Here is a 72089-nt window from a genome sequence, read left to right as displayed (position 1 = left end):
TATTGCAGTGGAGTTGTCATTAGTTACATCAACAAGCATTTGCAATGCAATAGGTCTCACATTTGCTTGACTTAGAGCTATTGGCATTGTAAATGTATAACTGGGCTTTTCTTGCCACATAAATTGGTCAACACGGCCTCATAATTTTGTCTTTTCCTGCCATATGATTTCAGTGCCCCTGCATTTCCATTTACCTTCCTCCTCCATCTGCAGAAAAAAATGAAAAAGTTTCTATTTAGCATCCTAATTTAAATCTGCCATGCTAGTTCCAATAGAAAACCACTTTCACCATCCCACCATCAGAGTTGCTGGCTGGCTAATACAATTCCCCAAAAAAGACACAACAGCCACAGACGAGAAATAAACTAGAAGGGTCACCCAAACATATCAAGAGTGCTCAAACAGTCATAGTGTAATAAGGACGTTAAGTTGCCTGAATCCTGGTTATAATTATAATAAGTAGAGATTATTAAAACTTATACAATTATCATATAAACCTGGCATCAGACTGTAATGCTCGAAACACCATAACAAAAATATCATTTGTAAGAAACATGGTCATGAGACCATATTGTTAGCCTCTAAAAACACATTACCTTATGAAAAAAACAGGTGAAAGTAAGGCAGTATAACCATATATTCAGCCCCGAGAGGGCGTAGTGCATTAGGCATTTTCTGGAGCATCAAGCTTATGGCAATGATATTACAAACAAGGCTTAAAACACAAAGGGCCTGATTACAACTTTGGAGGAGGTGTTAATTCATCCCAAATGTGACGGATATACCACCAGCCGTATTACGAGTTCCATAGGATATAATGGACTCGTAATACGGCTGGTGGTATATACGTCACTTTACCGTCACTTTTGGGACGGATTAACACCTCCTCCAAAGTTGTAATCAGGCCCAAACTACTCTCAGCTTTAATACAAAAGTTCCAGCCACGAGAGCTTAAAAAGACACTGAATGGTGGGAGGGGTTATTATTTTGGGATCCCCAACAACGTAGTGCGGGGACCCAGAAAGACCACATCGTGCTGAACGCTGGTGGTTGCCCCATTGTCCTAAAACCACCACAGGCTGAGTTATGGGCAAAAATGTTTTGTAAAAGTAATGCATCTCTGCATAGGACTTACATTGGTCCAATAAATGGTTTAAAGATAATTAATTTTGTTTTATAGCGCATTGTCATTCATAAGCTCTGACAAGCTTTACTTCCCTGAGCAACACAGAACAGTTTAGAAAATAAAGAGCATTGTGCCAAATCCAAACAAAAGTTAGAGAGAGATTTACAACCTTTGTCAACTTAGAGAATGAAGTGGCTAATTTTGGAACTTAAGAACCAGGTTTTATTACAGACATTAGGGCAACATCCTGTAATTTTTGGCAAATCACTTACTCTTGTAAAAAAAAAAAAGTTAACTTGTGCAATGTAACTGGTGCTCCTATAAAGCATTCCAAAGCCCACAAACCAAATTCACGGGATATAAACGTGCAAAAAAAACACTAACGTAAAACCTCATAGCAATGTGAAACACAGTGATCGAATGGAATCACAGAGCTCGAGAAGTGACAGATTTGACATATTATAAAGTCACAGCTTTCGACAACCAAGGAATGAAAGGGCACTGTTACCCAGGGGATTGGAGCTTTCAGTGAGCATTGCACGTGAACTAAAAGACTCAACATACCTGGCTGCTCCCAGTTAATGTCCATTGACCATCCATGCATTCAGTTCCATAAAATGTATCTTATGTTGTAATGGTTCTAAGGAGTTCCTCCTTCTAAGGAGTTCTTCCCTGAGCGCTATGTTTTTAATATCAACATCGGGCATTGTTGCATTTACCCTCATGCCTTGGTCACTGAACTAGTCACTAAGGACATCTAAAGCTAGTAATGATCTGTGTGCTTCCCCCGAACAGCATTAGCAGTAAGTAGCGTTTTATCCATGGCGCAAACATGCATGTCCTGTGCACCCTGAGAAGGGACCAACGCAAATATGTGAAAATCATATTGGAAAGAGTTTTCAACACTCTATTTATTTATAAATACAGGATACCATCCAGGGCCAATCTTGTCTCTTTATTACCACTGTTAGGGCTACATCTCAGCCTGAAGAGCCTTCCATCAGAAAATAGGTAAAACTAATGTTAGTTTGTAAGCGCTGCACTTTTAAATCAAGTCACTCATATTTGCATATTTTTACTGCTAGCGGTGAGATGAATATGTGCTCACTTGCTAAAAGAGCTTAACTCGCAGAAACAGCCTATAAAATGAGACATTACATAAATCACAAGCTGTCAATCAGAGCATGAGGTGGAATCAAAACTACACAGCCTTGGTATTCAACATTTCGACATTCAATAGCACCAGCTTCTGAGCAAGCGGTTATGCCACGCCACCTATTCTTTTACAAATTAAGCATTGGTTTCAAGGATTCCTAAAGGTCGAGAGAGGCACAGGAAAGCATCATAGTACGCTAGGAAAGACAGAGCCAGGGCCGAACTGTGACCAAAAATAGAGCTGGTCACCAATATATAAATGGTCCCAACTATTGTACTAGCTAAATGAATGGCCTTGTTTGCAAATTGGATCCGTTTTGAGCTTGTAAAAATATGCTGAATAAGCGTGTAGCTGCAGACACTGCACAAATTTGAGCTTGCTGCTGCAGGCAATATTTGTTTTAAGATCAGGGAAATTAAAAACTGTACCAGAATGCCATAAACAGGCCAACAACAGCTAACAAAACAGCCCAAACGCTGACCTGTTACACCAGCCCATCTGGCACTGTCTGGTTGCCAACTACGCCAGTCAACCCTGAACAGGACTGTGGATCAGCAGAGAGACCAGGCTAAGAAACGGCAGAATGGACTGTCGACGCCTAAAATATCACGACGATTAAGTTTCCAGACGTCTTCACTAGAGGGCAGCACGCGATTGCGTGGTCTTCTAGTTTTGGTACTGGATACTCTATTTGTCTATGTAAGACCATACCTGTTACTTTGTATATGTGTGTATTGTTGAATCGATATGTTTTCAGTCTCATGGTCTTCAAGACATCACTGTTTCAAAGTCCACACTTCCTAGTAAGCTGACAGATGCATCACTTCTGTGTAGTGAAAGACCGTTTACATCATAGGTCTTTACTGATGCAGATTCGGGCCTGGGGCACTCTTATCTTGGCATAAAGTGTTCTGAAAAAGAAACACAGTCTTTTTTGTGTTCTGGTTCCAAATCTGTTCAATGTCTATGTGAATGTTAAGAACTGGGTGTAGAAAGGGACTGCTGGCAATATCTTTGCTTCTGTTGGCAGTGGCTTTGAGGACAGCAGCAGGAACAGAAAAAAAAAACAAGAACTAGCAAAGTCAGGGAGAAACATAACAGGGAGCTATGTTCAGATTCCTAATGCCTTAAGAATGTTATGTTCAGTGTATGGTTATCACACACTCATTTCTGCAAGGCATGTTGCATCTTGTACATGTCAGTCAAGCCGACAAGAGCTCCCTTCAAAGACAGATGATGCGCTCGCCGCGCTGGCACCCGGATGCCCGAGACATGAATTTCAGCGCTAACAGGCATGGCGGTGGCGGCTGATGCCTCTGCAGCATTCCCTCATGGGCGCGCATGGAGATTGTGCAGTACACAGAGCCAGAGAGTTGCGACCGATGCCCTAGATGGCTCATCTCCACACTGCTGTTTCCGGGTCTTTGGCATGAGCCTGGCGTCAAGGAAAGACTTGGAAAAATGCAAAGTGCTCTCACCTGACTAATGCAAATCGACAGTGCGGTCCCCGGAGTCCTAAAATAGTCTTGTCTCAAGAAACGTGGCGATGATTCGAGTGCTTGCGAAAAGAATGTAAGGCTATTAATTCACTTTGGCTTCAGCATGTTCTTCTTATAGTTGTTGTTTGCTAGGAATATCCCTTCCACCTCTTAAGTGAGTGAAATGCTAACAAAGTGTTTTGTGGTATTAAAAGCAGCAAGTGTAATTTAAGTGAGGTGCAGAAGAGACAGGATATGAATTACAATTCGGACTGGCAGAGGCGGTGTAAGGGGGCCATGGGCAGCAGCATGTTTACAGAGGGAGCTGGTGGGAAGGAGGGGCTGATTATACACCCACAGTGTAAGACAAACTGAAAGAAAAAGTCCCCTTCAGAAGAGATAAACAGGACATAGCATAATTATACAGTAGTTTGGGCTGCTCCCAAAGAGAAAAAGGCAGGACAAAGAGGCAGAACTGACTACTAGCAAGCAAGGATTTTTGAATGACAGTGGAACCAACAAATGAAATCGCTGGAACCACAGTATAAGTATACTTAAAAAGTTTACAACATGTCGAAAGCTACACTCAACCTAAAAATGGTTGCGCGTGATGTCAGCACGTCTTTGCCTGCCCTCTGCTGCACTGCTCCTCTCTGCTGGTTGAAGGGTTGGTAAGGGATCATCATCCTCATCTGAGTCCAGCTACGTGAGTTCCACTGGAATGCCCCGGGTGGTTGCTATGTTGTGCAAGATAGCACATGTGGCCACAATTTAGCATGTCGTCTCTGGGCTGTACTGTAGTGCACCTCCACTCTTATAGATGCACCTGAAGCGGCTCTTCAGCAGCCCAAAAGTGCGCTCCACCTCACTGTGTGTTGCCCTGTGTGCAGCATTGTACCTCCTCTCTGCTGGAGTTGCAGGGCTCAGGTAGGGCGTCAGCATGTAGGTGCGCACAGCGTAGGCACTGTTTCTTGAATGCACAGAGCGTAAAATGAGTACTTGTGATATCTGACGTCACACTTACATCAATGCAACATTGTAAACTATCAAATTACCTAGTGGATATCCTTCACCAAACTCCCCAGCTAGCAGTCTTGTGTAAATCCCACTGTGGCGAAACATGTATGAGTCATCTGCGCTCCCTGGGTATCTGGCCACGAGATCGGTAATCACCTGTATGTTCATAGAATGTTTTTACGGTTGCGATACACAGACTCGCTGGCCGACGGTGGACAGATTGCTACATGTGTCCCATCGATGGCACCTAGGACATGTGGGAACTGTGCTAATTGGTAGAAATTAATTTTAGTTTGTTGTAATGCCTCTGGGGTGTTGGGGAATCTTATGTACAGTTGTATTCTGCTCAGCTTAGCATTGAGAAATGCGTTGAAAAATCTAGAGAGGGCACTCTGTGATACCCCTCCAGCTGCTGCTATGACCCCTTGATAGCTCCTTGAGGCTAGTAGGTGCAGGGAGGATGATACCTGCTCATGGGTGGGTATGCTATTGGTCCTGGGTGTTATGCACTGCAGCATGGGCTGTAGCTTAACTTTCAGGTCAAGTATCATGGCTGAGCTTAACCTGTAAATTTCCTCCTCAGTCTGGTCAAAAAGAGTTATGCGCACTCTGAAAATACGCTCCTGTCTCCTCCTCCCTCTCCTCAAACCTGCCAAGATCCTCATTCTCCTTGCCATGACGTAGAGTGCAGCCATTGTGGAAGAGCGGCTGAGGCATTCTGGGTCTCTTTATTTAGGTTGCACCTGGTTACCACCTGATTTCAATTTGTGGTAAATTGCATTGCAAAAGGCCATTCTGCAAATATTCGCAAATTTCGACTTTTTTATGCATCGCACTGCGAAATGGTTTTTGCGTGTCACAATCAGCGTATCGCAAATATTGTCCCGATATTGCAGATCGCTATCTGCGAATCGCTAATCGATGTTGCGATTTGCATTTCACAATTAGCAATTTGGTAATTCATGTCGCTATTTGTGATATGCTGTTTGCGACACACAAATTCATGTCTCATTCGCAAAAAACGCTATTTTTGCAATTCCTTATTTTCGCACTGCGAATGCCTTTCATACATCCCGAAAGGTATTTTTGCATTCGCAAATGGCCGATTTTTGCGATTTGCACCGTTTGCGAATGCAAAATTGCTTGATACATCTGGCACTTGGTTCCTTCACAGTTTATAATCTAACACATTCCTATAGTCACACCTTTCCTAAAACTACGCACAGTATTTTACTCTTGAAATGGTGAATTCTCCATTCTGACATCTCTTTGAGGTAAAATATGTGCACAGCAAGGTTCATAAAAATGATAGGCCTTGTATTAACAGATGCTTTGTATTATATTTTCTGAAAAACTGCCTCTATTACTTACAACCGCATACAGATTGGACATTTCATTTTTTATTTCAAGATCCAATAGTTAGTGATATTTTGCCACATTGTAGAGTCTACCTCTGAAAACCTATATTAATAAACATGCACCTCTTCAAACAGCTTTTGATTCACTAAACTTTGTATAGAATCAGTTTACCACCAGTAGTGCACTTACTGACACTACTCAACAAAGGCATGTGCTGTTACTCAATCAAGCTGTAGTAAATTTCATAGTAACGATTCCTCTTTCCTGTATGAAGAATACTTCACTATTTTAAAATTACTGAACAATGGTTCTGAGTCTGGGTTAGCAGACAGTCTACGTACCTTCTTTAAGACTTTTTTGTGGTTTATTTAATAGGCGCCTTCTGTTTCCAAAAACTGCAGAACAACTGAAAGCTTTACTGTATTTATCTTATCCCCCTTTCCTGACAGTGGCTTTTGTTTATAATGGTTTTGCAGAAGGTAACATAACAGTCTGACCATCATACATTAGGTGTTTCACTGCGTCCTAGCAGCAGGGTAATAATCTGATTCGGGCCCTCTATTGTTAGGTTAAAAATGCACATTTATTTTTACGGAAATACTTACTACTGCATTTCAGGAACATTCAGCACAGTAGGCAGAGACCATGGGGATGCCCATGGAAACAATTGCATTACTTCTACACTGAACAATTGCTTTAGCAGAAGATAAAAAAGATTAAACCGCCCTGTTATTAACAAATAATTGCGGAGAGGTAAACTTAGCCAACAGACTGATGTGATTTGGGAAAGAATATAATGCTACAGCAGCAGCAGAGACAGCTGAAGGCCTTTTTTGATTGAATGTAAACAATCAGGAGTGAGGCCTGCTTAGCACAATCTTCGTACATGCCTGTGTGGACTACCTGGAACCATATTCTGGTAAATAATTCTTATTTTGAGAATACAATGGGTTTTAAGTTCTTTGAGCCTATTATATTTCAGAAAAGGTGATCATTTTAGGAAACAGTCTATATGACAAAACTGCTTTGTTCCACTCATGGTAAAGTGTCACAGAATTGAAATCACAAATACATGTCACACATTAGAAAACCAAAGGAATAGCCGCTATGAGAACACTGTTAAATATCATATATAAATGCTATTTTGTAATGTGAGAAATAAAACTTCAAATGGAAAACCCAAAGCAGTTTGAAATTAAAATATTACTTTTAAAAGCATAACCGTATAGTGCTGAAAAGATAACATGAGGAAAAGGTCCAAAGGCTTTACCTCAGGGAACTAACAGCAAGCGCTTCAGAGCTTCAGAAAGAGCGGATTCTCCCGGGACTCGAGCAAACTGAGCCTCCAGTTCCCAGAGACCTTCTGATCCCTGTCATTGTCTCTGTCTCCTCAAATCTTCTGCATCAAACCATAGTAGAATGCAAGCAAACTAACATATGCGCACAGACATCAATGTAAACCTGTTTAAACCATGGTGTTTGCTTTTTGTTAATCAGTGTGGCTAGCAACTAAAAACAAATAGCATGCAGCAGGCATACCAAAATATGTTTATTTATATTGTGCACACCAATCATTATGTAATGTTTAGAAAATAGTATGGGGTTTATTCAAACACGTATACTGTGCTTACAAACCAGGGTGTTATTTGTGTGAACCATACAGTGATGCTTGCCAACGAGTATTTTACACACTCAAGCCTATAAGGTAAAAATGCAAACCATTAGTACATAATGCACCCAAATCAGCATGTGCCATTTTAAAGCTAATGGTTGAACATTTTAACCAATTTTATACAACAAAAAACAGAAGAATGCAACAAGTAACTGAAATGTAATGTATTTGAGCCACAGAAATATCTGAGTCAACCAGTAAAATACAAGAGCAAATCAGTATGATATTTGTGCAAACAATCCATTTATTCACGGAAACAAGTATTGCATACATGCAAACCTGCATGTAAGGCTTCCAAACCAATGTACTGTCCACTACAATCAACATACAACTCATACAAACCAGTATTTTAGCAAAGTGAACCAATGTACTATGTATGTAGACGATGCAGTTATGCAAGTGTATTAGTACATTATGAATACAAACTACTATAGTTAGAATTACAAAAGGTTCCATCCAAGAAGCTTACAGGATAATCTCTCATTTGGACAGGTTCTGAGAATTTTTTGGAATTGTTCATGCTTATTTCCACTATATTGACTTTTTATTTAAATAAACATCAGGAAACATGATTACCCAAAGAACTTTTATGGAATTCACTCAAAAGAACGCAGTTCCAACCATGAGAATTTCTTCTTCAGAAACAACTGAAAAAGGAGTGTGAAATAAACTGATTTGTTTCCCTGCATTCTGCCCATATACTAACCGGATTGAAGCAATCATCAACCAGAACCAGCACATTTTGTCTAACATTAAATGCCACCTTAAGCAACCATTGTTTGCCCTCAAAAAGAATAGAAGTATTGACAATTATCTTTTGTAATGCTATCTGTATTCAACCACTCGCTCTATCTTGATCACTGATTCCATTTTATGCTTAACTTAGCTTCAAACACCGTCACATTGGCGACATAGGTATTTTCCATGCACAGCTTGTTAACCTGTTTTTGTGCATATCATCAGGGAAAGGAAAAAGAAAACATGAGGGAGCAATGAAGATAAGCAGGTACCAGGCTGAGAATCTTTGTGATAGAGCAGGGTACAGCTCGGTCTTGGAAAAACACTGTGAGATTTGGCTAGTCTAATGCATCTTTTCTCAACACTGACCTGACATAGCCAACGCGTGAATTTCACAGCATACTCAAAGGCAGGGGGGTTTCTAGAACTTTCCCTTTAAGTTTGTTTAAAGTATATAAGGTGGGGAAGCTTGATAACTGGAAGAAGAAGGAACTCCTCTGGTAAGGGATGCCTTGTCCAAAAAATAAAATCCCTTTGCAGATAGTCTCCCTCCTGTTTCGGTTGTCCAGGGTTCCATGATCTGAAGTTGGCAGACAAAGGGATAAAATCTGTGTCAAGCCCCATGGTGATGCATTTTTAATTCTTATTTTTAGCTTTGTGGTGTGCATGCATGAATACGTCGTCACTATTTATATGTATATTGCATCCAAACAGAATTCAGTTCACTACACAAAGTCTAAAGCAAAATGTCTTTATTGCAATATCGACAGCCACCAGCATGTTTCAACTCGTATAGAGTCTTGTTCATGGTTAGTAAGTCCCTTTTGCATTTCTCTTCATATACACACTATCCACCTTGCCAACCTTGAGGCATTCTGGATAATGTAGTTAGAACATGATTACATATAAAATTAAAACAAAGTTCTTACTAAAAACATACATCTAGTGGCTCATAACTCACTGGTGGTTAGTAAAAATAATTTCATGTTGTAAATGTATTAATTTTGGCATGATAGTAATCTATATGTGGAGAACTAAAACAACAACACAAATATATGTTTCAATTATGGTTTTTGGTGATACGCTAAATCGAATGGCATTGCAAATGCATCTACTAACTTGTGTGTCAATCACATATACAGTACAAGATCAAATTCACAAATTAATTATAGCTTCGTGGTAATACGTATGTGACTAGATGTCATTCTCAATGGACACTCCACAACCTACGATTGTTTATAAGTCTCAAATCTAAGCTCAGTGCTCAATTATTCATAATCTACATTTTGAGTCATGAACGACTGCCTGTTTGCATCATATAATTAGAAATAAATAAGAAATCATCACAAATACCTATACCCAAATGGTACTCATCAGCTATAAATAATAGACATTTCTCCTAAATACCCGCAAATTCTGGAATCATGATTCCCTATTGAATACACTGCTCATTGCTGTTGGACTAATATCAAATGTGCTTATTAACCAAAATTCATGTATATTGTCTTTAAATCAACCTTTGACATGTGTTACTTAATGTTCCTCCCACTCAAACTGTCAACCTGTTCCTAAAATTATGCAGTTTACAAATGGACAAATAATTATTCATCCATAGTCCATCCACAAGGTGTCTTTGGACACAATTGGATGATATACTTGCTTTCAAGTTGCCGTAGTTTAAGTGTCCTGTCACCGCTGCGTTCATCCTTCTTTATTTGTGCCAAGCCAAAAAAATCTAATACTTCTCCAATGGGACAATATCCACGCACAAGGGACGATATCTCAAAGAGGAGGAATGGCCTACGGGGGAAGGTACATTCCATTGTATCAAGGCACCTGGTAGTTTGGTATGTAATCTTTTCCTAATTCTATATGCTTATAATTTACAGGTCTCTCAATATTGGTTGTTCACTCAAATATGAAATAGAGATATCTCTGGACATGTTGCTTCACATACTTGTGGATTTTCAAAATATTGCACTGATGCTATTTCATATTAATGTATTATTTCACATTATATTCATCACTGTTTTTTCATTATTTCGGACTGAACACGAGGATAAGTTATTCCTTGATGTGATGCCTCACACATCTGTGTAATCTCATAGATAGCTAGCTAGAGTGATTTTACACCGACATGTTGTGTCACATTAACATTTATTATTGATTCCTGTCTGTGTCTGGTCACTGATGTCAAACTTGTGTGATGGTAGTCCTATATGTTTTATTTGGTTTTATTCAAAAGAATATTGCATACATATGGAGGTTTCCCGGTTATTATCATGCACACGGTTGCATTTTTCTAAAATATTACAGTTTTTGTTTTGGATACAACAACTATTAGTGATCACGAGCATGGCACAGTAATTAACCACTATTTGACATTACCAATATGGCGCTCCGACTCAGGAACCGCAACCGCTAGTCCTCTTTTTATTTCCGACCGCCAATACTTAACTCAGGATTTCACATCGGCTCGGGTTATTCAGGTTCTGCATACACGCTGGTCGGGAGTGAAAGGAAAACTCCTGTCTTCCGTTTCTATTCAGTTTTCACTTTATGGTAGGTCATTTGGGAGTATTGGGTAATCTTAGACACATGCCATGCTTGCTTAAGCAGTTTAGTTGATGATTTACATTAGGGGGGTCATTTTGACCTTGGCGGTCTTTTCCCAAGACCGCCGAGGGACAGCCGTGCGGAAGACCGCCAGTGGTGGCGGTTAGCCGCTCGGCCTATTATGACCGTTGGCAGCTCTCCTTCCTTTTACGGACAGAGAGCCGCCAACAGCCATACTGGCGGGAGACGGGGAAGTGGAGGTTGCTCCACCTCCACCGCCACCCCAACAGAACACCGCCCAGCGAATCACGTCCTGTAATTCGCCGTGGCGGTGTTCTGTTGACGGTGTTGTGTCGGCGGAGCTGCCCCCATGGCTCCCGTCCCCTCCCGGAGGATCGAAGGAACAGGTAAGTCGATCGTCCGTTAGGGGAGGGGGGTGGAGGGGTGTTGTGTGTTGTGTGGGTGCAAGGGGGTGTGAGTCTGTGTATGTAGAGGGGGTGTGTGAGTGCGTGTATGCTTGCGGGGGTGTTGCGTGTTTTGGGAATGAGTGCGTGTATGTCTGTGGGTATGTCTGTATGGATGTGTGCGTGTATGTTTGTATGTGTGTGTGCGTGTCTGACTGTGTGTGTGGATGTAGGCATGTATGTCGGTGTGTGTGTGTGTGTTGGTGGTGCCTGCGTGCGTGTTGTGTGTGTGTGAGTTTCTGTGATGTTGGGGGTCGGGGTGGGGAGGGGGCCCTGCCACCTTTGGGGGGTGGCAGGGGTGGTGGGGGGTGTAGGGGAGGGAGTCGGGGTGGGGTAGGGTGGCGAAGACCCCTATCAGTGCCAGGGAAGGAATTCCCTGGCACTGATAGTGCTTACCGTCATGGATTTCATGGCGGTTCCAACCGCAGGAAATCCACGGCGGTAAGCTGGGTCAAAATACTGCCGGGCGGTATAGTGACGGCCGCCGGGCTGAAAACCCAGGTCTCCAGCCCGGCGGTCGTCTCCGCCCTGGCGGGCGGAACGGAGAAGCGGCGGATGACCATGGCGGTAACCGCCATGGTCATAATACGAAAAAAAAGACCACCAGCCTGTTGGCGTTCTTACCGCCGCTTCTCCGCCTTCCGCCAGGGTCATAATGACCCCCCATGTCTTTGATTCCTGCAGACGATTATATCGGAATTTTGTGCCTAGTTTGGATCTCTAATCACGCGATACACTTTGGCTTTATGTTATTATGGAAATAATTGAAGAGATATGCGTTTTGGTGTTTTTGGGCTCTAATCCAAGGGTGACACTCTTTTGAGATAACTTGGGGATACTTTAGGTTAATGATATCTGTCTTGATCCAGTGTTTTTAAAGAACTGGTGGATTTATTTTGCGAATGGGAGAGGCAGCATGTCACTTAGGGGGTGTCTTTCTTCACTATTCAGCACTGTTGGTACTATGTCACATTAGTTTGCTACAACTTTTATTGCAATGCCTAATTGGGCTACTCTTAAGCCATGTGGGTACACCTTTTTGAATTATTATTGCTTAATTAACACAAGTTCAATTTTCATGATGGTGAAGGATTAAATTGTAATAAGCCTGCCGAATTGTTAGAATTAATTTGTGTAAATATGATTAATTGTAATATTTACAGCCCTGAGGAAGTCATTGCGTGCAATCTTTGCACATCGAAACACGTGTTGGCTGTTTGTCTTTTGGAACAATCTTGAATTAAAAAGAAAACTGGATATACTACAAGACATGGACACTAATTCGTTACCTAAACGTGTGCCTTGGATTTTCTGATTGTTGCCTTTGCAGCTCTTCCTATGGCCCCATGGACACTGGGACTGTGCTACAAACCAACTGGGCCACTACACTGATGTTTTCCTCAACCATCACCCCACTCTATTTCATTATTCCTTCATAATTGTCACTTCAATAAACACCCTTGAACACAACTGGAGTAATAGTGCTTTTTCAGACAGAAATGTGCAATGTATTGGACTGTATTATCCTGTGCAAGTGTCCTGTAATGTGTGAATCCATCAAACAAATATGTTTAAGCAGTCTGTAGTCATCACATTAGTACACAGTTGTGACCACACCAACATCCGCAAAAAGAGAAGGTATAAGTGACACTCAATTGAAATGTAAAGGCAGTGATTGCACAACACATCTGGCACACAGCACTTAATTTAAATGGAGATATGATCTACAGTCGTTCCTGAGTGTCATTGGAAGTACTACTGTATGATATGTGTCATGTTGTCCACATCCTCTCTTCCTCGTCCTCCTCCTCATCCTCCCCCTCACTGTTTTCAGTGTTCACTGCTGCCACAGGTGCATTGTCTCCCCCCTTCTCCTGCAGGTAGGGCACATGGCGTCTGAGGGCCAACTTGTGCAGCATGCAGCAGACCACCACCATCTGGCAGACCTTCTTAGGGGTGTAGCATAGGGACCCACCTGATAAATGGAGGCACCTGAACCTGGCTTTCAGTAGGCCAAATGTGCATTCTACAACTCTCCTGGTACGGCCGTGTCCCTCACTGTACTGATTTTCACCCCCTGATCTCGAATTCCTAACAGGGGTCAACAGCCAGGACAGGTTTGGGTAGCCGGAGTCACCTGGAAGTAGTGAGAGACACACATTAATCATGTACAATGGCATAGAGTACAACTCAAGTTGGCATACACTGACATACATTGTGTGAAGATTCAAGCTAGCCTATGAGCCACACTCTGTAGTGCCTCTGTGGTCGTGCCATCACCTATGGGATGCTGCTATTTCTCAATACATAGGTATCATGCACAGATCCAGGAAACTTGGTAGCGACATGGGAGATGTATTGATCAGCAAGGCACACCATCTGGATATTTATTGAGTGGAAACGCTTCCTGTTCCTGTAGACCTGCACATTTGTCCTGGGAGGGACCAAGGCAATTTGGGTCCTGCCAATGGCCCCAATCACATGTGATATGTGTCTCATGGCATAGAATCTGGCCTTCACAGTGGGCAAATCTTCACTCTGGGGGAATGAGATGTAGCTGCTCATGTGTTTGAGCAAGGCAGCCAAAACCCTTCCAAGCACTATTGAAAACATTGGCTGTGACATTCCTGCAGCCAAGCCCATTATGACCTGAATTGAACCACTTGCCAGAAAGTGGAGCACCAGGAGTACCTGTACCACTGGGGGAATTGCTGCAGTGCTATGGATAGCAGGAATTAGATCTGGCTCCAATTGTTGACACAGCTCAGTAATTGTTGCTCTGTCCAGACAATAGGTCAGTATGATGTGCCAGTCCTCCAGTGTAGGCAAGTCTACTCTGGGTCAGTACACGGGTGCTTGCCCCTTCCCCCCCATCCTCCACAGTGGTTGAAATCTAAGTGAGCCAAAATTATAATGTGTGTGACTAAAGGAAGTATGGACACACAATATCACAGTACACAGAGCAACTATGTATGTAGAAGATTGGAATTGTCTAAGTATGTACAGTCGATACCAATGACACACATAAATTTGTCCAACATGAGTACTAGCAGTAGGAAATGGCAACCGCCTGTCCTGTATGCAGGGACAGGTGGAAGTGACCTCACTCCACTGGCGTTTTGGCATCATGGCAGAAGGCAGTCTGCACTCCTCAATGGCTAACATGGAGCTCTATGGAGTACAGGAACCAATGATGACCAACGCCAGTGGTGAAGGTGTTCACCAACGCGGACCTGACCAACATTTTCTCTATACCACTTCACTTGATTCCTGACTCTGTACGGTTCAATATGTCCACTATGTGTGCTGCTGTGACCTGTGTCTGTAACCTGCGATAACCATTGCTACAGGGGAAGGGGCCCCAGCCTTCACATCCGAGGAGTTGGAGAAGCTTGTGAATGGGGTCCTATCCCTGTATGGGCAGTTCTATGGGCGTCCAGGCCAACAGGTGAGTAGATCATTGGTACGTTGGATGTGACATGGCTGCATGAAGATGTATCTGTGTGCTGGTAGTGTGTCTTTTGGGGGGGTTGGCTGCATGCAATGTGTATGCAGGGGTATGGGTCATGGGAGTGCTTAGTGTGGGCCATATGCAGTATGTAAGCCATTTGTGAGACAGAATGGATTGTTGAATTCATGGTCTCCTTCTGTCTGTGTCTCCTCTGCAGGTTAGGTCCCATCAAAGGAAAGGGTTGTAGCATTCCATTGCCAAGGACGTGCGGACCCTGGGGTTCCATAGCCGGTGGAGTGCCCACTGCAAGAAATGGTGGGAGGACTTGAGATGCTGGGCCCCAGAAACCCCAGAGGCCCAGCTGGGGATGACCTACCAACGAGGGAGGGGTGCCCGTCGGAGCCTGACCCCTCCTAATGGCCCACATTCTGCCGGTGGCCAATCCTGAGTTGGGTGGGTGCTTGAGGACAGCACAGCAGCCACAAGGGGGTGAGTACAGATTGTTTGGTATTTTTTTGTTGTTGCCTGGCATAGGGTTTGGGTGCAAGGTTCTAGTCATTGGATGCCCCAATATGCTGGCTTTTCCTGTGAGGTCCTGCTTTGCTATGTAGGGTGGTATGTATATTTAGTAATGGTAAGTAGCTAGCATACCATGGCAGACAGGGTTTAGTGAGTCCCAGTAGGTGTGCAGATGGTAGTGTTTGGGTTCTTTCCTGTGTTTTACCCAGGTAATGGTTTGTCATTGTGGTCCATACTGCACAGTGTTAGTCCCAGTGAGTGATTGTGATGTGTATGCCATATGTGCTGTTGGTGCTCTGACTGACCCTGTGCTTCCTTCCTTTTTCCCCACCCTCTCTCCTTTTGTCATCCTGCCCTTGTGTGCATTAGCATCATATGGCAAAGGAACAGAGGCATCAGCAAGAGTGGGACCTTCAGCCCACGGGACCCAGGAGGCAGAGAGCACAGACACCAAGGGGACCAGTGGGTTGGAGGGCGAAGAGAGCACCATGGGGGAGACAGGAGCGACAATTACAGACTCTGATTCCTCCTCTGATGGAAGCTCCCTGGTGGTGGCGGACCCCTCTGGGACCACCCCAGCTACAAGATCTTTCGCCAAGCCCGTACCAGTACCACCCTAACAGGAGCTCCCCACCCAGTTGACCGTGTCCTCTCACCCAGGAGGGTGGGCGTCTCCTTCGCCCCAGGCACCTCAGGCCCTTCCCCAGTCAGCCCTGCTGCCCTCACTGAGGAGGCTATTGACCTCCTGAGATCCATCTCTGTAAGGCAGTCAACCATAGTGAATGCCATCCAGGATCTGGCATCCCAGATGCAGCAATGCAGTGCCTACCCAAAGGGCACTCACAGTGGCTTGTCTGCCCTACAAAGATTGTTTCAGGCTCTAGCCTCCTTTCTGATGGAAGCCAGTGTACCTGGTTCTTCCACCCCCCCAACTACCTGTTCCCAGTCCCAAAGCACTCTTCCCCAACCCATCCCATGCACAAAATCTGATAAGCATGCACCCAAAACAACAGACAGGAGTCGCAAAGACAAACACAGGCACTGCCTCCACTGTCTCCCCCTTCTCCTCTTCCCTCACAGTCACATCTGTATGCACAGCATCATCCATCCCAGATCCTGCCACCTGTACAGCCTTGCCCACAGTCACCACAACAGCAGACATGCAGACATGCACCCCACACACCACATACGCAATCACCACCATCACAACCTCATGCAACGCACCCACCTCAATTACAGACACCACAACAACATACATACACATGTCCTGTTTGTCCTCTCCCACCCTGTCTGCCCCCTACAATAACACATAAATGCTCCCACTCAGACACTTAATAGCCATCCACCTCACACACTGTCCATGCACCTGTACCCAAGTCCAGCATACCTACTCCTCCTACCTCCACTCCCAATCCTCCTCTGACAACCCCCCATTGGTCCTAAGGAGCTTGTCCATTCCGGCCTTGACATCTTCCCTCCCCCGTCATGCCCATAAGAGAAAGATCCCTCTGCCCCTGCCCAGTACCTCCAGCTCCCAGTCGACTCCTGTTCCTCCCCCTAAAACTACACCTGCCACTAAGGGCACAAGAGTGGCACTCTGGCCCCCTGCCCAAGCCCACTCCTCTGCCCCTAAACAGAGGGGTAAAGGCCGCCTGCTCCCAAACCCAAGCCCAAGGACCCCCCTCCCAAGAAGAAACATCCCCCACCCGCCCCCTGAGGTGCCTACCTACCATCATCATGATGCCCCTTCCCAGTGGGTTGACTGGGCTGTCAGGAGTCAAGTTGGAGTTTGGACGTTGCCCTGTGGCCATTTGTTGATTATGGACTGGCCCATGGCCCTTGCTGTATGGATATATATATATATATATATATATAAATAATTCAATTTAAGTCACTGTTCCCACATGATTACAGTGGTTGGACCAGAGATATGTGTCCTAGCTTTCTTTGCTCCTGGGATACGTTGCTGTTGATTTACTCTGCAGATTGTTCTCGGTGTGTGGTATGTGTGTTTGCTGTGTGTTGTGCGTGTGTCACCCTCTACTCCCTCCCTTGTGTGCTAGGCGGCTGTACTCACCGTTGTCGTCTTCATTTGCATTGGTGCTTCTGGACTGCCATTGCGTGGTACAGCATCGGCAATACTTCTCCTCTGTGTCCCTGGAGGTCAGTGTCTCCTTTTATATGATGTGTTTCTGCTATGCTTTTGGTGGCGGTGGTCCCGCCCCAGAAATCCTGGCAGTGTGCCATGTCATAATATGGTGGGCTGGTCGTTGTCTTCAGCGTGCCTGAAGATGGCTATCGTCGTGGTCAGTAGACGGACCGCACTGCGGATTCAGGTTGTACTTTGGCTGTTTATAGGAAGGATCACTGTCATGGTCATATTTTGACAGTCTTAACCGCCAGCCTGGTGAACAGTCTTAACCGCCAGCCTGGTGACAGTACTACCACCATCAATGGCGTGGTGGTCAGCTGACTGCCAATGTCATAATGAGGGCTAATGTGATTTTTTTTGTGTACAGGTGATTTAGACATATTTGCAAAATACTCTTGTACAGTCACCCTCTTTGAGAAAGTGTTTTTGAACTTGAATTCTTCTATCTTTCAAAGACCATGGCCTGCCCATCCTCCTGAAACATATTGTTCATTTTATACTTGGTTACTTGATATTTGAATGCAATATGTAAAACATTGAATGGTAGGAGGGTTTTTCATGTCACACATTCCACTTATGTTATAGTTGGATTTACATTTGGATTACCATATATTTTGTTTGCATATCTGTGTTCTGTTTATGGATCTGGATTTTGTTTGTTTTAATACAAAAAATATGCGCAATGTGAAATAATGGTTATAAATATTGATCAAAATATCCTGTATGGCCCAATCAACTAATATTCTTTATTCACTTATGTTAAATCTAATTGAATAATTACACACTCAAGGTTTGTTGATTTGGTTTTGTTTTGTTTAGTCAAAATAGCCATAGGAAGACATATTACTGGCAGACAGATGATGTTGTTTATTGTCAGATTGCTTCCTGCTATAAAGTCTGTACCCACAAGGTTTAATACTGCCTGGATAGTTTCTATGGCTTTCCCACAAGAGTGACTACAAGCTGTGCAAATTGAGATGCTCTCCTGACACAAACTGGTGATATAGACACAACTTGCGGCAACACTACTGGTCCATAATGCTACCAAGTGATGATCGGCTAGCTCACATATTGGCTGGCCGGTCCTTAAATTCATATTGAACCAGACAAGGACCCTCACTAAATCAGGAGTGGGATCCTGCGCGAAACTGTTACTGCTGCTGCTGCTGTATCACCGGTCACTGAGCTGCTGATTAACACCATCAGAGAGAGCTAGCTCTGCAAGCAGCCATCTCTGCTTCCTTCTATGGTACAAGTAGATTCATCTAGAAGGCAAGCTTTGTCTCTAAGCAGCAAGTAAGCCTTCCATGCTAAGACAGAAGAGGGAGAGGAGCAGCTTGACGAAATAGTAATAAACTATTTTAGACCTAGCATCCTTGGCGTGATTGCTGGAGCAGGGACTTGGAATAAATAATTATTAATCCTTCTCATTAAATCTCTGCTTATTACTGGACCCAAGGGAATGAATCTTTGCCAACAAGCCGGCGGTAAAAAAAATAGAATTATGACCATGGCGGAAACAGCCAACACAGACAGCCCCTTTAACACACCGACTGCCACGGCAGTAGCAACAAGCACCGCGGTGGTAACCATCAACAGCCAGGCGGAAGACAAGGTTCCGCCCAATGTATTACAAGAAACCAATCCGCCACCTTCTCCGGGGCGGTACCAACGCCATCAAAAGCAAAGCGGAAACAGTACACAGAAGGGAAACGACTCACCTCTGGACACTCAAGGAAGAACCACAATGTCATGGAGCCTGAACTACAGGTGTTACCCATGCTGGTTTATCTCCTCCTACTCCAGGAATACAAACGGCGGCAAAGACGACAATGTGAGTACCACCCCTAGCCCACAAGGGAGGTAGGAGGAGAAAGAGAGTGACACACACACACAACACTTAACACCCCCACCCCCAACAACATACAAACAAACAGATGCAACAACATTACATATCCACCCTGTGCCCCTCAGGGATAATGCAAGGACAAAAGGAAGTGATTAAAGTGAGTATAATGATATAAAGTTCTAGAAATACGTCCTCAAATCAGTATTTACATATGTATACAAATGGAGGGACACTGCCCAGTCCATAATGTCCATGGGCTGCAGGGCCATATCACATAGGCCAAGGCCCCACTTGACTCCTGCCTCAATACGGGGAGAACACTGCTGGGGCATCAGGTCGAAAATACACAGGCACCTCAGGGGGAAGGGGGACGGGGGCACCTCAGCCGGAAGATGGTACAACACCATGGCTCCTGGAAGGGGCCACATGCCCATCACTCTGTCTTGGGGAGTGCAAAGCCACAGTCTCTCTAGTGGGTGGTTTGCCCACTGTTTGGTCCTGGGGAGTGCAAAGCCACAGTCTCTCTAGTGGGTGGCTTGCCCACTGCTTGGTCCTGGGGCGTGCAAAGCCACAGGGGGTCATTCTGACCCTGGCGGTCAGTGTTAAAGCAGCGGCCAACCCGCCAACAGGCAGGCGGTAAAAAAAATTGAATTCTGACCCTGGCGGGAACCGCCAACACAGCCCGCCACTTTAACACTCCAACCGCCACGGCGGGACAAACAAACAGCGCGGCGGTCACCGCCAACAGACAGGCGCCAGACAATGTACCGCCCACCGTATCACAACTCACCAATCCGCCACCTTTTCCGGGGCGGGAGCCCCGCCGATAAAAACACGGCGGAAACAGACTACGAACGGGAAAACGCTCACCTCTATACACTCCACGAGGAATCTGGACAGCATGGAACCCGAATTAAACATCCTACCAGCTATTGTCTACCTACTCCTCTACCAGGAGCACGAACGCCGGCGCAGATGACAACGGTGAGTACAGCACCTACGACACAGGGGAGGGGGGAGGATAAAAGGTTACGGGCACACACATACGCGACACACAACCCCCCAAATCCCTACATACCAATGCAGAGCAACAAGTCAGAGTGACACCCCCCAAATCCCCCGGAATAATGCAAAGACAAAATAAATTGATCATTAAAATTGAAGTATATTATACCATATTTGAAGTTAAGTGAAAAATGAAATATCTAAATAAAATATATCACAACATGAACAATATATACATAGGCCAAAAGTCCAGCACATATTGGCTACCTTCCATTGTTCGTGGGCCAATGTGCATAAACACATGGGCAAAGCCCACACACAAGACCCGATTCCATTGGAGAGAACACTGCTGGGGCATCAGATAATAAAACTACAGGCACCTCAGGGGGAAGGGAAGGGGGGGCACCTCAGCCACATGAGTCCACGACGCCAGATCCACGAGGGGCCGACATGCCCACTGTACCATCCTGGGGAGTGCAAAGCCACAGTCTCTCAAGTCTCTACAGTGGGTGGGTTGACCACTGTCACATCCTGGGAAGTGCAAAGCCACAGTCCATCAGGTGGATTACAGACTCCACTGGTTATGGAGGAGGCATGTTGGCCAGAGTGCTTCATGAAGCCCTGCCCGACAAAGATCCGGCCCTGCCAATGGGCCAGCGGTGCTTGAGATGAAGGGCCCAGCGGAGCGGTGCTTGACAGGAAGGGCCCAGCGGAGCGGTGCTTGAGATGAAGGGCCCAGTTGAGCGGTGCTTGACAGGAAGGGCCCAGCAGAGCGGTGCTTGAGATGAAGGGCCCAGCGGAGCGGTGCTTGAGATGAAGGGCCCAGCGGAGCGGTGCTTGACAGGAAGGGCCCAGCGGAGAGGTGCTTGAGATGAAGGGCCCAGCGGAGCAGTTCAGAGACGGCAGGGCCCAGCGGAGCGGTGCTTGACAGGAAGGGCCCAGCGGAGTGGTGCTTGTCACGGCGGGGCCCTGTTCAGCGGTGCTTGTCACGGCGGGGCCCTGTTCAGCGGTGCTTGTCTTGGCGGGGCCCTGTTCAGCAGTGCTTGTCTTGGCGGGGCCCTGTTCAGTGGTGAATGTCTTGGCGGGGCCCTGTTCAGCGGTGCTTGTCACGGCGGGGCCCTGTTCAGCGGTGCTTGTCTTGGCGGGGCCCTGTTCAGCGGTGCATGTCTTGGTGGGGCCCTGTTCAGCGGTGCTTGTCACGGCGGGGCCCTGTTCAGCGGTGCTTGTCTTGGCGGGGCCCTGTTCAGCGGTGCATGCCTTGGCGGGGCCCTGTTCAGCGGTGCTTGTCTTGGCGGGGCCCTGTTCAGCGGTGCATGTCTTGGCGGGGCCCTGTTCAGCGGTGCTTGTCACGGTGGGGCCCTGTTCAGTGGTGCTTGTCACGGCGGGGCCCTGTTCAGCGGTGCTTGTCACGGTGGGGCCCTGTTCAGCGGTGCTTGTCACGGCGGGGCCCTGTTCAGTGGTGCTTGTCTTGGCGGGGCCCTGTTCAGCGGTGCATGTCTTGGCGGGGCCCTGTTCAGCGGTGCTTGTCTTGGCGGGCCCTGTTCAGCGGTGCATGTCTTGGCGGGCCCTCTTCAGCGGTGCTTGTCACGGCGGGGCCCTGTTCAGCGGTGCTTGTCTTGGCGGGGCCCTGTTCAGCGGTGCTTGTCACGGAGGGCCCTGTTCAGCGGTGCTTGTCACGGCGGGGCCCTGTTCAGCAGTGCTTGTCTTGTGTTCCCAGGGAACCAGATCTGGCCAATAATTACCGCTCAGTCGCCATCCGACCTTTCGCTAGCGGGGCCCTCCTGTGCTGGAGTCCTGGGCCCCTGGGTGTCCTCCGTCACACCCAAAATGGGGCTGGTTGGGCCCTCCTGGGCAGCTCGCCTGCTGCCGGACTTGTCCGCCCTGCTGCCCTTGCCCTCCTTCGCCGAATCTCTGGGGCCCTTGCCTCCCTTTGTGGATGTGCCAGGTGACGGTGCAAGGGTAGTGTCCTTTGGGGCAGCCGTCTCAGGCCTGTTGCGCCGGCCCTTCCCTTTTTTGGTTCTTTTCCCAGGGGGTGGGCTGGCTGTCCCCTTGCTGCTGGCCGATGTTCCGGCCCTAGGAGCTGGTGGACTCCAATAGCCCTGAACTATGGTCCTAGTAGGTGCAGGGCTTGTGGTGGCTGAGGTGCTGTTTGGACTCTTTTACGAGATGGAGGGGGTGGGTCAGGTGATGCAAAGAGGTTCAGTTTGGAGAGGAAAAACTTTTTAGGAGCAATGGGAAGGGTAGGTGCAGTGGGTATGGGAGTGGAGGAAGAGGATGTGGTTGTAGGAGAGTCAAGTGTGCTGTCTTTGGGTGCAGGTGCTTGTGACGGAAGCTGTCGTGAGGTGGATGGCTGTTGGGTGGGTAGCTGCCGGCATTTGTGTGGTTTGGAAGAGGGGGTGACAGACACACTGGGAGAGGACACAGGGGACGTGTAAATGGCAGTGGGGGTGGTGACTTCACGTGTGCAGAGTGTTCTGGTGGGTGTGCTGGTGATGGACGTACTGGCTGATGGTGGTGTGCATGCAGGTGTGAGTGGAGACGTCACAGGGAGGGAGGAGGGAGACGTGGAGGAGGGGGACACAGAGGAGGCAGTGGCTGTTGGCATGTCTGCATGTGGATGTTGCTTGTGTGATCTGTGGTGCTTATGTCTGGATGAGCTGCCCTTGGGTGTTGATGTGTGTGCAGGCTGGTCTGTAGGTGTGTCTGGGGTAGGCAGAGGAACAGGGGAGTGAGACTGGGTGGAGGGAGTTGGAGGAGGGAGGCTGGAGACAGGGACAATGGCTGCCGTCAGTGCTGAGGCCAGAGCGTTGAACGATCGCTGATGGGCAGCCTGTCCCGAATGAATGCCCTTCAGGTATGCATTGCTCCGATGCACCTCCCTTTCAACCCCCTGGATGGCATTCAAAGGGGTAGACTGCCCAACAATGAGCGTCTGGAGGAGGTCAATGATCTCCGCACTGAGGGCAGCAGGGGTAACTGGGGCAGGGCCTGAGGTGCCTGGGGCGAAGGAGATGCCCGGCTTCCTGGCCGAGCGGGCACAGGGCGAACGCTGAGGGGCTGCTGGGAGGGCGGAGCTGGTGCGCTGGGTGGCGGCTGTACCTGTTGTTGCGGTGGGCACGGATGTTGCCGCCACCATAAGGGAGCTCCCTTCCGAGGACATGTCGGTGTCGCTGACGTCTCCACGGGTCCCCGTTGTGGAGCTCCCCTCGCCCTCCGTCTCACTGGTGAACTCGGAGTCGGTTGGAGGGCCCTCTGGGGCCATGTGAGATGCAGCTCCCTCGTGCGCCGATGCCACTTCTCCTCCGCCTGATGATGCTAATGCACACATGAACAGGAAAACCAGAAAAAAGGGGGGGGAGCAGAAAGAAAGACATGTTGAGTGCATGCATTGGCGGCACCGTTGGCGGAGAGGACAGACACAGAAGCCCCCTGCACTACGCCGTGCACTCGGGGTACACTACTCAATTTTTGTGACTTGGCCTACAAGTCTATGTACGACAACTGCACACATAGGTGTGCACGGGCCTTGAAAAGCTGTACTTAGCACCCTACAGAGGTGGGGGCGGGGGCACAGGGCCATGCCTAACGGAGGGGCCTAACCTACAGAAACCGCCCTGGCCTAGAGATAGCCACAGACCTCCTCCCCCACCCAGACACCTCCACTGTGCGCTAATATAGCAGAATGTGCTGAGACTCAACCCCTTGTGTCTGCTGTGATGTCCTCACGCGCCCATCCAAATCGGGGTAGGCCACTGCCAGGATCCGGGACATCAGGGGGGTCAATTGCCGTGTGGCACCCCTCCTAGGTTGGGAGGCCATCCCCAGCAGAGCCTCGGCGGTCTTTCTGCTCCCGCAGCGGATGTCCTCCCACCTCTTGCGGCAGTTGGTGCCCCGTCTGTTGTGGACCCCCAGGGCCCGGACGTCCTTGGCGATGGCACACCAAATGTCGATCTTCTGATGGGCGCTGACCTATGTGACATGTACAGGGTGGGAAAAGAAATATCATCACTTTTCTGCATGGTCGATGTGAGTGGCCCCCCCTCCCCAACCTTGCCATGTGGCACATGCTCTCATCTGTCGTGCGTTGCATTCCTCATTCGCTCCCCTCCCCACCATCTTACATCCACCCCACTCAACACAGGCATAGCCCACACAACGTGCTCCCTGTGTACTTACCTGTTGGTCTGGAGGACCGTAGAGTAGTGCATACTGGGGGAGGACCCCATCAACAAGTTTCTCCAATTCCTCAGATGTGAAGGCAGGGGCCCTTTCCCCAGTCGCAGCAGCCATTGTCTCTTCCAGACCGAGGTCACAGCAGCACTTGCAGTATAGGTCCTCTCCTGTGGATGATCAGGTCTCGAGTGATTAAGCAGATAGAAAATGGCGGTCACGCCCGCGACGGTGCGTACCGCGACCGCCGTCGCACATCGTCATTGGCTCATGAGACCCATAGGGTTCAATGTTAACCAATGCTGCTTTGCGCCGCGGTCTTCGACCGCCTACCGCCACGGTGTGCCACGCCAGCGCCTTGACCTCACATCCCATTGTCACACTTCACAGGTCAGGCAGCTGCCATTTCAAGGGCCCACATGGCTTAATTTCTACAGCGTCACACAGGCCTAGGCCTTGCATTGCCACTCATACAAGCCATTCAATGCATAGCGAATCGTGTACTGTGCAAGCTGTGGTTACGTACCTGTGGGTTGCTTGACTCTGTGCTCCATGTTGTCCTTCCTAGGCACCGTCCGCTGGGACTTGCGAGGAGATGGAGGAATCCTCCCGTGTACAGACCGCTGGTGGACCTGTCTACAATGGAAGATAGACATGTCATACTGACATACAGACTTGACCGAGCCACTATACAGGAACTGTGTGCCCAGCTTGAGCCAGACCTGATGTCCCCCATTCGCCAACCCACAGGGATTCCCCCTCTGGTGCAGGTTCTGTCAGTACTCCATTTTTTGGCAAGTGGATCATTCCAAACAACAGTGGCCATATCATCTGGGATGTCTCAGCCTATGTTTTCTAAGGTTTTGTCCAGAGTGTTGTCTGCCCTGATGAAATACATGCGGAGCTACATTGTTTTCCCTGAGGTGGGCGATTTGGCTACAGTGAAGGGTGATTTCTATGCCCTTGGACACATCCCCAACATCATTGGTGCCATTGATGGGACCCATGTGGTTCTGGTTCCCCACAGTGGAAGTGAGCAGGTGTACAGGAACAGAAAAAGTTATCATTCTATGAATGCCCAGGTGGTCTGTTTGGCTGACCAGTACATCTCCCATGTAAATGCCAAGTTCCCTGGGTCAGTGCATGACGCGTACGTCATGCGAAATAGCAGCATGCCTTATGTGATGGAACAGCTACAGAGACACCGTGTGTGGCTATTAGGTGACTCTGGTTACCCCAACCTGTCGTGGCTACTTACCCCAGTGAGGAATCCCAGGACAAGGGCAGAGGAACGCTACAATGAGGCCCAGGGGCGAACTAGGAGGATTATAGAAAGAACCTTCGGCCCCCTGAAGGCCAGGTTTAGGTGCCTGCATATGACAGGTGGATCCCTAATGTAATCTCCAAAGAAGGTGTGCCATATCATCGTGGCCTGCTGTATGCTTCACAACCTGGCTTTGCGACGCCAGGTGCCTTTCCTGCAGGAGGATGGTCCAGATGGTGGTGTTGTAGCAGCTGTGGAGCCTGTGGAGAGTGAAGAGGAGGAAGACGACGGGGACGACACAGACAACAGGGACACAGTGATACAACAGTACTTTCAGTAGCACACAGGTACGAATCAACCACGCCATTTTACATTTACTTAAAGTCTCCTGCCTCTCTACTGTCTGAGTTCCCCCCCAGTTCCTGTTAACTGAGTTGTGACTTTCCCTTCCGTTTTCAGAGCTGTGGGCCCCACTGCGTGACCTCTGCTTTGTTTGCCCATGGACTACAGCTGTGTGACAGTGGTATGCTGTCATCACAATGTAACTGAACATTTTTGCACCGTTATGTCTAATACATTTGTTCAAAATACAAGCAGACTCCAGATTTTTTAAGAGCAATAAGTGATTTAATTAAAGTGCTACATTTGGGAACATGATTGTAAAACGGTGATGGGTGATGGTGGAGTAATGTCCATGGCAGAGTCCAGTTCTCAGTCTCACAGGTGCATTGTCCATATGCCTGTGGAAGGATGGAGCAGGGGCAGTTCAAGGTTGGAGATGGTGACAATGTGGGACAGTGGGATGACATCAGGGGGTATCGTTTGCTGGCGGGGGTCTTGGCATCCTACTCTGTCTTCTTGTGAGATCTCAGGTTCCGCTTGCGGGGTGGTTCTTCTTCTGCAGGAGGTGGGGTTCTGGTGGCCTGTCATTGTGTGGGGGCCTCCTGTCCACTAGTGCCGGCGGAGGTGGTAGGCTGTTCCTGGTCCAGGCTAGTGACAGGGGCCCTTTGTGGTGCCACATGGTCCCGCAATGTGGTGACTATCTGGTTAAGGGCCGAGACGATGGTCCCCATTGCGGAACTAATGTTCCTCAGTTCCTCTCTGAACCCCATGAACTGTTCCTCCTGCAGTACCTGGATCTCCTGGAACCTGGCCAGTACCGTAGCCATCGTCTCCTGGGAGTGGTGGTATGCTCCCATGATGGAGGAGAGGGCCTCTTGGAGAGTCGGTTCCCTGGGCCTGTCCCCCCCTGTCGCACAGCAGCCCTCCCAGTTCCCCTGTTTCCCTGGGCCTCTGTCCTCTGGACGGTGTGCCCACTACCACTGCCCCCAGGTCCCTGTTGTTGTTGGGGTGGTGGGTCAACCTGGGTGCCCTGTAGTGGTGGACACACCGCTGATTGACGTGTCCTGGAGACAGAGGCATGGGCCCGCTGGGTGGGAGCTGTGCTGGTGTTCCCAGAGGGGGTTAGGTCAGGTGTAGCCTGTGGCTGTCTGTGGGGAACCGACTGGGAGACAGAGCTGCTGTCGTCACTGGGGGCCTCTTCTGGGGTGGGATGGACATCTCTGGACCCTCTGTGGAGGTGTGGTGGCGTTCGGGTCCTGCAGGGGTATAAGAGTATGGTTATAGCTTCTGTGTGTGGCATTTCATGTAATGGGTGGGTGGCCGTGTACCCCAGTGCTGGCATTCCCTTGTGGGGGCTTTTGTGACGGTGGCTTGTGGGGGTGATGCGTGTGTGCAGTGGGCATGCTTTGGTGATGGGTGTCCATGCTTTGGGGACGCATGCAGGGCTAGGTATTGGGATGGGTGGGATGTGATGGTGAGGCATTTGCAAGGAGTTGGTGTGATGGGGGTGGGGGTGAGGGTGGGGGTATGATTTGGCATGCAGGTGGGGTGGGGGGAATGAAGTAGTGAAGATTTACCTTACCAGAGTCCATTCCTCCGCCTACTCCTGCGAGGCCCTCAGGATGCAGGATGTGCAAGACTTCCTCCTCCCATGCTGTGAATTCTGGGGGAGTAGGTGGGGGTCCGCCGCCAGTCCGCTGTACCGCGATGTTGTGCCTTGATACCATGGAACGCAGCTTCCCCCGTAGGTCGTTCCACCTCTTCCTGATGTCGTCCCGATTGCGTGGATGCTGTCCCACAGCGTTGACCCTGTCCACTATTCTGCTCCATAGCTCCATCTTCCTGGCAATGGTGGTGTGCTGCACCTGTGCCCCGAAGAGCTGGGGCTCTACACAAACTATTTCCTCCACCATGACCCTGAGTTCGGCGTCAGAGAACCTGGGGTGTCTTTGGGGTGCCATGGGGTGGTGTGGATGAGGTGAGGGGTGGTGTATGTGTTGTAGAGTGTGGTGAGTGTGGTGGTGTATGGTGTTTTGTGCGTGGAAATTGTGTGGGTGATGTTGTGATTTGCCTCTGTGTGATGGTCTACTCTATGCTGTGCTGTCTCTCTCTGTCCTTCAGTCGCAATTGTGGTCGTAAGGGTTTGTTGGTGATGTGGGTGTGTGTTTTATATTTAATTGGGTGTGTGGGAGTGGTGTGTGTATGTGTCTCAGGTGTGTGTATTTTGATTTGTCCAATGTGGTAGTGTTTTGTAAAGGTGTGTGTATTTTGACCGCAGCGGTGTGTACCGCCAATGGAATAACGCGGTTGAAAGACCGCTGCGGGGATTTGTGGGTCGGAATGGCATGGGCGTATTTCTGTTGGCGTGACGGTGGAGGTTTGGTCATCGCCAGTTTTGCGCTGGCCGTTGGTGTGGCGGACTTTTGTTGATGTCGGGTTTTTGGCGGTTTGCCAGTTGCGGGTCAGAATGACCGTGGCGGTTTACCGCGTCCGCGGCGGTGTTATGGCGGTCTTCTGACCGGCGGTAAGCGCCTTTTACCGCCAAGGTCAGAATGACCCCCACGGTCTCTCAAGTGTATGGCTTCTCCACTGGTTCTGGAGGGGGCCTTGTGCCCAGTGTGCTTCATCCTGGCAAGGATGGGGTGAGTAGATGGCTTCTTTTTCTGGCGGGGGCCTTGTGCCCAGTGATGCAGATCTTGGGGATTGCAAGGCCACAGTCTCTCACCTGGGTGTCACGCCTACAGGATTTGCAGGGGCCAGGACGCAATACAGCCAATGGAGGCACAACTACTCACTGCCCGCCGGCAGTGACGGCTGTTCGGTAGTGGCAGTGCTGGTGGAGGGGCTGCCAGTGGTGGGGGAAGGCTCCAGCCCTTCCCCTGCAGCCTCGGACGGCTGCCCACTGGGGCTGCTGCTGCTGGCAGTTGTGCTGGTGGCGATGCAGGTGGCAGTGCTGGTGGCGGTGCGGGTGGCGGTGCTGGCGGTGGTGCTGCCAGTGGTGGGGGGAGGCTCCAGCCCTTCCCCTGCAGCCTCGGATGGCTGAAGTGCCATGGCTGATGTTGTATGCTCAGATTCTGCTCCAGCACCAGGCCCCATATCCATCCTGCCTGCGGCGTCGGTGCCTTTGTCATTGCCTGTGGCAGCTGGTGGTCCCTTTTTGCCCTTGGCAGCTGGTGGCCCCTTCTTACCTTTGCCAGCTGGTGGTGCCTCCTTGCCTTTGCCAGCTGGTGGTGCCTCCTTGTCTTTGCCAGCTGCAGGTGCCCCCTTGCCTTTGCCATCTGGTGGTGCCTTCTTGCCTTTGCCAGCTGGTGCTCCCTTTTTGGCTTTGCCAGCTGGTGGTCCCTTTTTGCCCTTGGAAGCTGGTGCAGGCTGTGCTGACAGGTGTCTCCTTGGAGCCTCTCACAACTGCAATAGCTGCAGAAACTAGAGTGGACTTGGATTGGGTGGCTGAGGTGCTAGCCTGGGTCCTGACCACCCGGGCCCGAAGTGAAGGACGGGAGGGAGGGGGCAGGGAACAGGTCAAGGGTGGAGAGGAAAAGCTATTTAGGAACACTGGGGTGGGAAGAGGGTGAAGGTTTGGGAGTGGAGGAAGAGTGAGAGGTGGTAAGAGGTGTCTGCTGTGTTTGGGTGCAGGTGCATGGGCTGGATGCTGTTGTGAGGTGGATGCCTGTTGGGTGTCTGAGTGCTTGCATTTGTGTACTTTGGGAGGTGGGGGCACAGACACAGTGGGAGAGGACACTGGGGACTTGTACATGGATGTGGGGGTGGTGAGTGCCACTGAGGGGCGTGTACTGATAGGTGTGATGGTGATGGGGTTAGTGGATGTGGATGTAGTGCATGCAGGTGTGTGTGAAGATGCTACTGGGAGGGAGGTGGACGAGGAGGAGGAGGGGGACACAGTGGAGGCAGTGGATGTTGGTATGTCTGCATCTGGATGGTGCTTGTGTGAGTGCCTGTAGGATAAAGTGTGGTGCTTGTGTTTGCCTGAGCCACTCATGTGTGTTGTTTTGGGTGCATGCTGGTCTGATGGTGTGCTTGGGATGGGCTGGGTTGAAGGGGAATGGGACTGGGTAGAGGAAATTGGAGGGGGAGGCTAGAGACAGGAACAATGGCTGCCATTAGGGAGGAGGCCAGAGCCTGGAATGATCTCTATTGGGCCACTATGCCAGAGTGAATGCCCTCCAGGAATCCTGGGTCTGTGAGTGATGCCTATATCCTGAGGTATAGCAGCATCCCATATGTAATAGCTCAACTCCAGAGGCACCGGGTGTGGCTAATAGGTGAGCCCATGGTCCCCACCCATTGTATGTTGGTATATGGGTGTGGGGTTTGGCCCTAAGGGTGAGTGTCTGGCTAAGAGGTATCCCTCGATATTTGCAGGTGACTCTGGTTACCACAACCTCTCATGGCTACTGACCCCAGTGAGGAATGCCAGGACAAGGGCAGAGGAACATTACAATGAGGCACATGGGCAAACAAGGAGGATTATTGAGCGCACCTTTGGCCTCCTGAAGGCCAAGTTCAGGTGCCTCCATCTGACAGGTGGATCCCTGTGCTACTCACCCAATAAGGTCTGCCAGATCATCGTTGTATGTTGTGTGTTGTACAACCTAGCCTTGAGATGCCAGGTGCCTTTTCTGCAGGAGGATAAGGCTGGAGATGGTCGTGTGGACAGTGACAAAGAGGAGGCATAAAAAGAGGTTATGGACAACAGAACAACTATCATACAACAGTACTTCCAGTGACACACAGGTTAGACACTGTAACTTCACCTTCCATTGCTGTTTTGTGTAGTGAATGTTCTCTGGCTGTCTGCTGTTTCCACTACTATGGCCACTTATTGTACCCTTTAAGATGTCTATTTGCAGATATTTGTGCCCCACTGTGGCTCCTGGTGTATTGACTGCGGCACATTACAGGTCATACCTATATATACATAACTGTACAGTCTATTTGCAATGTCTACAGATTGTTAAACGACTACATCCTTAAATCATTTGACATACTCCATTCTTGTATTTTTCCAAGGGTGTTTATTTCAGTGCTGAGAAGTAAATGGGGAAGTGCAATGTGCTTGGGTGACGGTGGAGGAAAGTCCAGGATAGAAACCAGTCTATTGGTATCACAGGTGCATTGTTCAATGGGGCATGGGAAGTGGAGCAATAGCAGTTCAAGGTGGACAGGTTGACAGAGTGGGTCACAATGGTGACAATCAGGAGACTCCTATTTCCTGGCAGGGGTCTTGGCAATGTTCTCTGGCTTGTGCCTGGTTTGCAGGGACCGTTTGCGGGGTGGTTCTCCTTCTGCAGGGGTGGGGTGCTGGTAGCCTGTTGTTCCTGTGGTGGGGCCACCTGTCCACTAGCGTCAGCAGAGGTGGAGGACTGTTCATCAGTGTAGCTAGTGTCAGGGTCCTGTTGGTGTGCCACTGCCTCCCTCATGGTGTTGGCCATGTCTGTCAGCACCCCTGCCATGGTGATCAGGGTGGTGTTGATGTCCCACAGGTCCTCCCTGATCCCCAGGTACTGAGCCTCCTGCAGCCTCTCGGTCTCCTGCAACTTGGCCAGTATCTGGCCCATGGTCTCCTGGGAATGGTGGTATGCTCCGAGGATGTTGGTGAGTGCCTCGTGGAGAGTCGGTTCCCTGGGCCTGTCCTTCCCCTGTTGCACAGCAGTCCTCCCAGCTTTCCTGTTGTCCTGTGCCTCTGTCACCTGAACCGCATGCCCACTGCCACTGACCCCAGGTCCCTGATCGTTCTGTGTTTGTGGGGTTGCCTGGGGTCCCTGTAGTGGTAGACACACTGCTGATTGACGTGTCCTGGGGACAGTGGTATGGGCCCGCTGGGTGGGTGCTGTGCTGGTGTTTCCTGAGGGGGGAGGCTCTATGGTGGTATGGGACTGTGCCTGGGTAACCGACTGGCCCAGGTTGGTCATCCAGGCATGCAGAGCTGCTGTCATCACTGTGGCCCTCTTCTTTTGGGGGACTGGATGTTGCTGGCACCTCCTCTCCAGTAACATTGTGTGGGGGTCCTGTGCGGATGTAAATGCAGTGTTATTGTTTCTGCGTGTGACATCTTGTGCATGGGTATGTTGCCCTCTATGGTTGTAATTGCCATGGCAGATTGGCCTTAGTCTTAGTTGTTATTTGGTTGGCTAAGTGATTGTCTCTAGTGTGCATGCAGTGGTGGTGGTTGTCCATGCAGGTCTGTGATGGGTGTCCATGCATCGGTGTTGCATGCAGGGCTTGGTTGAGGGAGGGGTGTGTTGTGATGGTGGGGTGTGTTGGAGGTGGTGGAGTGTTGGTGGTGAGGGCAGGGGTGGGAGTTTGTGATGGCATGCAGGTAGCGGGGTAAAAGTAGTAAAGAGTTGACTTACCAGAGTTCAGTCCTCCTGCTACTCCTGCCAGGCCCTCAGGATGCATAATTGCCAAGTCTTGCTCCTCCTGTGTTGTTGGTTGTGGGGGAGGAGGTGGGGGTCCATCACCAGTCCTCTGTACAGCTATCTGGTGTCTTGCAACCATGGAACGCACCTTCTCCCGTAGGTTGTTCCACCTCTTCCTGATGTCTTCCCTTCTTCTTGGGTGCTGTCCCAGGGCATTGATCCTGTCCACGATTCTCCACCATAGCTCCATCTTCCTTGCAATGGATGTCTGCTGCACCTGTGATCCAAATAGCTGTGGTTCTACCCGGATGATTTCCTCCACCATGACCCTTATATCCTCCTCTGAGAATCTGGGGTGTCTTTGTGGTGCCATGGGTGTATTGTGTGTAGTGTGTGTAAGGGTGTGTGGGGTGATGTGTTGGGTTATGTGCTTTGAGGTGCGTGGATGGTGTATGGGTGATGGTGTTCTGTGGCTCTGGTTCTGTGGGTGCTCTTGGTGTGGCTTTCTCTCTGTTGTAAATGTTTTGGAATCGTAAAGGGTTGTGGGTAATGTGTGTGTGTGTTTTATAGTGGTGTGGGTGTGTGGGTGTGGTATGTGTATGTGTGTCAGGTGTGTGTAGTTTGAATTGTCCAATGTGGTGTTGTTTTGTTTGAGTGTGTGTATTTTGAGTGTGGCAGTATGTACCGCCAATGATTTACCACAGTTGAGTGTCTGCCGCAGTGTTTCGTTGGTCATAATGCTGTGGCCGTTGTTCTGTTGGCATAATGGTGTGGGTTTTGGTACTGCCAGATTATCACTGACCTTTTGGCTGGCGGACTTGTGTGCGTGTCTGTATAGTGGTGGATTTCTATGTGTGGCTCATAATACGGGTTGCGGTATACAGTTGCGGTATGTTGGTGGCAGTTACTGCCAATGTCATAATGAGGGTCATAGTTTTTGAAGGGTTTTAGCAGAATCTCTCTCTAGCAGTGAGCGTAGGCAAAATATATCAGTCTCAGAATTAATCCAAGACTTCAGCAAATCAATGGGAGGAAAAGTGTCAGCATTAGGGAGTTCTCAGAGAATCTCTGAAAGAGCCTGGCAGGAAGGTGAAAGCCTGTGGCTCTCTGAATGAGGACTCAGAATGGGTCTCTTGCTCTGGATCCCTATTTTAGTCTAGGAACACTGATTGGATAACATTTTACACAGTTACAATTTGAAAAACTTTGTGCAGATAACCTTCAGTCTCAACCAATAGGAGTTAGAGGTCTTTATGTGAACTGGACAGCTTCTGTCGAGATGGGCAGTTTTAACAGAGGACATTCCAAATTCATGATACATTTAACTACTTTTTAATCATCAATGTAACATTAAAGCTTTCTCCCCTGGGTTAACGCCTGTGGAATAAAGAAGAGTTAGATGAGTTTTACGTGTATTAATAATAACTTCAATTTCATTCCTGCATCTCTTCCATACAAAGCCTATTCATAACAGTTTTAAGATTAACATTCCAGCAATTATTTTCATGAAACAATGTGCTAATACTTTTCTCTATCCATTTAATTCTTACTATAGAATATTTGCATCATGAAATGTTATACATGTGGACATAACACTAGTCAAAACTAGCAAAGGAGGAAAGATCAAGTAAAAGGAAAAAAAGCATAGGAATTTGTTTATTTGCTTCAGTCAAGTTCATGTAATTGTGCAGGCTTTAAATTTAAAAAAACATGTTTAAATGCAGCATTTGGTGAGGCCTACAAATCATTCCATACATGTTAATATATATATTGATGTTATTTTGTATTACAAACTCCCCCTCAGTGCCTCCATCTGATGGTTTGGAGCTGTTAGACCTGGCATCCTTGGCGTAGTCTCCCCTATCTTTTTGCCTCTGCTTCCTATGTTTCACTGTGTGCTGGACTTTGTGTGTGCTGGTTTGTGGTACTTTGGGCACTTTACCACTGCCGACCAGTGCTAAAGTGCAAGTACTCTGTGTGGAAACTGTACGAGTAATTGTTTTTTCCATGTTCGCCATATTTGACTGTTTGCTAGTAAGTCCCTAGTAAAGTGTACTAGAGGTACCCAGGGCCTGTACATCGAATGCTACTAGTGGGCCTGCAGCACTGATTGTGCCACCCACAAGATTAGCCTAGTAAATATGGCTTAGACCTGCCACTGCAGTGTCTTTGTGTGCAGATATTAACTGCCATTTCAACTTAGCAAGTGTACCCACTTGCCAGGCCCAAACTTTCCCTTTTAATACATATAAGGCACCCCTAGGTTAGGTCCTAGGTATCCCCATGGGCAGGGTGCAGTGTATTTTAAAGGTAGGACATATACTGATGTGTTTTATATGTCCTGATAGCAAAATACTGCCAAATTCATTTTTCACTGTTGCAAGGCCAATTTCTCTCATAGGTTAACATGGGGACTGCCTTTTAATGTCTTTTAAGTGCAGTTTCCCATAGGGAGCAGATAGGTTTCTGTAGTTTGGGGTCTCTGAACTCACAATTTAAAAATACATCTTTTGGTAAAGTTGTTTTTTAGATTGTCAGTTTGAAAATGCCGTGATTAGACAGTGGCATTTTCTTGCTTAACCACTACGTGGTCCTGTCTGCCTGTGTATTCCACATCTAGACCAGACTGACAGTTGGGCTGTTGCAAATTCCCTCTAGACAGTGACACAAAGGGAGCTGGGTATAGCCAGCATATCCTCATGAGTCTCCTGGGCAAAAGTGGGGAGGGAGGAGCTGATACTTACACCTGAAAGGGCTGTGCCTGTCCTCACACAATGTATCTGGGGCCAGGCAGGATCTTGTCAACAACAGAGTCTTACTTTTTAAGTTTGCCTACTTCAAAAACAGAAAGAGGTCTGCGTATTGGACCCAAAACCTCCACCTTAAGAATACTTCTGGATTAAGAGGAACCTCTGCCAATGAGAAGAGCTGAAGAGCTGGAGGGGGAGCATTGCCCCTTTGCTGTGTTCTTTGCTGGGTTGGCCTGCAGTTGCTGCTTCTGCCTTAGAGAGGGCAAAGACTGGACTTTGTTGTGTATTCTGCTTGTGAAGTTTCTCCAAGAGCTTGGACTGTTAAGAAGTCTCAGGGACAGCAAAGACTTCACCTACCAGGCTCTGGGTTCACTTGTTGTGAACTCTAACTCACCAGGTCATGCCTATTCCAGTTTCTAGGCCTTGGGAGTGAAGGCTGGTGAAAAACCAAGAAAAAACAATTGCACCAATTTCAGACTACACTTGGACTGATCCCACAGCTGAATTCTGCGCCACCGCATGCAACTGAAGCCGTGGTTCCAGCTGGAGTGTGATGACCCTGACTAAGCTGCAGCCTCACTGAAGTCCATGGCTCGTGATTCCTGAAGTGCTGTATCACTGACGTCCTTGACACCTGACTCCACCAGAAGTATAAGGAACCAATGCTTCACACCAATGCCACCTCATCTCCACAGCAAGGTCTTGATGCCTAGCACCAGTGCCCCCACTCCTCTGCTCCGCAGCCCTGAAACCAACACCACACCAGATCTAATGACGCATTGGTCTCCAACAAATTGCATTGGTTTGTTTCCTCATTTTCACAAGGTACTGTACCTGGGGGTCTGGAAGATTCTGTGACTGGAGTCATTGGTGTCAGATTGCCGGGAACAACTCTGTCACGACGCCGTAGTTTCACCGAATTGAAGCATTTGTGTTTCTAAGCGCTATATTGAAGTTTAATCTTTGAACATTCAGAACTTTGCTTGTGTATGTGGATTTTCATTGTTTTGATCTTGGTTTACTCAGATAAATATTGGCTATGTTTCTAAACTGGTTTTGTGTCCATTCTGTATTGTTTTCACTGTGTTACTCTGTACGATGAAACAAATACTTTACATATTGCCTCTAAGGTAAGCCTGGCTGCTTGTGACAAGCTACCAAAGGGGTGAGGAGGGGTTATCCTATGTGTGTATCTTCCTTATCCTGACTAGTGTGAGGGTCCATGCTTGGACAGAGTGCAAACTGACAGCCAAACAGAGACCCATTTCTAACAGGAACCATAACAAATGATCATTCACAGGTTAATTTTGATTTTACTCTCAATTTCCTGAGTCTCTCTTTTTTCTATTAAGATTGTCCTGTCTTAATCTATTACATTATTTGTTAATATGTTCAGTTGAGGGAACATCTTTCTTCTTTTTCTCTTTCTTATTAATGTCATTTTTATTGTCTTGTAAACTGCTAGTGTAAATAGAAAACAGACAACTACTATTAATATAAGAACTAAGATAGCTTTGAGGATTCCTTCTTTTGTGGTTTTTATCCAATTAACTATTGTAGAAACTCCTTTAGTAGAGCTTTTTACTGTGATGATGGTTTCTAACGGTTCTTAATCACGCTTTAAGTTGGAAATAGTCTTTGCATAATCTATAATCTTCTTACTTTTCCCCAGAATGTTCGTACAACGATTTTCAATTTTCAGCATCTTACAGATTTTGCCCTTTTTAGTGAGAAAATGTCTAAAGCATAATGATTTTAAGGTACCATTCATCTAATCTCTACTAATTCTGTGTTTTCAACTAATAAAGCTCCAGACTTACTGGTTGCTAATTTGTCCACTACTGTTGTAGAATGATGTGATGTGATGTGAATGACTTTGTGTAATCAGACATCCCCAATGCTGGAGCTCTGCACAAACTCTCTCTCAATTCAGTGAACGCTTTCATCTGAGCTTCATCTGAGGTAATGGGGTCTGTAACTTCCATATGTGTCAACTACTGTAATGGTTTGGCAATCACAGCAAAATTTGGAATCCGCTTTCGATAATACCCTACCATTCCCAGAAACATTCTGACATCTCTTTGTGAAGTCGGGGGACTTCTCTGCGATATCATGGTAATCCTTTCCCTGGAAATTCTCCTTTACCCTTTCTCAGTCTGATGTCCCAGGTATTTTACTGATTTCTTACAATACTGCAATTTTAAAGGTGACACCTTATGTCCGAATTTTCCCAAATGATTCAACAGGGCAATCGAGTCGTATTTACATTCATCCCTTGTCCTGGATGCAATCAGCAAATCATCAATGTACTGCACTAGAGTTGATTGGTACGGTAGTTCCAATGACTCCAGATTCTTTTTCAAGATCTGATTAAACAGTGAGGGCAACTCCGTATACCATTGTAGAAGCCTGCACCAGCTGTAGACTCTGTCTGAGAATTTGAAACTAAAAAGAAACTGACTATCCTCATGAACAGGCACAGAAAAAAAAGCTTGTGACAAGTCAACCACTGTGAACCACTCTGCATCACAAGGAATCTGAAACAGTATCACTGCTGGATCTGGCACTACCGGACAACACTTGACCACCATGTTGTTGACTTTTCGCACGTCCTTCACAATGCGCACTTTTCCACACGGCTTCTTTAAGCCTATTATTAGTGAATTACATGGACTGGTCAACACTTCTTTCAAAACTCCCTGTTTCAAAAAAATCCCCAATTATTTGCACCACTTTCATTAGGACATCCTGTGCCATGTTATACTGTGGAAGCTGTGGGAATACTAAGTTTGGCTTCAAAGTGATCGTAATCGGTTCCACTCCCTTAATCAAACCCACTTCTTTGCCTGTCAGATCCCACATGTTTTCCTGTACTGTTCACTGGAAATCCGCATGTAATTCTTTCACAGTAAACATTGGGAAAAACTCAATCATGGGTATTCCTCATTAACATTGTTAACCATAGTCTCAGACACTTGTTCTTCCTCATCATCACTATTAGTTTGTACCTCTATCCCAGTGTTAGAACAACTAATAGAGCACTTTGTCTTACATAGTAAGTCCCTTCCCAATAAAGATACTGGACTTGAATCACAGACAACATATGCAGTCCCTGGAAGTTACCAATCTCAACCTGCACTGGATCTGTGATTGGATTTGTCAGCTGTCTGTTCTCCGCTCCCACAACCTGCACTGTTCTGCCTGAAAGAGGTAACTTCAGAACATCTGCACTTCTTACTGTAGAGCGTGTAGCTCCTATGTCCACTAAAAATTAGACCTTGTAACCTATCACCTTTCCCTTCACAAAAGGTCCTCTATGATCTACTTCTAAGGACGCTGCAAGCATACACGGTCCTTCATCCAAACTGACACTCATTCATCCTCACTATGAAATGGGAATTGGTGTATTGTGTCATTACTCCTGTCATGTCTCCGACCTGTGACCTGCTGAGTAAGCATCATCTGTTGTGTTTCCATCGGGGCTTGAGGTATTTGCATTTGCTGTCTAGGTACCATGGGAACCTGCTGCTGTATTGGTTGTACCTGTGTCAGTTGTGCACGTGGCATTTGCCCATGCTGCATGGGATGGAAACTCTGAACTCGGTTCTGAAAATTTGGATTAAATCCTCTCATTTTTGGGACTTTCACAGTTTGAAATGTACTGACATCACCTCTTTGCTGAACAACACCATCCTGCACCATCAACGGACACTCCTGCTTCCAGTGTCCCACATTTACGCACAAATGACACAGTAACATCTTTTTCATTCCCTGTATGTCATTCTGGACTACAACAGAACTCAACTCTGGACCACATGTCTTGTTAACTCCACGACCCCTACCGCTAATCTGAGGCTGGAGCATAATAGTTCTCTGATGCTGCGGCATCAGTTGTACTAAGGCTCCTTGCACTCCTGTCTGGGCTGCTTTTATTTGCATCTCCATTGCTTTTTCCTTCAGCCTTTTCTGTTTCAATTCAATCTCATGACTACAGTATTTTGCATACTGCAACAACTCATCAATCGGTTTCGCTTGCCAACAAATCAAATGACTCAATCATCTGTCCTGCTTCTGGTCTCAATCCTTTGACGAACCTGAACACAAAATGTAACATGTCTTTTGGCTCAATTGCTTCCTTACCACTGTACTCTTTAAATGCTTTCAGAAATCTCCCATAATAGGTATGTATCCACTCCCTAGTATCTTGCACTGTCCTGTCAATTCTCTGCCAATCAATATCTTTAGAAAAAATTCTCATCTTCAGGAACTCAATCACCTTATAATAATGTTTCATCACCTCAGGTGATGGTGCACCTGTAACCCTATTCCCTTCCAGTTCACTTGTCGGCCAATCCACTGCCCTCTTGCATTCAACCCACAAATCAGCCGGAACCACTATTTCCAACAATGTATTCAAGTCTTCCCACAGACATTTAGATAGTTTCACAAACCTGTCTGTCTGCTGATACCATTCAACCGTTTTTTCTCTCAGTTTTGGGTAATCGTTTGTGAATGACAATATATCACTTCTGTGCCATGGGACATGAACAAACTGTCTCCCTGGAATTTCTCTCATAGGTAACATCTTTACTGGATCCTTTTCTTTCTGAACATATTCAGACCCTTCTTGTGAATCTCGTTTCCATTTATCCTTCTTTTTTTGCCCATCTACCTTCCCACTTCTCTAATGCTCCCCAAATCTGAGCACTTCTCAGCAATTCTTATAAGTGAGCCTTCATTCCTGCTGACCTCATGTGCTCAAAATCCTTCGCTTCAAAATCTAACCTATAACTTAGTTTCAAATATTTTATTTTCTCCATCTCAATGTCATGTTTTTTCACCAGCTCTGCCAATTTCTGATGTATCTTACTCACTTCCCTTGTAATCCTTGGACACAAGTACCTCAGTTCTTCTTCTGTGTAGGATTCCAACCTGTTCACTCCCATCGTCCCCTCAACTAGCTCTGTTACTTCTGTAGCTAGCCTTACACAATTTATCTGCTCTTCATCCTTGGATGTATTTTGAGGTGTATTTAAACTGTCCAACCATTCACTCAGTTGCTGGGCTGTCAATCCGTGTAACGAGAAGTTATTTTTGCACTGGTACCTGTTGCATCGCTGCGCCTGGAGTTTGCAGTGTCAAAAGTTTCAAACTTTGACTCACACTCAGGCCATTTACTGCATCTGGAAACCCTAAAAGTGGACTAAAATCCATTAATGGTCTAGATCCATTAAAGGTCTGACACATACATGACACCACCTTCACATGATCACTCACTCCCCCCCTCACAAGGCTCTGTGACATTTCACTCTGATCTCCAGCACCTGTTTTCTTTTGCGTGAATAATGGTACTGCTGAACCAACAGCAATCGGTAGCGATATTGCATCTGGAGCTGCCCTGACACTCACACCTTGTGGAAAGGTTACGCCCATAGCCTGATTCATCACTGGTGTGACATCTGACTGTGTCCCTGTTATTGGTGTAAACTTCGGCAAACCCTACGGCTGTGCCGGAGGCAATAACATTGGAGTCGACTCAGTCTGAACTAGCACTGTCCTCTGGAGCACTTGTTCCGATAGCAGTACTAAGTTCAAAATCATCTCAAGAACTGGTAAATCTGGATAGATTCTCTGTATTGATGGTGGATGTATCTGTGCTTGGACCAGAGAATTAGTTCCTGCATTAGGAGTACTCTGCACTACCCCTTGTACCTGTACATTGTCTGCCAGTACTGGTCCCACTGTCCCTGATGCTTGTGCTGGAGCAGTTGGGGCAGAACTAATACTTGGACCCCCTACATGTGTCGCATATGGCGGAGGTCGATCCCTCAACAACTGTGTAATAAGATCTTCAAAATCTGAATCTTCTTCTTCCACATAAGTCTTTTTCTTTTTCTTTATCCCTAAACTCTCATCACCCTTAGCAACATCTTTTTCTGACTCATCTTCTTCTGCGATTGCAGGAAATAATTTAATTCCATGTAGTGTCTCTGTTCTCCATCTTTTCTGCTCCCAATCCCACCTGGCTTCTGCCAAGGACTTTTCTACCTTCTTTATTCAACTCTTGTTGTTGTCTGACTACCAGCTCCCAAACCGCTAAAGCCTCAAAGTGTGCTGGCCTCGGTAATGGCTTTGTCTCATATAATGTCATTCACAATTTATTCAGAATTCTCAAATTAAACGTTCCATGCTCTGGAAATGCTAGAGCTCCCAATTTTTTTGTCATCTTGCACCACTGTTTTACCCAAAGACATGGTGCAACACCTCACTCCTCCATCACAATATACGCCAGAGAATTCTATGGTGAGGTTGGCTCCCTTATTGATGCCTTAATGTAAGAATCATCCTTCATGGCACTTCTAAACGCTTTGAAAAACTTCATTTTCTCTATTGTATTTATTTTTTATTTTTATTTTTTTGTCCTCATTCAGCCCAGCTTAGAATCTCTCTTCATTCCTGTAACCTCTTCTCCCTTTTACCTAAGAAGAGAGAGTCGAGTCAGGGGTGAACCTTTGTTTCACTTGGTCCACCTAGACAGACCTGCCAAGGCTTCACACGGTGCTTAATCATTGGACTAAAGCAAAGAAAAAACTCCAATCTACAATTCCAGATAAATCCCCTTCAGTGAAAATTTTAACAAGAACAATTTTCAAGAAGACAAAATTAGACGATGCTCTGCCCATTTTAATAATGGTGCCCACATTTCTACACTTTTCTTTGGGCCTTGCACATTTAGGTCCAGATTCGCCACACGAAGAACGGCATTCAACCAGTCTGTAAAGCTCGGCGGGTGCTCCTTCAGCCATTTTTTGCAGATTTCATACCGTCCCAGCACAGTTACATAAAACAAAAGTGCACGACTATTTTTATTCACTGTTTTCCATAACCCCTCATCCTGGGGCTGCCCAAAGATAATTAGTGGGAGTGATGTGTTGATTTTCCAGCCCAACATACTCAACAGAGCCCTAAAAACCTCCTCCCAAAACAGCCGTACCAAAGGGCAGTCCCAGAACATATGTATATCCGTTGCTCCTAACCCACCACATTTCGGGCACTTAGGCCCTCATTCTGACCTTGGCGGGCGGCGGAGGCCGCCCGCCAAAGTCCCGCCATCAGGTTACCGTTCCGCGGTCGAAAGACCGCGGCGGTAATTCTGACTTTCCCGCTGGGCTGGCGGGCGGTCGCCTTCAGACCGCCCGCCAGCCCAGCGGGAAAGAGGCTTCCACGATGAAGCCGGCTCGGAATCGAGCCGGCGGAGTGGAAGCTGTGCAACAGGTGCAGTTGCACCCGTCGCGTATTTCACTGTCTGCACAGCAGACAGTGAAATACATGTAGGGGCCCTCTTACGGGGGCCCCTGCAATGCCCATGCCAGTGGCATGGGCACTGCAGGGGCCCCCAGGGGCCCCGCGACCCCCCCTACCGCCATCCGGATCCCGGCGGTCGGACCGCCGGGATCTGGATGGCGGTAGGGGGGGTCGGAATCCCCTCGGCGGCGCAGCAAGCTGCGCCGCCTTGGAGGATTCAATGGGGCGGCGGTACACTGGCGGGAGCCCGCCAGTGGTGCCGGTCCGACTGCGGCTTTACCGCCGCTGTCGGAATCCCCATTGGAGCACCTCCGGCCTGTCGGCGGTGCTCCCGCGGTCCTCCGCCCTGGCGGTCTTTGACCGCCAGGGTCAGAATGACCGCCTTAATCTCTTCCCCCTTCTTAAATTTGGAAAGTTTTGCTGGAGATATATATGCTCTATGTAGAGTGTAAAGATGATTTTTTCTTAGTGGGGCCGGCTTTACTACTTCATATAAAGTCATGCACGACTTCCTCCACCACAACCCGATCTTATCCCCTATCATCACCTTGCCCCATAACTTGCTTGGTAGGTCGAAGTTCTCGTCCAGAGTTTCTAATATTTCCCAGTACCAAGCTGCCACCTTTTTCCCCCAAGCCGAAACTGTCAGGTCTAAAAAAGAGTCCTCCAAAACATTTACCACCCCTAATCCCTCCTTAGTTACTTTTTCCCACTGTCTTATCTGTAAATATTTTAACCTGGACAGAGAACCATCCGTTATTCTTACCAATTCATCCCAGGAAAGTAGAGTACCTTCTCGCGCAATCTCCCCCCACCTTTCCACACCTGCCTTTTTAAGTGGTAATACAAGAATATCCTGGAAGCATACTGGAGTGCCCGGGGAATCCCAGATAGGGGCCTGATAACTATAATAGTGTACACCCAACTGCCGCCTCAACTGGTACCAGCTCCTTGCTATCCCTTGCAGCACTTTTAGTTTAACTTTTTTGAAAAATTTCGGGTCACCAAATTTAAATAAAAATGACTGTGAGCCCTCTTTTTCAGATGACACCATAGCTTTATACATTCTGCCCACTGTAGAGTCGTCTGGGGATCTAAACAGCATACTTGAATTCTTAAACAAAAAAGCCCACGCATAATATGTCAAATCAGGAAGAGCCAGTCCTCCCTTTTCCCTTCTTCTACGCAGCTTTTTCCATGATATCCTTGGCCCCTTTGAGTTCCAAATGAAACTACTTATTGCTTGCTGCATTTTATCTAAGTGGGCCTTATGCATTGCCAAAGGAATAGCTGAAAACACAAAATTCCATTTGGGCAGAATAAACATCTTAATTAGATTTGTCCTCCCGATGATCGTCAAAGGGAGACATGCCCATTTTTGTAGCATACTTTTACATTCGACTAATAGCCTTCGAGTATTCTTCTCTGCTAAGTCCTTCAAATTTTGGGTCACTAAAATACCCAGGTACCGTATTTCCTGCTTATTTGTTGATAGCCCTCCTACCATATTCCACTTCATAATTTCTGTTTTCCCTGCATTGATCCGATACCCTGATATCCTTCCGAATTGTTCAGCCAAATCTTTAACTGTATTAAAAGCGAGGGTCAGGTTATTAGTATATATTAGTACATCGTCTGCATATAAAGAAATTTTCTTTTCCCAACCATTGCAGCGGAAGGATGGGATAAGAGGGTTTTGTCTGATTTTTCTAGCAAGTGGCTCAATATATAGATTAAACAATACCGGGGACAAGGGGCAACCCTGCCTTGTACCTCTTGAAATGGAAATAGGGCCCGTAAGTTTACCATTCACCAAAATCTTAGCATAAGGGGAAGTATAAATCTGATTGATTATACCACATACCTTTGAACCTAAATTAGCCCGCCTCAAAACTGATTAAAAAAACTTCCAATTAACTTGATCAAAAGCCTTCATAGCATCCAACATCATAACCACCAAGGGTGAGCCAAACGTTGTGGCCATGTCTATTGCCCCGATCAGTTCGAAAGTTGATTCATGCAAATATCTACCTTGTGAAAACCCTTTCTGATCAGGGTGCACTAAAGTATTCACTGTCTTACTTCGCCTCTCCGCTAAAAGCTTAGCTAACAGTTTATAATCGCTGTTCAACAAAGATATAGGCCTGTATGAGGCACACTTCGCTGGGTTTTTACCCAGTTTCAAAATTAGGGAGATCACTGCTTCATTCCATGAAAGAGGAATATCGTTGCCAAACTCCAGGATCCCTACAAACAATTCTGTCAGCACTGGGATAACTAAATCCTCTAGTACCTTATAAACTTCCACTGGGATACCATCCGGGCCTGGCGCTTTTCCCGATTTACTACTAGTCAGGATTCTCCTAATTTCATCGGCTGTTATTGGGGCGTTCAACACTTCGTTTTCCTGCCGCGATAAACCAGGGAATGCATCAGCCCCTAACCAATCTGTTATCATACCTTCATCCACCTCCAACTTCTCGGAATACAGTTGCGAAAATTTTTTCCGAAAAGCCGATTCTATTACCGCCCCTTCTATTGTTTTTTCACCTGAGTGCTCCGCTTCAACCTCCTTAATATAATTCCTGACACGGTCCGCTTTGCCTTTCCAGGCTAACAACTTCCCGGCATTTTCCCCGTACTTGAAATGGGCCAACTTGCTTGCTTCCCATTTGCTTTGAATTCTTCCCTGTAGTACCTTTCCCATCTGACTTCTCAGCCTCTCCCAGCTGGACCTCACCGTTGCCGTCTCCCCTGCCTCAATTATTTTAGCTTTACATTTTCGCATTTCCTGCTCTAATGCGTAAATCTCTTCCTTATACCGTTTATGTTTCTGCATGGAGTAACTCCTTAATTCCCCGCGGATGACTGCTTTGAACGTGTCCCATACTACCGATAGAGGGGCGGAGCCCATATTTACACTAAAAAAGAATTCAGCTTCCTTACGCAAGTTTAACAACACCTCTTGATCTAGTAGCAGGGTTCGATCAATCGTCCACCGACCACTAGAACTTGTCTGACGAAAGCACAAATTTAACTGCACCGCAGAATGATCTGATAAATGCGAAGGCAGATACGCGATATTCTCCACCTCCTCTCTCAAACGCATGTCCAATAAAAAATAATCAATTCGCGAAGCGTGTCTGTATTTCTTATTAAAGAAAGAGAAATCCCTACTATTCCCCGCCCTCTTCCTCCAAATATCGCATAGACCCAATTCCTTCATCATCCTCCTTAAATACTGTTGCGACTTAGGAGTACCTCGTGATTTAGAGTTATGCCTGTCTAACTCATTATCTAGTACTACGTTAAAATCACCCATCAAAATAACCGGATCCGAAAATTCCAAAAGCTGAGAGAAAAGCTGCTTTAAGGGTTCTATATCGTCGTGATTGGGCCCATAGTATCCTGCTAATATCAAATTCCGACCTCCAAATTGCGTTTTTACTATTACCCATCGCCCTGCTAAATCTGATTTAGACTCCAAAATTGCTACACCCCCCTGCTGTACATGTTTAACTAGAATTACCACTCCTTTATTATGATAGCTGTATTCTGTGCATGCGAATGCTCGCACCCATCTTAATTTTTGTATTAAATTAGTACACTCCGCCTTGGTAAGATGTGTTTCCTGCAAAACTAAAATTTGTGCCATAGAATCCTTCAAATACTGTAATATTCGTTCCCTTCTTCCTCGCACCCTTAAGCCATTGACATTCCATGACAAAATTTGTAGTGGCATATTCAGCACCCTCTGACCTCCCCCCCTACTAGCCATCTATCAATCTTAAATAGTAACAAATAGTTGGGCTGAACGAGGCACTACTTTTTACTTTCTCCCCCCCTTCCACCCCCAACCCCCCCACTCCGCCCCCCTCCCTACTGCCCTCTCGCCTACCCCCCCCCATGGAGAACCCCCCCCAACTAAGGACCATATTGATCCAAATTTTAGAGCGCCCCCAGGTTCCCAGGAGAGTTTTGCCATTGTACATTGCACGCAGCCTTATTCAGTAGCCTGCTCACTTTTAACCATAGCCAATAATTCATCCGCCTCGCTAATGTCTCTAATGTTGTACATTTTGTTATTATACATGACTCTAAGGAAAGCTGGGAATTTCAACTGAGCCGAAACCCCCAGGGATCTAAAAATCTCCAAGCGTTTCCCCAGCTCCCACTGCCTATCCATAGTCGCCTTTGATAAGTCAGACCTGATCTCGAACACAATATCCTTCGCTCTCAAAGACTTCAATTTCAATGCTCTGGATAAAATCTTTTCTTTCATCTGGTAGGACAGAAAGTTTATCAAAATTTTCCGAGGTCTACTGCTATTTGTGCGTGGCTTAAAGGGGTCACGGTGGATTCTTTGAATATCCTTCCCAATATCATCCTCGGTTTCCTCTAGATCCACTGCTGATTTGATTAATGACACTACAAAGGTTTTAAGATCGCCTCCTTCCGCACCTTCCGGTACCTTCAACAATTTTAGATTATTCCTTCTTGAATAGTTTTCCATCTGCTCCATCCTGTTTTTTAGAGCCAGTTCGCTCCTCCTCAAAGTCTTGATCTCGACCTTATGCTGTACCAGCTCCTCCTTCAAACCCCCCATAGCTTCCTCCAGGGCCTTTGTTCTTACCATTACGCCATCAATTTTTTTTTCCAGATTCGCACACACCTCTCTTATCTCCCCTTGATTTACCTCCGAGTTCGCAAAACCCTTTTTAACATCCTCAGAAATAGACAAGATTAAAGCCTCCAATGAAGTACTCAATAAAGTGGGGGTCCCCGAGGTGGCCTGAGCGGGCTCCGGCACTACCGCCCTAGATACGTGATCTTGAACTTCTGCCAGGCTATTGTTTGGAGTCTGAACTAACACCAGGGCCGTCTGTTCTTCTCCTAGCCCTGGCGGGGAGGTCCTTGCCCCCTCCCTGCCCTCACCCAGAGTACTTTCCGCCTGCCTAGTGGTATCTTCCATTGCAGCTCTAACCTGCCCGGGGATAAGCGTAACTACCTCCGGTCTCACTTTAAAGAAGGACCTTAAAGAGGATGTCAGTCTATCTCTGCCTTTAAGTTTACTCTCTCCCGCTTTCCTCCCCACACTCCTACCTCCTTCCCCCGGTTTAAGTCTCAAGGTTTTTTTTTTAACAGATCCTCCTTTCTCCTCTATAATAGGAACCGAACTGTCCTGGGACAACTGAGCCGTCCCCTCCACTATTGTTAAGGGGGGCGGGGGAGCAAGAAAAACGCCCCCCTCCCCACTCTGCCTCACCGTCTTGCTTCTTGCGCCAGTCTCCGAGTTCTCCTTGGGCTGCTCACTCGGCCGCCGCTTCTCAAACGTGGCTCCAGCTGCTCTGATATTGCAGCTGCCGCTATTCCCCCGAAGGGGAATTCGCGCTACATTTTTTCGGGTCCTGCGCAGCTCCAGCGCGGCCCGATACCAACAGACAGCCCCCGCTGCCCTCCGAGTTTCCTTCGGTATTGTGAAGTGTGGCGCGCACATCCGCGCACATCCGTGTGTCTCCACTCGCTCCGCCGCTCGACTGCCGCGTCCTGCCACGCTCCCGGAAACCAGAACGGGAGGCGCTCTAGCGCGCTACGCGACCTGCGTAGCCCGCCATGTTCTCCTCGGCATTACTGCACGTTGTCTATTGTATTTATTTCGATTCAATAATGAAATTACATTTACTCCTGAGATTCCTTTCACCCGCTTGCTCAACCAATTGCCTCTTACGGACGGCTGCCAATCCACTCGTGACTCTCATTAACCAACCTATCCTAGCACAGCACGCTCCTGATGTCACACTCACACACTGCGGCTGACAAAGTCTTGCGGCATGTTCTCCTAGACTTCAACTCACACAAAATTAATGTAAAATATTGCGAGCACCTTATCCAAAAACCAATAACCAAAACAAACCTGCTGGTTTACTACAGGAAGGTACACAATCGCTTCAGTGACCTTACGGATTTTCACTAATGGCCCTTTCACTCATGTAGCTATTCCTCTTTCTCAGTCTCCCACATACGCAAGCAAAATTCGACCCACAAATTTCACTCTCAACTGATCAATGGGTCTGTCCTTGTGCACATAGGACTCGCCAAATCTTAGTCGAAAATTAATCTTACTCATTTAACTCACACACCAACTTGTTGACCACACCCGATCAACCTACTAAACCAGGCAGATTACAACATATAACCCAGTCTCTCCTACACTTGTCAGTATACTCCAGAGTCTTAGACCACGCAGGGTCCGGTCCGTACATCACCAACAACCACGTGGACAAATTTTGAGCACGAAGCGCCACACACATATGAAGTTTGATGACTACCCTACTCTCATACTGCGGAGTAAGCACACTCCTACTAACCTCAACTGGAGTACGCAAACTCCCTACTTTATCTGACATACATCACAATTCACCTGCGATTTGCTTAAGCCTCTGCAAGCACAATCCTACCTCCTTCACACTATCACAAGAAAGCCAAGAACATACCCATCTTTACTAGCAGGATCCAGGATCTTGGAAAGTAATTCCTGGGCTTAAGGGGACATCATCTTTGCTACAATTGCCATTTCAGAAAAACAAAATTCAAACCTTATGAAAAAATACAAGCAACTAACCCTAACTAAAATTAACACCATAAACAGTAATCACCACATAACCAGTCTTCCAAGGAAACTAACCATAAATCTTCTACCAAACACTGGTAGCGCACCTGATCCTTAGTAAGTAATCTTACAAGGGGATGCGTATAGGTCGATGAACCTTTTGGATCACATGGAATATCCTAATCATGTATTGACCACTGGCATCAATAATCAACATCGCCAATCAATAACATTTTAATTGAAAACAACTAAAACCCTCTATTCATGAATAACCACAACTCGGTAAAGAGTTAAAAAAAATATTTCCCTATTGGTTACAGTACTAAACCATCAAGTTGGATCAATTTTTAGTCAATCAGCTCAGTATTAGTTCATTAATGAACATCAATAACATAATCTAATCAAAATTTAAGAAACATATGCTGAAATGCTTCAACGTAAGATAGTAAATGAATACACAGCATCATCAGCAGAGTTCAGCAAATAGTTCATCAGTCATTTGTCACTGTCAATGTCATCCCTACAAAGCCTACATAACCAAGATTAACATTAGCATTTGGGGCTTCATGCGAAACAATTTAGGAAAACATGAATTTGGAAAACATCTTTCTAAGTGAAAATTTATAAAACAGCTCAGTTGGTGCCTAGAAGAAAAGGCACTAGTTAGTCAGTCACATTTTCATTGTTACCTATCCACAGAATGGATTAGCAACAAAGTCATTCTTCGTATTCAGGTCATCAATAGATCAGCATAGCATCAGGTTCTCAAGAGTATAAGCCCAACGACAGAATCTCGAACATCGTCTCCTGACGTCACCAATTTTCCCCTCGCATCTCTAGTTTTAGCCCCTTGTCATGACTTTTTATTAGGGTCTCCCAGTCCCTCCCCCTAATTCCCAGTTGGTCAGTCAGTCAGCAGATATGACTTTAACCTATAATATTAGTTTACCAAATCTATAAATTTTAATATTAGTCTTTTCACAAGACGTGGATTGGTCCACTATACAATGTCTTCATCATCCGGCTCTTTAGGTATCGAAAATGTTGCATGTTCCTCTTCAGTCAGTGCTTCCATTGTTCGAGCCGTGGGAAAGTACATTTAGCCTACTCTACACATAATTTTATAAAATTGTCTTCATTATCTTCTGTCTGCCGGTACATTGCAGAAAATTCTAGCTAAGCAACTTTAACATTGGGTAGTTCAGGGTCAAACCATGCATTTGTTTCTCAACAATGCTTTAGTGATTCAGCCCTTCTTGTGAGGCCTGGAAAAAGGCTAGGTTTTATCCATGGCTAAGTTAACTTTACAAATTAATATAAAACATAGGTTATACATTTCAATATGACATATTACTACATTATTCTTATACATTTTCATTATCTCACACCATTTCAGTTATATTAGTACAATCTGGTGGCTGACATGCCCTGTGGTCACATTTTCATAAGTGCACATTATTTTCTCCACGCTTAAATTCTCTATGAGCTTTTCATTGGTTAAACACATGAACATTCATTAATAATTTTCTAATTAGCATATTTGCTCCAGCAGCTGTCAAGCTGCAAGCTCTAGTAAGAGCAATCAATTCTGCAAATTGTGATGAGGAAGCTCCTTGAAGCCATGAAGTTTCCATCATTACTTGAAGTGTGCAGACGGTGTTAGCTAACCTCAGCGAACCTTCGTTTGTTCTTAGAAATGAGGCATTCACAAAAAGGACATAATTAGGATTGGTTCATCCTTTATGTCAGGTCTTGGCTTGGTGCATAAATCTGTGACATCAAGACAGTCATGCTCACATTCATCAGTCGCTTCCTTTTTGGGCAAGGGGAGTAATCTACTGGGCCGCAAAACATGACAATGCTTCATTGTTATGTTACTCGAAGGGAGACTCTGTTTTTCGTATATTCTCATCCCTGAATTAGTCATATAATGGATTTTGGATTTGGTAAGCAAAACCTCAAGCGAATGAGGAACCATAACAGGTAAAGTATATCCCATCATTATGCTTTCACATCTCTTGAACATCTCACATCTCCAGCACTGACAGCTGCTGCCGCTTTAAGACAGCCAGGCAACGCAGCAGATACAGGATGAAGTGTTACAGAAAAATAAGCCACTGGCCTTTTTGTATCACGATGCATCTGTGTAAGTACAGAGAAAGTGCAGCTATCTTTCTCACTGCAAAACAATGTAAAGTTCTTTGAATAATCAGGCATTCCGTGTGTCGGGTCATAACAGAGACCATCTCTCAGTTCTAGGAAAGCTTTTGTTTGTTCACTGTCCCATGGAATCTGGCACAGCTCTGTATGTCAAACTCAGTAAAGGCTTTGCCGCCAAGGAACAGTTGACTTTCCACTGTCTGTAGTAGCCAACCATTTCCAAAAACACCCTTACTTTCTTTGCGTTTTTGGAGGACCCATTCATAAATGGGTTCCACTCTTTTCTTTGGCACTTCTCTTGTCTCTTTCTCAATGATATATCCAAAGTATTGGACCTCTTTTTGACAGTGTTACAGTTTGTTCAGGGACACTTCATGTCCATTCTCAGTCAGGTGATTTTATGAGGCAATGGTGCCATGTTGGCAAGATTCTCTGGTCTCTGATGCCACTAGTAGGTCATCAATACACTGGACAAAACTGAGTGTAAGGGCATTATCAGTGTTTCTAAATTCTTCTTTAGAATCTAATTAAAGATTGATGGACTTTCAGTATAGCCTTGTGAGACTCAACACCACGCTAATACTTTTTCTGAAGACGCAAAGGAGGATAGATGTTAGCTATCCTCATTTAATGGAATCGAGAAGAAAGCTTGGCAAGGATCAATAACAGTGAATCATTCTGCTGTACATGGAATTTGGTAAAGTATGGTGGCTGGACTTGGTACCACAGGACAACATGGGATTACAATGTCATTAACCTTTCTCAGGTTTTACATTGTTCTAAACTTGCCATTTGGCTTTTGTAATCCCATAATCTATGAGTTGCAATGTCTTTTTGTATCATATGCTCAATTATTGGTGTTATCCCTTTTATTATTTCTATAGTCATTTGGTAAGGCAGTGCCTTTGGAAAGATGGCATTCGGTTTGACATTTATCCAGACTGGTTCTACACCTTTTATTTGTCCGATATCTTTTCCTCTGAAGTCGTATAGTTCTGTATTCACTGTCACTTTGAAATCTGATGGCATATTTTTCGATGTTGTCAATTGGTAAAGCCCTATTGTCTCCTGTTGAGTGAATTTAAACTCACCGCCCACATCATAGGTCTGAAACCTACCTCCCTTTGGCGTACAATATATTGTACAAATGAGTTTTCAAAATAAATCTCTTCCCAATATGGACTTGAATCACAAACAGCGAACTGATGATGTTCCTCAAAGAAACCTATTTTATAGGAACGTCATTTGAAATTGGATTTATAATTTGTTTATCTGTAACACCTATAACTGGGATCTTCTTTCCCAAGAGGGGAAGGTCTGTTACTTCCACTGTTCTAACAGTGGAATGGGTAACTCTATTATCAATTTCGAATGACGCTTAGTGGCCATGTACGTCACATTCTACAAATGGTCCATTCTGGCCTACCTCTAAGACTGTGCCAAGCACACAATCTTCTTCCCCTCTCAGGCACAATTATTGCGTTTGAGTCCAAGCTCTTTTCATTAAACATAGGGAACTGTTGGATAACATTTTGGTATTGCATCTACATCGTATTTCAGTTTATTCAGGCAATTGATTTTGGTTCAATCTAGTGTTAGCTAAATTCTGCTGCATCATAGGGTCTTGTTGGAATGGTATCATTTGAACTTGATTCTTCATTGCTACCTGCATTTGTTATGGAGGCTTTTTTTACTTTTGCATTTGATTTCCTCCCTGCACTCGATTATTGTTTATTCTGTCTGGATTCAGCCTACACTTGTGCTTCAAATGGCCCTCTTTGCTATAAAAATGACAAGGAGTCATTTTCTTCACTATAATAATATCAACACCTGAAATCTAATCAATCGGAGCTCCTTGACCTCTACCCTGTGAAACAACCATGCCTCTTTGAACGCCTTGCATTCCAGCTTGAAATCCAACTCCTTGTGAACTACCTTGAAAACCAACCCCTTGCATTACACCACAATTTTCCAGGACGGATTGATTCTGTAAACCTCTCTGTGCCAGCTTCATTCGGGCTAACATGAACTTCTCTTTAAGCTTTAGCTATTTCATTTGTTGTTCATCACTGCAATGCTTTGCATATTTTAGGGCCTCACCTAGCGACTTACAGCCTGATTTAGATCTTGATGGTATTGCTGACGTTCTGCCGTGGCAATGGACCCAGGTGCTCCATCAAGCTGATGGAGTTCCAACCACCGTATTTAGATCTAAGGTGAATCTACCTCCATCCGCAGAGACGGAGTGTACTGCGTTGTGTGAACAGTGACCTGCAGCAAACATGATGGACTCAAATTCTGATGTATAGCACTCCGTCACAGCAGCATGATCGTGCTACCCATTCTTAGATGACATACTCATGTTAGTGGTGTACCAGCAGCTCTCCCATGACAGCTGGAGTCCATCTCAGGGCCAATTCAGCATTGTACTATGGCTGTGATTACTGGATAGATGGTAGCAGCCCATAAATGATGTACATTGGGCAATTGTGAACACTTGAAAACCACACTATAAAACACACTCCATTTTGGACCATGATCTACTGCCATTCCACAACAGAACACCATTTTAATGCTTAGTTTGCCACTAATGACACAGGTTTCTCTCTGTTTTTGTCTTTCTCTATATTCTTTTCTTACCTTTAATTTCATCCTTTTTCTGCAAACTTTTGAGGCACTAGATTTTGTTTTATCAACACTTCTATGGCAGGGAGGAGGAATTCACGTTTCACAGAGAGAGAATTACCAGTCATGGCAGATGAAATTATTAGAATAGAGCCACAATTATTTGGAATGCATGCACAAAATACAACCATGTCTCAGAAAAGGAAAATGTGGGACAGAAAAGTCAACAGAGTGAATGTTGTGGCTAACAATCTGTGCACACAGGAGGAAATTAGGAAGAGGTGGAACGACCTGCGGCATAGAGTGCACTCCCTGGCCTCCAGTCATCACCTGGAGGCCCAGAGGACTGAGTTTGATTCTCCCAGCCCCTCATTACAACTATTTCCCTGGGAGGAGAAAGTCTTGTAGATCCTACATCCTAAAGGCTTGAAAGGAATATCTTGTGGAGTGAAAACTAGTAAGTTAGACTTAGCAATGTCATTAATCACAAATTGAGTTTTTGCCCTTAAGTTAGTTGTACGAAATGTTTGAAGACCCTCATAAAAACATTAAGATATAAACTTAAATCTTCAAAATGTCTTGTTTTTTCCAAATGACTAGCATCAGGGTTTCATCTCTCTTTTTAGCAGTGCATAATATGTTTTGTCAGATTGTATGTTGTTCTCCATGGATCACCATTCCATTTCCCTTGCTTTATCTCAGTGTAGGTAGTTGTACTCCAAACAAATAGGCTCCAAACTCCATCTATTTGCACATGAAGGTGTAGTGCTTGTTAGTGGTATTTTCAACTATTCACATTATACACGTGTGTACATATTGTAAAGGTGTGTTTATTTTCACTGTAATTATTTAAATAGGTATGTGCAACTCACTTATTAATACGCATTGCCAATGTCATAAACAAATTACTACACCAACTGTGATGTTGCTCAAGCTCCCTTTATTTCCAAATATGCACATATGTCAAAGTGTTGTGCATTTGCCGTACACCATTTCATGCTATGCTTGAAAATGTCATTTGTTGTGTTGATCCAGCATGTTGTCACCTTCTTTTAACTCCATCAAATTGACGTAATTGCTTACTGTTAAAAAGTTGATTATTGTAAAGGCATGTAAGTAGCTACACTTAGCAATATGCCACAAACCCCAACAAAGCTCAGTTAGGTGTCAATAAATTAACCCCAGCTCAACCATTGGTAGTTTGGCAACAAGCAAAATGGCTTGACTTAGGAGACAAAGGCCCTCGTTATGACCCCGGCGGACGGCGTTACTATGGAGGAAAGTACTGCCGACAGGCTGGCGGTACTTTCCTCCATATTAAGAAATTACCACACCGACCGCCATGGCGGTAAGGACTGCCGGGCTGGAGACTTCACTCTCTAGCCTGGCAGCCATTATCTGCTCACCTGCAGGATTATGACCCCGTCTACCATCATGGTTTTCGTGGCAACCTTACTGCCACGAAAACCATGGCAGTAGGCACTATCAGTGACAGGGAATCGCTTTCCTGTCACTGATAGGGGTCTTACCCACCCCCTCACCCTCCATAGGTTCCCGCCACCCCACCTTCCTCTCCAGACCCCCTTCATACACGCACCTTCATTCACACATGGCCACACGCATACACACACCCATTTCCACATGCAACCACGCAGGCAAACATCCATTCACACACACTACATACACACAAGCACACATGCACTCACATATCCATACATGCACACACACACAACACACACTGCATACGTGCACACAGACATGCACACACACACCCACACACAGAACAACCCCCCCCTGTAGTAGCACCCGACTTACCTGTTGTCAGGGGGTCCTCTGGCAGGAGACGGGACGGGGCCCTGCTGCCAGCAGTAGCATCCGCCAGCAGAACACTGCCAGGCTGTATAATGTGTCATGATACGGTCAGCTGTGGTCTACTGGCGTGGTGCTGCTGCAGGCAGCAGTGCCACCTTACCACCATCCGCCCGAATGGACACAGCTGGATTTCCACCATCCTTCTGGCGGAAATCCGGCTGTTGTCATAATCTGGCAAAAGGATGGTAGCAACGGTCTTTTGGCAGCCATCGCCGCGGCGGTAGGCGGTATTTACTGCCACTGTTGTAATGAGTGCCAAAGTGTGTAAAGTATTCAAGTGTTCCAAAACAGCAATTAAATAAAACACAGGAAACAGGTTAAAAATTCGAAACCAATTTATGCAAATAGGAAATATTTGTATCTTCAATTTGAAACTAAAATGAATATAATTTATTAAGAGGAACTGTAGATATGATTTTTTAAAGAATTAGGGGGTTATTCTAACTTTGGAGGAGGTGTTAATCCGTCCCAAAAGTGACGGAAAAGTGACGGATTTACCACCAGACGTATTACGAGTCCATTATATCCTATGGAACTCGTAATACGGCTGGTGGTATATCCGTCACTTTACCGTCACTTTTGGGACGGATTAACACTCCTCCAAAGTTAGAATAACCCCCTTAATGTTTTCTTGTGGATAGAAACTAATAGCATCAAGCTGGTCTTCTGGTTGCACCTCGACCGGGGCAAAGTCAAAGTTTAAGACTGACCGCGATGGAGGCCTGCTCGGTCAAAAGTTTACCTTCAGACTCAGTAAAATGTAATAGATACAATATCAGTAATACATTCCCAAGGCTGATCCCTAGGAGTATTATATATTTGTTTGATTTTCAATAATACAGAAACCACAGTCCGATCAAAATATCCGATCCAAAGTTTGTATAGATTCCTTTTTCAATCTCAGTCTCTTATCCCCCATCAGATCTACAAATAAGTACAAGTCTTCAATATCAGTCTTTATTCAGGAAATCATCCAATAGATTACGTAATTGTCCAAGTAGGTTACAGGTCAATCATCCAATGGATTGCGTAATCAGCCAGATAGGTCAAAGGTCAACACGTGTTTCTTCCGGGGTGTACCCCTTGACTTCTTCAGGACCTCCTACAATAATATTGCCTATCATTAACAAATCAGTAACTCAATGGTAATGTCAGTAGCAAATATAAATAAATATTAATCAGGGTATCATACCCTTTTATCCCACAATGGGAACGTGCAGGTGATCATTTTCATAATAGCGCGTAATATCTTCTTAGTTGTGTGAACCATACCACATTCGAAAAATATGCCGTGGTAAAATTTACGCAGTGCACTAGTGGTGGATTTCCCACTATCCCTAACATGCTGCATGCTCCAACTATTATATATTATGACATAGGGGTGCCAACAGTTTCAGTGAATCCTCCATATTTTAGTATTCCCAAAGCGCTCTCACCCAAACAATATGTGCAAGATAGTGTGTGCAAATAATTAGTATCTCAAGATCCCATCATGTTTTTTTTTTTTTTCTTCCCGTTACCTTGTAACCTTCTTTTATTCTATTCCGCTCTCAAGTATCCCATTCTGTATATATATGCTAGGACCATGTGGATAAATAAGCTAATTAGTATTCTGTACCTCGTAGTTTTAAACCATTCTTATTTTATCTTGCTTCATCGCCACTCACCAATCCTTCAAATCGGTTCGTGCGGGCAGTTCAGATTATCCTCCCTAGTCCACGTACGATTCTTTCCCTATAATATTATGAGGAATTCATTAGACCTCCATCTGCTCCTCTTATTCTGAAACAAACTAATAAGCTATAATTACAAGAATCTCTTACCCGTATCTGCCTCTTGCGCCGCGAGTACGCTAACGCTCCATGTACGAAACTCGATTCCTATCAAACAGCCGTTTAAGAGCCCGCGGTCTCTTAATGAAAATCGAAAACGGACTATTACACTAACCTTGCGTAAATTAGGAAACACGAAGAAAGGACTCCTCGTGCTCAGTACTATAAACATAGAAAACAGACTTAGCTATGTATTTTTACTTATTGGCATGTCACATCCCTCCGATCTTGTAATTGCCTACCTTAATTGTTACTCTTAGGTATATTCTCTCATGTTTGTTATCTAACAGAAAGCTTCTCTCCTCCACATGGTACTACTTATCCTGAGTTGATACTACTGCTAATAATAGCACTACCTATAAAAAGTATAAATGTAAGGATTAAACTATATATTAAACTGGGCATACATTCTTAAATTTAAAACAACTTTGAGCCTATAACATTACAACCCTCAAATTTAGACAATATAAATTAAACATAAAGGTATAAGGTCACTAGGGATTTTCACTATTATTTTCCATCTCTGGTTGTACATTAAGATTTTCTATGATGATTGTTTCCTATTATGGACAGGTGATGTGAATGCATTGGAAGAATTTTGTGACTATCTTAATAGGAACAATGTTAACATTCAATTTACACATAAATATAGTGAAACTAACATAGAGTTCTTAGATGTAGAACTATTTGTAGAGAATAACAAGATAGAGAGCAAACTGTATCGTAAGCCAACATCCTGTAATACTCTGTTACATGCAACTAGTGCTCATCCGAGAAGTCAGATAGAGGCCATACCATTAGGAGAAATGGTCAGAGCTAGAAGGAATTGTATCAGAGATTCGGATTTTTGTGAGGCCATAGAAGATATGGGGAAAAGGTTTGCTGTCAGAGGCTATTCAAGATCTAATATACGGAAATCCCAAGAAAAGATTTTAAAGATTCCACGTTCACAAACATTGTTACCGAAAACCACGAAAAATACACAAGGAGACGAAAATAGCACTCAGAAGTTGAGGATTATATTAGATTACACAGAGGTTTCTAAGAAACTATTAAAGATTATGAAGAAACACTGGTCAATACTTACACATGATGATGCACTAAAAAAGTTTATTGGTAAAAAACCGGATGTTGTATACAGGAGAGGCAGTACCCTAAATATTATCTTGAGTCCAAGTTACTTGTCTGAAATAAAAAAGCCTGATTGGCTTCATGAGCATAACTTGGGTTTCTAAAGGTGTGGCTCATGCGCAATGTGTAAATGGGCCTGCCAAGCCAAAAAAGATTTTCTGGACAGAAGTGGCCGTAAAGTCGAGATTCAATCACATATAGATTGTAACACTAATTATGTAGTATATATGCTTGTATGCAAATGTGATAAAATCTATGTAGGTAGCACGATACGCCATCTTAAGGTAAGAATTGCTGAGCACTGGAGAGCGATTAGGCAGGAGGATGAGTGGTACCCCATAGCATCACATATGAAGATGGGTGGCTTACAAGGAACACTTAAAGAATTTAAAATTTTGGGATTTGAATATTGTAACAAGAATCCTAGGGGTGGTAATAGGGAACTGGCCCTGCGGAGAAGAGAATCTATATGGATTATGAGATTAGGAGCAGTGGAATCAGGGTTGAATACGGACCATGAGATGGAATATTTCTTAGGAGATTAACAATTAGGGGTCAGACGATTTATAAGAATATCTTAATGTACAACCAGAGATGGAAAATAATAGTGAAAATCCCTAGTGACCTTATACCTTTATGTTTAATTTATATTGTCTAAATTTGAGGGTTGTAATGTTATAGGCTCAATGTTGTTTTAAATTTAAGAATGTATACCCAGTTTAATATATAGTTCAATCCTTACATTTATACTTTTGATAGGTAGTACTATTATTAGCAGTAGTATCAACTCAGGATAAGTAGTACCATGTGGAGGAGAGAAGCTTTCTGTTAGATAACAAACATGAGAGAATATACCTAAGAGTAACAATTAAGGTAGGAAATTACAAGATCGGAGGGATGTGACATGCTAATAAGTAAAAATACATAGCTAAGTCTGTTTTCTATGTTTATAGTACTGAGCACGAGGAGTCCTTTCTTCGTGTTTTCTAATTTACGCAAGGTTAGTGTAATAGTCCGTTTTCGATTATCATTAAGAGACCGCGGGCTCTTAAGCGGCTGTTTGATAGGAATCGAGTTTCGTACATGGAGCGTCAGCGTACTCGCGGCGCAAGAGGCAGATACGGGTAAGAGATTCTTGTAATTATAGCTTATTAGTTTGTTTCAGAATAAGAGGAGCAGATGGAGGTCTAATGAATTCCTCATAATAGGGAAAGAATCGTACGTGGACTAGGGAGGATAATCTGAACTGCCCGCACAAACCGATTTGAAGGATTGGTGAGTGGCGATGAAACAAGATAAAATAAGAATGGTTTAAAACTACGAGGTACAGAATACTAATTAGCTAATTTATCCACATGGTCCTAGCATATATATACAGAATGGGATACTTGAGAGCGGAATAGAATAAAAGAAGGTTACAAGGTAACGGGAAGAAAAAAAAAAAATCAACATGATGGGATCTTGAGATACTAATTATTTGCACACACTATCTTGCACATATTGTTTGGGTGAGAACCCTTTGGGAATACTAAAATATGGAGGATTCACTGAAACTGTTGGCACCCCTATGTCATAATTTATAATAGTTGGAGCATGTAGCATGTTAGGGATAGTGGGAAATCCACCACTAGTGCACTGCGTAAATTTTACCACGGCATATTTTTCTAATGTGGTATGGTTCACACAACTAAGAAGATATTACGCGCTATTATGAAAATGATCACCTGCACGGTTCCCATTGTGGGATAAAAGGGTATGATACCCTGATTAATATTTATTTATATTTGCTACTGACATTACCATTGAGTTACTGATTTGTTAGTGATAGGCAATATTATTGTAGGAGGTCCTTAAGAAGTCAAGGGGTACACCCCGGATGAAACACGTGTTGACCTTTGACCTATCTGGCTGATTACGCAATCCATTGGATGATTGACCTGTAACCTACTTGGACAATTACGTAATCTATTGGATGATTTCCTGAATAAAGACTGATATTGAAGACTTGTACTTATTTGTAGATCTGATGGGGGATAAGAGACTGAGATTGGAAAAGGAATCTATACAAACTTTGGATCGGATATTTTGATCGGACTGTGGTTTCTGTATTATTGAAAATCAAACAAATATATAATACTCCTAGGGATCAGCCTTGGAAATGTATTACTAATATTGTATCTGTTACCTTTTACTACAAACTGATGTCATAGATTTTCACGTGTGCCATTACTTGATGTATATGTTCTAGGTAACAATTTTGTTATCGAGTAAGGCTTTTGGGGTTGAAACCTTTGTTCTGAGCATCGTGTATAATAGAATTTTGTTGGAATATATACATAGATAGGGAAGTAGGAGTGCCAGTTCACTCTCAAATTTCACCCCTTTAATATTTAATGATTACCTTCAGACTCAGTCATTTTCTTGAAGATTTTCTTCAGCGGGACGAAGTCACCAGTCCGATCCGACCTTACTGGAGCCCTCTTAGGATATGCGTCGCAGTAGTCCTCGGTGAAGATTTCTACATTCAGACAATTTTTCAAGATGAAAAACCCTCGACTGGGCCAAACCTTAATCTTGATACGACGTCCCTGAAGCCCTCTTCGGATACACTGAGCAGGAGGTCCCGGTCATCTTTCTACGTTCGGACTTAGTCACTTTTTTAGAGATTTTCTTCAGTGGAATGAACCGGCAAGTCAGTCTGGGTCGCGGTTAAGGCAAGCCGGCTAGACTCACTGCGGGGGGACTGTCCCTCTATGAAGCTTTTTCTGAAAAGTTCACCAATCTCCTCCAAACTTCTGGATCTTCTTCCAGAAGGTCTATGAATGTTCTTTAGGAGTCTACAGCTCACCCCAAGGTTTCAGAAGCTCTGAGTTTCCCTTTGAAGGTGCGGACTCCAACTCCCACAATGCTCAAACTCCAAAAACGGTCACTGGACAGTGGTCATCTGGTCAGTTTCTTCAGGAGTTGATTCAGGGGACTCTGGTTAGCAATTTTATAGCTGTAGCAAACAGTCCATTTTTGAACCTATTGAAGGAAGGAAAAGTCCTTCTTGTGGTGAAACGCAAGTGTGCAGCTTGTCCCCTCCTTCAGAGTTCAGCGTCCAGGTGCCCAGCAGGGCACTCCATCTTCTTCTGATGTTCTTCCTTGTAGGGATCTGAGGTATGGGTGCAGCTCTGCCATATTTATCCTTATTCCTGGGTGAAAAACAGGGGGGTCCTGGATACCCAATCACAGGCAGGCTCCTTCCCCCTTTGATGACAACTTCCTGGGAAGTGTGGCGAAAATAAATCCCAGGGAGCAACATTCTTAAAAAATCCTACATGGCTGAAAGTGACTTTTAGAGGTTAGATCTGGCTGAGCCCACCCTCTGGTGTGGCTAAAAATCCTAAACACATCCCTCTCCTGTCTTCTCCTAATCTAATCAAAAGGGCACCTAATTGTCTGGGGTTGCAGGATGTGAGGGACGTGGTGGGTTTCTCCAAATGTCCTTCCCTGCCTTCAAAGCAGATCTCCTTCCCCAGGCTCATCCTTTGTGTTCAGCCCAGGCCACTTCACACCTCATCAAGGCATCCTTGCCAGGCTGCCAGAGGCTGGACCATCAGAGAAGGGCACTACAGAGCTGAAGTTGGCATCTTTCAGGAATAGTTTTAAAACTCTTTACCTGAACTGTAGGAGGCTGACCTGGTGTGTGGTGGATACCTATGGTACTTACACCTTATACTAGGTCCAAGTATCCCTTATTAGTGAAGTGTAGTCAGTGTCTAGAAGCCAGCCTCTCTAGAAGTAGCTGTGGATGAGCAGCCAAGGCTTATCTAGGAGACACTGTTGTCACACTTAGTACTTACACACATGAAAGAAAAAACTCAGTATTACCAAATAAAATGTACTTTATTTTGGTGACACAAATACCAAAAATACCATGAAGGCTATACTCCCTTAGGAGGTAACTTATGCAGAAATCATATGTACTAGTATGCAGAAGTAGGCATAAAAACAGTTAGAAAACAGTGCAGTAACTGGAAATTACAATAGAGAGAAATGGCCCTGGGGGAGGACAAACCATACACTAAAAAAATGAAATGCGAAAGTTGGCCCCCAACCTAAGTAAGTGTAGTGTGTAGAGGGAAGCTGGGAGTACTAGGAAAGCCCAAAGGACCTGTAGAAGAAGGGGAACAAGTCCAGGAAGCACAGCAGAGTCTAGGAAGGGCAGTAGCCCCTACCCACCTGGATGAATGTGCAAGAAGTGAACCACCGGTGAAGAAGAAGAGTCAGCACCACACCCAAGAAGATGAAGTCAGGTTACTGGAGGATACAGGTGATGTCCCATGCTGCCATTTTTTGCCTTTTTCATGTTGTACTTACCCTGGGTAGGTTAGGGTTATAGGGTTTCCCCTAGTTTGGCGTTCAGGAAGAAGGATTGCAGTCTGGTTTTTGTCTTCAACAAGGCTTGGCACACGCAAAACTTTCGGTTTGCGGAAAGTGGAGCTGCCGGGGACCAGGAAGGACCAGGTGGACTCTATCCAGGAGGGGGAGTTAGAGGGGACCCTCAGCAACACAGAGAACCCACAGAAGCCCAGGCAGCACCCACAGGAGTTCCACAGAATGGGGACATAAGAGTCCCAGAAGAAGCCCATGCAGCACTACGAAAAGGGCTCCCACACCGCCAGAGAACCACTCAGGAAGCTGTGCATCGCAGGAAGGAGAGCTAGGGGCTGGAGCTTCAAGATGCCTGAAGATCTTCTGGAAAGGATGCCAACAAGCCATGGCAGCTGCTAAGAATGTGGTGCATGGGGATACTGTCCTGTGTGGGCAGGCAAGGGCTTATCTCCACCCAAGGTGGACAGCAGAAGAGAGGACCGTCGGGACCACTTCAGTTCATTGCCCATGATGCAGGATCCACGCAACTCAGCGGGAGAGGGGATATATGCATCCTGTCATAGTCACAGTTGGTGCCTGCTGAAGCAGTAGAGTGACTCCTTCACCCCAAGGGAAATTCCTTCTTCCTTCTGATGTAGACTGAAGACGAGCTGTCCTCAAAGGATGCACGACCGGGGAAATGTTGCAGTTGATGGAAGGAGCCAGAGATACAATGTTGCAGAAGGACTCTTGCTTCTTTGTTGCAGTTTGCAGGGTCCTGAAGAGTCCAGATGCAATTTCTTCAGTCATATGTTGAAGTGGAGGGTACAGAGGATTCCTGCTGGAGTCTTGCTATCCAAATCTGCAGACCCACCCAAGAGAAATGCCCTAAATAGCCCTGAGACGGGGCGTTGATCACCTAGCTGGGAGACCACCTATCAGGAGGGGGCTCTGATGTCACCTGCTGGTACTGGCCTCTCAGATGCTCCTAGAATTCCCCTTCTAACCTTAAATCCAAGATGGCAAAACCCAGGGACCCTCTGGAGGAGCTCTGAGCACCACCCTCATGTGATGTGGTGATGGGCATGAGAATGGTCACTCCCCTTTCCTTTGTCCAGTTTCACGCCAGAGCAGGGACTGCGGGTTCCTGAACTGGTATAGACTGGTTTATGCAAGGAGGACACCAAATGTGCACTTCAAAGCATTGCCAGTGGCTTGGGGAGGCTACCCCTCGCAAGCCTGTAAAAACCTATTTCCAAAGGGAGAGGGTGTAACACCCCTCTCCCAAAGGATATCCTTTGTTCTGCCTACCTGGGCTTGAGCTTCTCAAGCAACAGGAGGACAGAAACCTGTCTGGGAGGTAGCAGCAGCTTGGGGTGCCTGGAAACCTTCATAAAGCTGTGATGGCAATACTGGGGGTCCACTAAGGAGCCCCAGTATGCATGGAATCATACAACCAGTGCTTGAAATGGCATTGGGGTATGATTCCAACATGTTTGATACCAAACATGGCTATGTTAGGAGTAACCATTATGTAGCTGGACATAGTTGTTGATGTATGTCCAGTATACGTGTAAAATGGCATCCCTGCAATCACAAAGACCAGGGAAATGAGCCTGGACTTCATGGGGTCACCTCTGCTAGTCCAGGGGTGCCCTCACACACAGGTACTTTGCACCCTGCCCTCTGGGCTGGAAGACCTGCCACGGGGTGACTATAAAGTGACCTGGTGCAGTGGAAAGTGGCAGAGAAAGGGTTATTGCACCTTTTCACCAGGTTGCAATGGTATTCCTGCAGAACCCTTTGCTTGGGCTCCCTATGGGTGGCAAAACATATGCTGCAGCCCATAGGGATCTACTGGAACCCCAATGCCCTGGATACCTAGGTACCATATACTAGGGACTTATAATGGGGCACCAGTCTGCTAATTGTGGGATTAAATACAGTGATAATAGTTACCAACAACTAAATTGAGGGGACAGAGCAGAACTACTGGGGTCCGGGTTAGCAGGATCCCAGTAGACACAGTCAAACACACTGACAAACAGGCCAAAAGTGGGGGTAACCAAGCTAGAAAGAGGCTACTTTCCTACATGTAAGTTGTGGGATTTATTATAACAGTTAATTTGATACCAAACTCAAGGTATTTGACCGTTAAGGGGACTTTATTAATTAAAATAAAGTCTCTCCATTTTAGCCTATGGAGGCCATTCACTACAGTGAGGGAAAAATGAATTTGGCTATTTTACCTCACCAGGGCTTATAAAAGTCCCTGCTTATAGTTACATGGCACCCAACCCTACGGGACATAGGGCACTCCTTAGCGGTGGCTTATATGTAAGAATAAGGTAGTTTAAGACTTTGGAAGTGCTTTTAATTCCAAAGTTGAATTTGCATATAACTTTAGTTTAAAAGCAGCCAGCAAGGCAGGTCTGCCTTTAAAATGACACTGGGCACTTTTGATACCATCTCTCCACATATTATGGCACATTGTCTTCATCAAGCAGGTGTTAGAGGCATAGCGCTGAACACTCTGAAATCATTTTTAGGAGATAGATCTACCATAGCAAGTTGCAGAGACTTCAAAGCACCAGTCTATCAACTACCGTGTGGGGTCCCTCAAGGCTCCTTGCTTAGCCCTACGCCAGTGGTTCCCAAACATTTTCGACCCACGGCTCCCTTGATCTATTGGCCACTGGCTGCGGCTCCCCATTATGTTACTTTTTGTTGGCGGGTGGGGGATGTAAGCCTGGCCTAGGGAGTACATCCATTTTTCTCCCTGAAAAGAATTGGGATGACGCCAATGAAGGTATTGTAATTCTATATATAACTGTAAAAAATAAAAATGTAACAGTTGTTTAATTACAGCATGCATAGGGTTTTTTAGTAAGGGGAAAATATTGGTTGACGGTAACCCTAGTAAAATGGGCAGGTCTCATTTTTATGTAGTTATAACGTAACTGTTTAAATAGTGTGAAATGTAGAATCACTTTAGTTGTGTTTAACCACCTGAGGGCGCTCAAGGACAAAATTAAAAAAGAGCTGCTACAACTGAGTAGTTTTATTTTGTACGAACTGGCCTAAGGGCTATAAATAGCTCAGTGGTTCCCAAACTGTGTGCGGCGCCCCTGGCTAGTTTTGATGGCGCACCAGCGAGCCGCGGCGCACAGATTGGGAACCACTGCCCTAGGCTATTCAATTTAAATGTTGCACCATTGGCCAGACTGATTCGATCTTTCGGCTTTTTTGCCACCTCCTATGCGGATGATACTCAATTAATCATCCCCGTTCATAGGAATTGGGAGGAAGCCGCCGATCAATTTCATCACTGTATGAATGAGATCAACAGATGGATGGGCCTGAACTGGCTTCAGATGAATGGTGGCAAAACAGAGATCTTGCTTTTTGCTTCTAGTAGGGACCTGTGGAGCCCATGTTGGTGGCCATCTACATGTGGAGATCGCCCTACCCCCATCATTTCTTCTAAGAATCTGGGGATTATTTTTGATAATGGCCTATCATTTAAGTCTCAAATAAATTTCATCACTAAGTCCTGCTTCTGGACGCTTAGAATTTGGATTTTCTTTTTCCCGTATTTACAAAAGGAGCTTAGAATGACAGTATCTCTCATTTTGGTGGTTTCCAAAATAGACTATTGTAATGCTTTAATGCTTAATATAGGCAGAACTTTGCTTAATAAACTTCAACTAGTTCAGAACACAGTTGCCCGAATAATGTTAGATCTTCCCCACTCAGCTTCGGCCAGCGGTAGTCCGAGGCAGTTACATTGGCTACCTGTTAAGAAGAGGATTATTTTGGAGACGTGTCTGACGCACAAGTCCTTGCATATGCACGGATCTGAATACCTGTTGTCTAGGTTACGCTGATACATTCCAAGTCATCAGCTCAGATCAACAAGTTCCTATTTGGTGCAAGTCCCTCGCGCTCATAAGGCTAGATGGGGCGACAAAGTATTTATAGTGGCTTCTGCTAAACACTGGAATTCGCGCCTGGTGACAATTAAGAAGGAACACCATTTCATGGCCTTCAGAAAGCAGGTAAAGTCCTGGCTTTTTCCTCAGTCAGTAGTTTCCTTCTTCTTTCTTTTAATTTTCTCTTGGTCACTCTACTATCTGCAACCTAGCGCTTCGATGCCGTTGCAGGAATGGGCTGTATACATACAAATGTATGCATACACCTCAGCAGTGCACCTATGGGTGCACTACCTATTCTGGGATCCCTAAACCTACATACCCTACCATATACTAGGGACTTATAGGTAGGTTGATACTGCCAATTATAATTAGCCTAATTTGCATATCCACATTACACAGAGCACTGGCCCTGGGATTGGTAAGCAGTACCCAGGGCACATCCAAGAGTCAGTAACCACCAGTATCTAGCCAAAAGGTTTGGGGGTGACATGGGCAAAAAGGAGGACTTTCCCACTCTGCCCCCTCCCCCAGATGAAAGGGTGGGTTCTAACCTTCACCCTGGTAGCCCTCTTCAGCTAAGTGGAAACATCTGGAAATGCCATTTGTGTTGGCATGGGCACTCCCAGGTCTGTGTTCCACTGTGAAGTCTCTCTCCTGTAGGGAAATGCACCACCTTAATAGTTTTGGGTTCTCCTCCCTCATTTGAATCAACCATCTGAGAGGTCCGTGGTCAGTTTGAACACAAAAGTGAGTGCCAAACAGGTATGGCCTCAACTTCATCAGGGACTAGACCACAGAAAAGGCCTCTCTCTCAATGGCATTCCATCTTTTCTCTTTGAGGTGTAATAGCCTGCTGATGAAGGCAACTGTCTGATCCTGATCCTCTTCATTAACTTGTGCTAACACTACCCCATCCCCTTCTTCTGAAGCATCTATTTGTACTACAAACTCTTTGCTATAGTCAGGGGCCAGTAACACTTGTGCTAAACACATAGGCCCTCATTACAACCTTGGCGGGTGGCAGAGGTCACCCGCCAAGGTTAAATCGCCGGGCGGCCACCAATGCGGGCGCACTCCCGCGGGGTCTATTTTGAGATCCCCGCTGGGCCGGCAGGCGGAAACCTGGTTTCTGCCTGCCGGCCCAGCGGGGATCTTGGCCGCAACACGGGAGCCGGCTCCAAATGGAGCCAGCGGTGTTAAGGCTGTCTGACAGGTGCAGTTGCACCCGTTGCGCTTTTCACTGTCTGCTATGAAGACAGTGAAAAGCTGCATGGGGCCCTGTCAGGGGGCCCCTGCACTGCCCATGCCAGTGCCATGGGCAGTGCAGTAGCCCCTAGGGGCCCCGCGACTCCCCTTTCCGGCAGCCTTTTCATGGCCGTTCAAACCGCCATGAAAAGGCTGGTGGGAGGGGGACTCGTAATCCCCTGGGCAGCGCTGCAAGCAGCGCTGCCCTGGGGGATTTAAACCGTCGGGGCTAAAGTGGCGGGAAACCGTCGGTCCCGGCGGTGCGACCGCAGCGCTTCTGCCGCAGTCGTAATTCCCCAGGAAGCACCACCAGCCTGTTGGCGGTGCTTTCGTCAAAACAGCCCTGGCGGTCAAAGACCGCCAGGGTTGTAATGACCCCCCATAGCCTGTTTCACAGTGTCAAAGGCATTTTGACACTCTTGGGTTCAAATGACTTTCTTGGGGTGTTTCTTTGAGTTGAGTTATGTCAGAGGAGCCACTATGGTCCCATAATTTTGAACAGACCTCCTATATTACCTAGTCAGGCCAAGAAAGGCCCTGAACGGAGTTTGGGTTTTAGGAGCCTCCCAATCCAGGATAATCTGGATCTTGGTCTGGAGAGGCTGTATGTGGCCTCCACCATCAAGGTGACCCAGGTACACCACTGAACTCTGCCCTATCTCCCACTTACTTGCCTTAATAAGGCTTGAAGTAGGGCCTGAAGCACTTCCTTCAGGTGGGCCAGGTGGTCTCCAAGGTGCTACTGAGTACAGCTATATCATTCAGATAAGCTGCACTGAAAGATCCCAACCCAGACAGGACTCTGTTCACCAACCATTGAAAGGTGGCAGGAGCATTTGTAAAACCAAAGGGCATGACTTTGAACTGAAAATGGCCCTCTGGTGTGGAAAATGCTGACCTCTCCTTAGCTCCTGGACATAAGGCAATCTGCCAGTATCCTGAGGTCAGGTCGAATGTACTCAAGAACTTGGAAGCACCCAGTCTATCAATTAGCTCATCTGCTCTTGGCATGGGGTGAGCATCAGTCTTGGTGACTGTATTTAGACCTCTGTAGTCTACACAGAATCTTAATTCCTTTTTTCTACCTTGGGTATTGGGCCTGGGTACCAGTAGCACTGGACTGGCCCAAGGACTATCAGAGGGATCAATTACCTTGAGATCCAACATCTTAGCCCCCTCAGCTTTGATGTTGACCTTGACCTGGTCAGATAGTCTGTACAGTTTGTTCTTGACAAGAAAGCTGTCACCAGTGTGAATATCATAGACACACCAATTGGTGAGTCCAGGGGTCAAGGAAAACAGAATATCAAACTGCTCCAAAACTTGTCTGCAGTCTTTTTGCTTCTGGACAGTCAACTTGGGAGAGAGTACCACTCCCTCCACTGACCCCTCTTGTGCATTTGTGAAAAGGAGGTCTGGCAGAGGTTCACTCTCCTCCTTACCTTCATCAGTGACAATAAGCATGGACATGTCTGCCCTGTCCTGGTGGGGTTTCAGTCTGTTGACATGCAGGATCCTATGAGAATTCCTGGGGGTGCCAAGGTCCACCTGCTAGGTGACCTCACACTTCCTTTCCAAAATTGTATAGGTCCCAGTCCATTTGGCCTGAAGTGCACTAGGAGCCAAATGCTCCAAAACCCACACGAGCTGACCTGGGTGATACTGAGGCTTGGTAGCCTTCTGGTCATGCCAGAGCTTCATGAGCTCCTGGCTGGCCTCCAGGTTGCTGCTTGCCTTCTTCATGTACTCATCCATGCGTGACAGCAGGCCCAGCACATAGTCTAGAACATTCTGCTTGGACTCCTTGAGAGGCTTCTCCAAAGACTCTCTCGCCAAGCACAATGGGCCTCTTATAGGGTACCCAAACAGTAACTCAAAGAAGCTGAACCCAAACCCTTTTTGTGGCACCTCTCTGTATGCAAACAGCAGGCATGGGGGAGAGCATTCTATCTCCTCCTGAGCTTGTCAGACAAACCCATGATCATGCCCTTCACGGTCTTTTTAACTCTTTCCACCAGACCATTGGTCTGGGGATGATAAGGACTGGTGAACTTATAGGTAACACCACACCCATCCCACATTGCTTTCAGATAGGCTAACATACAAAATGTGCCCCTATCTGCGACCACCTCCATTGGGAATACCACTCTGATGAACACACCAAGTAGGGCCCTAGCCACTGTGGGAACAGTGACTGTTCTGAGGGGTATTGCCTCAGGACACCTGGTGGCATGATCCACAACCACCAAAATGTATCTGTTGCATAAGGTAGTTGGTGGGTCTAGGGGACCAACAGTGTTAATCCCCACCCTCTCAAAGGGAGTCCCAAACACTGGCAGTGGTATCAAGGGAGCCTTTGGCTTGCACCTGCCTTGTCACTGGCCTGGCAGGTGACACAGGAGCTGCAAAACTCCTTGACTTTCTCTGACATGTGTGGCCAATAGAAATGACTGACCAGCCTGTTCCAGATCTTGGTCTGCCCCAAATGTCCAGCAAAGGGAATATGATGGCTCAGTGTAAGGAGGAATTTTCTATACTTCTGGGGTACCATCAGTCTCCTGGTTGCTCCTGGTTTGGGGTCCCTTTCCTCGGTGTAGAGAACTACATCTTCCCAATAAAGCTTGTGGGTCCCACTGGTATCCTCTTGTTCTTGCCTGGAGGCAGTCTGCCTCACACCTCCAAAAGTGGGACACTCTCTTTGTCCCTAACACAATTTCTTTCGGATGGGCCCACCTGGCCCTTGCAGTTCTGCCAAGTCAGGCAGGGCTTGCAGGGGAAGGGGCCCTCCCTCAGAGGTCAGATCCTCCCCCTCAGGTTTGGATTCCTCCTGACTCTCTGTACTTGGTGGGGCTAGGAAGCAAGCCCCAGTACCCTTTCTCTTCTTGGAGGCTCTGCCCATTGATCCAGGGACCAAGGGTCGAGCACTTCCCTGTTGTGCTGCCTGTGACCCCGTAACAGCACACACCCATTCATGGAGGTCCAGCATCTGTGCATGGACCCTTCTTTCCACCACTGAGCATTCTGATGCTTCCAGATTATTTCCAGGCAGACATTCTATTGGGAGGGCAGGTGCTACAGCTATCTTCTTAGGGCCAGTCACAGATCCCCATTGCAGGCTCATCATGGCCATGGGATGGAGCTTGGTTCTGCTATTTGCATAAGTTACTTGGTGGAAGACACCAGGTAAAATCTGCTCTGGAGAAACCAGCTTTTCTGTGACCATTGTCATACTGGCTCCTGTATCTTTCAGGGCTTGCACCTCAGTCCCACTGATTTTAGGCCTTTGCCCATATCTCTCCATGCTGAGAGGTAAGGTGGCCATAGTTGCAATGTCTATCCCTCCCACAGACACTAAACCTCTGTGTACCCTGATCCCAGCCCTGGGCCAACTTCCACCCCCATACCTACATTGGCAATCCCACAGAACTGCCCACCATTGGGGAGCTTCTTAGAGCAGAAAGCATTCCCTATTTTGTGTCCAGGTTGTTGACACTCCTGAACTTTTCTGCCTTAACAGGATCATAATTCTCCCCTGGTACCCATTCCCCTTAGAAGTGTCATAGCTCAGGGATC

The sequence above is a fragment of the Pleurodeles waltl genome, chromosome 2_1 (assembly GCF_031143425.1).
Source record: "Pleurodeles waltl isolate 20211129_DDA chromosome 2_1, aPleWal1.hap1.20221129, whole genome shotgun sequence".
Classification (NCBI taxonomy): domain Eukaryota; kingdom Metazoa; phylum Chordata; class Amphibia; order Caudata; family Salamandridae; genus Pleurodeles; species Pleurodeles waltl.
This window is presented reverse-complemented; position numbering follows the sequence as displayed.